The 70068-nt window shown below is 44.1% G+C and overlaps 2 protein-coding genes and 1 long non-coding RNA gene across 11 annotated transcripts; 1 reads left to right on the top strand and 2 right to left on the bottom strand.

Annotated features, from left to right (window-relative positions):
* The first annotated feature begins 28434 nt into the window (after positions 1 to 28434).
* LOC149912895 (uncharacterized) lies at positions 28435 to 35860 on the top strand. Of its 2 annotated transcripts, XR_016461847.1 has the most exons (5): positions 28435 to 28506; positions 33674 to 33736; positions 34024 to 34208; positions 34435 to 34594; positions 34935 to 35860. It is a non-coding gene; the product is annotated as an uncharacterized LOC149912895 (long non-coding RNA). The 2 variants fall into 2 exon arrangements; XR_016461846.1 differs by having other exon boundaries at positions 34435 to 35860.
* A 4896-nt stretch (positions 35861 to 40756) lies between these two features.
* On the bottom strand, positions 40757 to 48489 carry LOC149912894 (uncharacterized). 6 transcript variants are annotated; one of them, XR_016461527.1, is made up of 18 exons: positions 48369 to 48489; positions 48128 to 48204; positions 47819 to 47950; positions 47542 to 47621; positions 47080 to 47191; positions 46653 to 46739; positions 46316 to 46420; positions 45238 to 45387; positions 44913 to 45064; positions 44374 to 44521; positions 43760 to 43897; positions 43246 to 43422; positions 42525 to 42680; positions 42275 to 42376; positions 42054 to 42156; positions 41756 to 41815; positions 41091 to 41469; positions 40757 to 40996 (listed from the first exon to the last, which is right to left on the bottom strand). XR_016461527.1 is itself a non-coding variant. In XM_090131036.1 (16 exons), exons 1-16 carry the CDS (start codon positions 48484 to 48486, stop codon positions 41309 to 41311), a joined length of 2235 nt encoding a protein of 744 aa, XP_089987162.1. In that variant the 5' UTR covers positions 48487 to 48489; the 3' UTR covers positions 40757 to 41308. The 6 variants fall into 6 exon arrangements, 4 of the variants coding, with proteins under 4 accessions (XP_089987162.1, XP_089987163.1, XP_089987161.1 ...); XR_016461526.1 differs by having other exon boundaries at positions 47819 to 48204; XM_090131036.1 differs by having other exon boundaries at positions 40757 to 41469; positions 47819 to 48204.
* A 6843-nt stretch (positions 48490 to 55332) lies between these two features.
* On the bottom strand, positions 55333 to 64667 carry LOC149912893 (uncharacterized). Of its 3 annotated transcripts, XR_016461528.1 has the most exons (18): positions 64404 to 64666; positions 64163 to 64239; positions 63854 to 63985; positions 63561 to 63640; positions 63099 to 63210; positions 62674 to 62760; positions 62337 to 62441; positions 61259 to 61408; positions 60934 to 61085; positions 60395 to 60542; positions 59782 to 59919; positions 59268 to 59444; positions 58547 to 58702; positions 58297 to 58398; positions 58076 to 58178; positions 57778 to 57837; positions 57113 to 57491; positions 55333 to 57018 (listed from the first exon to the last, which is right to left on the bottom strand). XR_016461528.1 is itself a non-coding variant. In XM_090131040.1 (17 exons), the coding sequence occupies exons 1-17, from the start codon at positions 64519 to 64521 to the stop codon at positions 57331 to 57333; spliced, it is 2058 nt and encodes a 685-aa protein (XP_089987166.1). In that variant the 5' UTR covers positions 64522 to 64666; the 3' UTR covers positions 55333 to 57330. The 3 variants fall into 3 exon arrangements, 2 of the variants coding, with proteins under 2 accessions (XP_089987166.1, XP_089987165.1); XM_090131040.1 differs by having other exon boundaries at positions 55333 to 57491; XM_090131039.1 differs by lacking the exon at positions 55333 to 57018 and having other exon boundaries at positions 57379 to 57491; positions 57778 to 58178; positions 64404 to 64667.
* Between the last annotated feature and the right edge of the window lie 5401 nt (positions 64668 to 70068).

Here is a 70068-nt window from a genome sequence, read left to right as displayed (position 1 = left end):
GAATAAGGAAAGGCAAGGAGCTATCTAGTGGAGTTTCCAACAGCACAAGAAAGTGTTACATCCCTTGATCTTGATGAGGGAAGGGTGTTCAGTTACTGAAAATCCTACACTATGTCTATCTGCATCTTTCAGAACTTTAAAAAATGCACTAAAAATGTAATGTTTGTGAGATACCAAAGTATGTTGCTGATAGTTCAGTTTTCTCCAGTGCCATACATAAAAATTTGAAGCAAATCTAGAACATTGCAACTCAGCTGATCCTCAGTGTAGTAAAGTCCTTGACAAGTGGTGCAGCAGGTCTTTTACAGAATCTATGAAAACATTTTTAATACTTATCTGTGTAAAGTAGGGCAACTGTTTAGGAAGGTGATTGATGTTCATAAATATATTTCTTTTGTGGACAATTTAATTTTAAGCTAGGCTTATGAAATTAATGGTGATAAATGATAAGTTTTCTCAAGGTCTTTTTATATTTTATGGACGTATTTTTTTAGTAATCAACTTAGTAATTTTAGTAATTCAGTGATGAAATAATGCAGCAAAGGCACACAGATTGAGTGAGAAAATTCTTTTCCAGACTATAGGCTAGAGAGAAATATCTATCAGAGTAAAAATTGATGCAAGATGAGGTCCAGTTAAAGAGGAAGCTTAATTGTTTTCTTCAAAAGAAGTGAAGCAGGCCACATTAAAACTGAAGCATTTATAGTTAAACCTTCTTCCTAGAATATGTTCACTAAATTTTTGGAAAATATTAGGGGTAAGGAGCAAAGGTAGAAGAAGCAGAGTGAAACTGTCTTATCTATAAGTTGAAGGTAATGGATGATGTCATATGATTATTTTCAAAAACAACTGTAATGAAAATGTCACCCACTAGCAGGAATATCATGCTTTAATAAATGACACCTACATGCAGCCACTGCTAGAACACAGTGCTTGAATAAATCATGTGTAAATCTAGCAGGCACAACATTTTCCTTTTGCAAAAGAGATTTCTTACTGTAGTCAAGTCAGCAAAAACATTCTGTACTCAGTTTTCACTATTAAGAAAAGCTATGGAATGTGTAGTGAACTGTACAAAATTAAGAATAATGACCTTATGTTGTCAATCCTTAACAGTATCTCTATGCATAGATAGATCATCCCAAATCTTGGTCAGGCAAGATGCCTGAATTTTGTTTGGATTACTGGGAACTTCCAGCACAGAATCTCCATAGGAGAACAGATTATCAGATGAAACTAGAATTGCATAGTGATGCCTGATTTAACAATACACCGCCTACCACAAAATTAACCCACCTAAACTTCACTTAACAGAAAGATGGAGTAAGTATACAGTGCATACTGGTTTCTGTCATGTAAATACATCTGGAACTCCAAAGCTAAATTGGCTCTGTTGTGGAAACATTGCTTCAACATCTACTCGGAAATGAGGTGTCCTGCTGGGAAAAAGCAAAAAACAACAACAACAAAAAAAACCCACCCAAACAAACAATAAAAAAAACACACACAAAAAAAAGGTAAAACAAAACCAAAACAGAAGCCAGACCTCTCTCCCCATGGAGAGAGGGGTTGCTGGAATGTGTGCTGCAGTTTAAGAAGGAAAAAAGATATCTACTGTATTAGAGGAGTACACTAAAAAATAGTATAATATATCAATTGGTGATTTTTATCTATGCATGTTTAAAATTAAAAAAGCGATGTCTGTCTAAAGCTCGCGGTACAGTGACAAACAGTATAAAAAATATGAGGAAATCTGTGCATTTAATTATGCACAGAAATCTTGAATTTCCTTAGCAATATTTTCTTCGTTGCTTGTAAAAATGACATCAATAGAAAAATGAAAAATCATTCAGGATATCTTGGGTGTACTGTAGATTTGAAACAATTATGGTGTAAGTATACTCTTCTGTGTGTTTCAAAAATATTTCAAGAATGATAATTTTACTTGAAAAGGCAAGAACAAAAATGAAATGCATTCATAACAAGGTAATAATTATTTTTTAAGGTAATGAGGAGGAGGAGCAGTGGCTGACACTGTGTTGCCATTCGGCCAGACTGGAAAGCCTGGAGATTTGGGCAGAGAGGAACTTTAGGAGGCTCTACAAGGGCAAGTGTTGAGTCCTACACCTGGGAAGGAATAACTGCACATTTCAGCACAGGCGAAAAAAAACTTTAGGCAAGTGAATGAAACAACTCAACATTAAGGATCAGGTAAGTGAAAGCAGGAGTAGAAAAATAGCCAGAGAATTCAGAAATGCTTCTGAACATGAATATTGGTGTTACCATGGCAACAGGATTGTAAAATCTTTCCATAGAAGGCTTTACTTCCTCTTTATTCCTCTCTTTGCTTTTCTCCCTTTGGGGATTAGGAAAGCAGGGGACTGTTCTCAGAACTGATAAGTACGGGTGGCAAGTACAGAAGCTTCATGAAAAGCTCTGTAACATCCATCCTGAAGAATGTAAAACAATTCTCCTGTTGTTTTATTGAATGTTTGGCAATTCGAGATCATTTGAACCATGAAATACAATGTCTAAAGTAATTCTCCTACCAGAATGGAGGAGACATGATATGGGTTTATTAACCGTGTATCTCTTAGCTTAAGTGCAGGTAACATCCAAACAGGATCTTTTCACAATTCACAAGTTGGTATCCTTCTGGTGCTGAGCACTTACCATCTTTTGCTCCGTCTAGATTAGATACGATATAGACAAATAAAATATGGAAATTTTCATTCAGAGTTAATATAAGCAATTATTTCTGCATCTGTTCTTTTGTTTAATGTGGCTTTTCTTAGGAGGAAAAATATTAATTATTCACAACTGAAAGGGACAAAAAGACACACACACAAACACTTTATCTTGTTTCAGCAGTATTTGATAGCTCCTCTAGCTTTACTGATAAACAACATCCCTTGAAGAGGAGATAAAGAAATGATACCAACAGCTGATACAAATACTATATCACAGTCCTTCTACCTGACTTTAGCATGATCTGGAAGAGTAGACCCAAAAGGTGTAATAGAAATATCCTCTCATTTGACCCTGACACAGAAAGGTCTTTTGTTAGCAGAATCAACTTGGTGATTCATGAAGCAAGAAACTAATTTCTCAATTGAATTAATAGAGATAGAAACTGAATGTATAAGAGTTTTGTTACTGATTGCAGTAAATCTGCAGATTCTTTTGAAGTTTGTAGCTTTCTCAGCCTTCCAGAAACAGACTAGAAAATGATAATTCAAATTTAGCAGGAAATGGTGCAGTCTACTGGATCTCATTCCTGTCAAAGATGCCCTAGCGATCTAAAGATTCCTCTTATGCAGTACAATTACAAAACTGTCTCATTTATTTTGGGAACTTACTACTAATTTCTCCATGAGAATCAATCTGGTGATAAAACATGCCAAATTTTAATCCTTTGCATGAAAAAAAATCCACAAAGTCATGTAGCAGTGAATCACAAAGATCCAGAAAGTATTTGAATAATGTTTAACTTTTGGGTAGTAATACTGTTTTATTTCATTACGCCTCTTAAAAAAAAAAAAAAAAAAAAGTCAAAATATATGTTGCCTTCAAGTTTTAATGCATTTTAATGCCCAGGACTGAGGTTTTGCAAGAGTATGCAACTGTTGTTGGAGAGGAAGAAATATTTTTCCACTCTGCTGTAGTAAGAAAAAATGATTCTACCACTGTGAATTTGAAATCATCATACCTGAAGCCTAACTTGCTGGCTATGTTGAGATTAACAGTCCGCTATTTTGCATCCAGCTCTCTTGTTCTTGATTTTTCAAGATTCATACTAATATTTCTGACAGGGCAGAATTTTGGGAATTTTGTCTACAAGTTCAGTCTGGATGTCTCAGAAAATGAATACTGACTGCTTGCAAAATCCAATCTACTCATGCATTTCTTTGTGTTTGACGTATTTGGAAACATTTTACCTGTCCTCTGTACAGCCTAGGTTTTTATGCTGTATGATTTGTTCATACACTTTTCCTGGAAGCCTCAAGCTGATGCAAAGGTACAGTAGTCCTGCAATGTGCTGCTAAAAGGAGTTCAACTAACACTTATTTTCTTGTAAAAGGAAATTCATGCTCAGAATGAAGAAAGATTTTAAGTCTTTCAGGATATGTCTTGTGGGTATATATATATTTTTTTTGGCAAACATGTCAAAATGGTCTTATTTTGGAACAATCTGAAAAAAACTGAATTTGCACCTGAAGTTAGTTAGTCGTGTCTTTTGAAAGACAACTGTACTTATGCTCTGTATAGTTCTGACAACAAATATGCACTGCATGACACTATTTTATCTACTCAAAAATAGTAAAAATATGTAAATGAAAAGGACAGTTCTTTTTACCTAACCTAGGAGATCAGGAAAGCTGTAGTTTAGAAGGAATACTGCCACTTCAATTGCAGCAGTGAAAGGTGGTGGAAACTTCATTTTTACAAAGGTCCTCAGGCTTCTATTGGCTGTAAATGGGTTTGTGGTGATGTGATGTTCCTCAGTGATCCTCATTCTGGAAGCAGTCAGGACCTATGAATATTGTTTTGACTAGCAAAACCTATTATCTTAGGTATCTTGAAGGCAAGTAGGAACAAAACCAGAAGGCCAAGGCATTGTCTTCTATAGGCCAAAGTAAGTGCTACTGTGTGACTGGAAATTTTAAACTTGGAAATTGTATAATTTCACTTCTTTTATTTTAAAGAAATCCATACCAAAACTTGGTTTGAAGACAAGGAGATTTACAAATTAAGATTGAATTCACATTCTTTGAAGGTTGTTAAATTTTTGTTATGACCTTTGGACAGTTGAGGAGTAAGCTTACTGGCTCTTGCTAGTTCTTCCTGGCTTATGATTCCTTTCACCTGTTTTTGTTGTTGTTTTGTTATTGTTGCTTGTTTGTTTTGCTTTTGTTTTGTTTTGTTTTGCTGTTTTTTTTTTTTTTTTAATTTTGTTTGCATTCTTTGAGCAGTAGTCCTGTGGGGAGAAGAATAGAAGGCAGAAAATTAGCACTTGAGAGGATGAAATTCTCTCGTCTAAGGAGATTTTCTGTTCAGAAGAAGTTAGCATTCAGAAAAGTTACTGAAGCATTCTCTGGCAGGAAAAAGACAATTAAGTGTCTGGAGCTGTGCTATGATCTTCCAGCAGGATGCATCTTTTAGTGAAAGAATATGCTATCTCATTTTATTTACAACCTTGTAATATTAGCTGTAAAATCATGATATTTTCATAAAGATAAATTTGGAATTGCATACCTTATAACACTACAAATTTTACATTTACAGACAATACATTTCCTCTTAAAAGTACACTTTTGCTAATATTTCACTAATGCACTGAGTATGCCAGAACATACTCCAAAAACTTGCAGAAAGCTAGGATGTTATGAGGGACTATTTTCCAAAAGAGGGCAGTGTTTATTAGCTAAACATTTTGTAGTATTGCACATAGTTACACTGTGTTTGCTTTCCAGAGGTGAGAAGCAGAAAAGGGCACTGCAAACTACTCTTCCCTTTGATTCTTTCTCTTTTTTTCATACTGCTGCTTGAAACATAAATGCCTTTTTTATGAAGATTTAAAAAAGGACATATGCACTTTCCATTTCACAGAATTGGAGGCACTGTGAGAGAAACATTTCCTCTTAGTAAAAATGCAACTTGCTGCTGAAAATATATGGACATATTAAAACAATCTATTTTTTGACCTCTCGCACAATCACACCCATTTCATCAGCAAGGAATTTAGTAGCTGTGTTGGTGTCCTTTAATCAAAGGTATCAGGAGATGCAGCTCATCATGCCAAGTTTTGCAGTTGGGTTTAGAGTGCCATGGTTTACTAACAGTCTTATCCAGCTGAGAAGGAGACTTATTGAAAATTAGACTTCTTACTTATAAATATGAAGTCTAGGATCTTTACCAATATATGACTATATTGCAAAGAACAAAACTTTGAAGAAAAGAAAGCACAGTATTTTCACAACAAGTACACTGTTTTGAAGAACTGTATTTGATCTGAACAAAGTCTACTGATACCAGGCTTTCTGAAAGCCTTGGATCCAGTGAAGTCACCTAAAAAAATTTAAAGATCTCTATACAGTAGCTTTGTGCATGATACATTCTTATGAGTAATAACCAGCTGATAGAACTTTGTTTTATCACGAGATACCCATTTTCCTCAGCTGATCATTGATTATAGGCTGTTCCCTGAATTTTACTTACAACTCCTCAGATAAAGAAGTTGATTGAAAAATTGAAAAATATTAATTTAACAAAAAAAAAGTTGAAATCACATTTAAAATTTTAATATATATCCATAATTATAATTAAAATAAAATGCTTCTGTTAGGTGACATGGTGCGAAGAATATGTAGGGGTGTGCCGTGAGTTGCTTTCCTTCTGTTTCTATATTCTTTACTGCTTTCATGCTAAGTTTGGAAAACTCCAACCAAGGAAAAGCTAATATTAAACATGAAAAATCACAATTCTAAAAAAGTAAATCTTAATTTTTTGCAATGTGTATTATAAAATATGAAATCTTTCACTTTTTACCTTTTTTGATGGCAGATTCATAAAATTAATCTTTTTGTCCTCAAAATCTTCCATGTTAATGGTGCTTTAAAGTGATAAAGAGTGGGAGGAGGGAGAAGAAAGCAGCTGGCAGACAGATGAAAAAACCAAAACCCAGTTTAAAATAAAACAAAAAATAACTGTGACTCAGATAGAAGCAAGGGTGCTTTTATAGTCATAAATTCCCTTTCAAAAATGAGAAAATACATTAAAAAAAAAAAAAAAAACATAAATAGGTCTGGATCCTGAGATACTTTCCTCATTACTGTACTCCAACAAGGCTTTGTGCTATTGACCACTGATCTCTGGGCTGAGCCTTTCACCCAGTTTCTGGTTTCTCTCTCTGCTTGTCCAGCCCATTTTTCAACAGCTTAAGTGACATTCAGTCAACTGGCTCCTCTGAAGGAAAATAAAAGAAAACCAGTAGATAAACTCTGTCACTGGAGTTTATTCTGACAAAATTGGAGGTGCTTATATTTGCATTTATGGTATTTCATAATTTTTCTTGGTGTAGTATAAGGTAGAATGGGACTGCTAATGAACATTTTTTTAATTCATAATCACAAATGCTTCCTGAAAGTGAAAGTGTTCCAGAAAGTTAGTCATCTAGATAAGCCTTGGCCAACTTGGTTTTTTTTTTCTTCTTTACTTTTTTCCTTCTTAAAGTATGCTCTTTAAGTGAAAAATATCAAAAATACTCTTTGTGTTTTTAGGTGTGTTTTTAGGTGGTATTCCTCCTAACACAGCAGTAAAAATCACAGAGTAAAATCCTCCCTTTTCTTTTTCCTATCTCCCCTCTTTTACAAGTATGTTTGAGAATCAAATATTAGAGAATGCGTCCTCCAAGTCCTACTTGTTTTGAACCTGGGCATCTAACCTTGCCCACTTGCATAACAATAACAAATTTCTCACACTTAACAGCAGAAGTGTTACTTGATAGCTATGATTGATTCTAATGTATATCTGAGGACTAATGCTCTCTTTTTTGTGTCTTGAGATAATAAAAGAGAAAATAGATATTAATTAGTCAGAAGCTGAAAAAGAACCTGGATATAGATGAATTGTTTGATACAAAGCTCAAAGTAAACAAGCTCTAGCAATTTTATTTTTCATTTAACTATGATCTATACATCGCTAAACTCAGAAGGGTCTTGATGAAGAGAAAATCTAAAACCACTGAAAGTTTAAAAAACAAAGGAGGAAACAATACTGTCTCAGTGTCATAAAACACCATACAAATATCATCAGAAGAGATGAAATCTGTCTCCCTGATGCACATTTTAACGTAAATGTAGCTGTGAGCGTTACATGAAGCAAACAAGCATGTTGAAAGAAAGAATATGATGACATGTTGGTTGTGTCAATGAGTCTAGCATACGAAGCAGCGATAATAGAGCAAGTTCAAGCCAGTGTTGGCATTCTAGTGACACCTAATCATTAGTGCTATAAGCCACATAAAAAATAAAGGAAACTATGTCCAGGCTTCCAGCTTTTCCACCAACACAATACCACTTGTAAACTATATTATCAGCATCAATGAAATGGACAATAAAATTATTTTGGAAAGTACTGTCAATAAAAAACTTTTCAGACATTTTGCCACCCCAAACTTCCCATGACACTACTATAAAAAGTGTCTCTATGACCACTATAATCACACTGTTGGGAAATAAAAGGTTACCCCTTCTCTTCACCTCTCAGATGAACATAAATAAATAAAATTAATGTGTCAACTTTCTCTTCTTGAAGGATAGAAATGAATAACTTTTTTTTTTTTTTTTGTCAAAAAATAAGAATAACCACAAAAACACTTATCCATGCTGAGTAGTGGAAAATAGCAAGGTTTGGAAGAAGGACACTGACTGTTACACAGGGAATTGTTTCTAGGAAGTCTTAGTCCACCTTGTAAGGACTTGACCTTTGGAGTTCCCAGAAATTAAACCACCTGTTGAAAAGGAACAAAACAAACAGAAAAGATTGAACAAAATATTTCATTTGCAATGCTAAAAATAGTCACAATAAAATGAATCTCATCTCTCTTTGCTGTGGGTACAGGTCTAATGCATGTCTCCCAGTAACAGAGGCTTTAAGTACCTATTGGGTTACAGTGGTCAGCTTGTCCAAATCTGAGAGCTTATGTGGTGTTTTGAAGTTCTTCATTGCAAAGTCAGAATGTAATAGCAGACAGGTATTACTGCCTTATAATCCCAAAATTTTACTTGAGAGTTTTAGCAGCGGTCCCTGTTTTAGCAGCTAGTGAACAACTGATGTAAGCAGACCTGTGCCAGAACACACTCAAAACAAATCAGAGGAGGAAGGATTTGAATCACAGTAAAAACAGCAGATGTTTTCTCTTTCAGCAATCAATCTGAAAATAATAAACTTGTAATATAGATGTTTTGGATCAGAACATGTGCTTAGGCACAAAACTTCTCTTTAATTTACTTTACTTTTCTTTTATGTGAAACCATATATGCTTCAGCATTGGTTTTGTTTAGTTTAGTTAGTGTTTTTTTTTCAAACAAATCCCACATACTTTTTCTTTGGCTGTTTTTGCTGATTTTGATCTCAGTTTTGAAATTATTTCATGTGTTGGTCTAAAACAGCTTCAAATTCTAAACCTACAAAAATCCAGAAGTTTTGATCCCCCAACACTACTGAGCACTTACTGTTGTTTATAAAGAGAACAAACTTCAACAGTAAATGCTACTCAAGCACTCATTATTGACTGCTGAAAGCAAGGCTATTCCCTATTTCTATACTACATTACTTATTATTACTGTATATTACTTCCACATACAACTCCATTTTCATCTGGAAATTTCTACCTTAATTACAGATTTTTCAAATTCCTTTTCACATGAATTGCTGAATGCGGGGGTTGTTAGAATTGCTGGATGTCTGAATTGCATGTTCCCTGCCGTCTCCAGACAATGAACTTCTGTTTATGAAATTATTTTGGTGTATCACAAGTACTTTGCTGTGCTCAGACTGATTTTCTTCCAGGAACTTGAAAATGATGTGTTTCAGATCTCTGAGTTTGCATTATTCATGTGCAGTGAATGCCATTACTTCTTTTGATTGGAGATTTAAGTAGATGATAAATGGAAGACTAAGAAATAGGTAAATAATGACTAGTAGAAGAAAAGGAATAAAGTAAGTTCTTGGGATCAGAGTATTCTTTGAAGATTGAAAATATGTTGAGGTTACCATTTTAAAATCCTTGTTTGCAGCATTTCCAGATTCAAAAGCTTAAGAACAGAGTTGTGTCAATATTTTCGTGAGCCTCTGGTGCTTTAATATACAAAATAAATAATGTGGTGTGTCTTTCTTCATTTCTGAAAGAAGTTAATGAATTAAAGCATGCTATTTTAGTAAGCCATTTGTCTTATATTTGATTAATAAAAGCTATCTGTCACACCCTCTGCTGTTGAACTTGCATTCTTTAGTAATAACATCCATAAATCCTTTGAACACTTAGACTAAATTATATCAAAAGCAGTAACGCACAAGCTACCGTGATGACAGCTGAAATGATGTCTCATGCAGCGACATCCTTTCATAATCAGAATGACACACAGTAACACTTTGTGTGCACTGGCTTAAACTGTGGGGAATATATCCTTATTTTTTGCTGACATATCATGAGGTGTGACATTTATTTAGGACTGGATTGTGATTGTTTGCTGTTTTCTGGTGTTTATTGTCTGTTTTATGGAGCCAAGTTTGCAGCATCAGAACACAGCCCAGGTCACTGACTTGTCAACTTAATGGGCAAGCCATATACCTTATTCCATATAAATGTGTCATATAAAAAAACTCCTGTTTTTGCAAGGATGTTACAGAAACAAATATCTAGCTTGTATGAAGCATGCTTCTGTGTTCATCCCTGCCTCTAGCCAGGTGACAGCATCATCATTTTCTTTTCGCAATTATGTCAGCTGAACTTCATCTAAGAGATTGAAGTTGCATTTAGATCTTCAGAATCTCTCCTACACCATGCTGTCTACTGGAAAGTGTTCTCAGGCACTCCTTGGCAGTATGGATGCCTGCAGGCGCACCACACATTCTCACTGAGGTCCTAAGAGAGGGCTAGGAAAATCATACTCCATTCCACTGCTGCACTTGCAAGGCAAACTGGCTGCAGACAGGACTATGAGTAATACTACACAACTGATAGTGCAGCGAACATTTTCTTCTACTTACTGCCAGACTTGCTGGAAAAAGTCTATTTCTAAATAAATAACTGAGAATCTCCTAGACATCAAAGTTCCTTTTCCCCAGTCATGCTCCTTACTAGTGCATCTCCCTGTACGTAAGAGTCACCAGATAATTCAGGACCTGGGGAGGCCCCCTGCCTGATCCCTGCCCAACACTTAGGGGTCAGACCTGGCTGCTCAGGACTTTATCCTGTGAGGGTTGGAAACCCTACAAGGAGGATGATAACATCATCTCCATGGGCCCTTCTTTCCACTTGGGGAAAGCTTTCTCTTCTCTGCAGCCTCTATCCCTGCTCAGCTCACTTCCATGGCCCCACTGGTGTTGCTGCGGGGGCTCTGCCTGCTCGAGACTGTGCAGTACTTCTGCCCAACAGCAACTTGCTGCTCTAGCCTTGGCCCATCTGAATGGAACATAAGAATTAGTTGGAGCATTTTATTATCATCTTGCTAGCAGTGATGTTGCTTACTAGAAAATGATGGAGTTTGCTAGAAGAAAAAGCTTGTTGAAGTGATGCTGTACTTCTATTTCTCCATACGTTAAAGCACATAAATGTATGAATGAGAAGTACTCCTTTTTTCTCCCAGTTCCCCTGGTAACTCCTGGATCTCCCTAGTGTGACAGTTCCTGTGCAAAACTCCTTAAACACTCCTCTTTTTTCTTTTCATGTTTGATTTCACCTCTAACTATTGTTTTCTACTAGCACTTCAATTACACAATTTGTTTTCATACTGTGTCTATTAAAAAGTTTCCCCAGAGTTTGCAGTGTGAATTATTGTCTCATCTCTAAACTTCTCTTTCTTGATTCATGATGTTTCAGAGCTCAGATTTTCATTTAGTGTGTCACCTCTGAATGCCTGAAGTACCTTTATAGTCAGAGAACTGGAAAATTTTCTTCCTGTCTGAGACATAGTCTTTCAAATCCAGTATTTGAATGTTAATGAGAAATCAAATGCTGTGAAATGACTCAAGAAAGCTGAAAAGAGAATGGAGCACTTAATTAAGCCCTTAATTCCCTTTCCATTCTAGTGAATTTATCACCTACATCTTTTGAAATCCTAAGGAAAAGATTTGCTGAGTTACAGCATAAAATCTGAATAAGTGTGAAGAAAAACCCAGTAATTTTGTCCTACGAAGAATCCCCAGAAAGTAGCGAAACACTGTAAAAAGATCTATTTACAGTTCTGTTATGCAGAACACTCTATGAAAGATTTTCTATTTATTAACATTTTGGTCTATCTATTCAGAGAAATGTCACTGCTAAGTTTCTGAATGTACCTGACTCTCCGAAGATGCAAGTATAATCCTTTGATAGATTTCAGTCTCTAACAGTAAATGCCTGTCCTCAGAAAGAATAGGGTGAAAGAATTAAGCATGTATTGTGGACAACAATCACTATCCAATAAACAAACAAGTGGGTGAATAGATAAATAGAAAGACTTGTTAATATCTCTTAAATAAATTCATATGTATTTATTTGATTTTTTTTCCAGCAATTTGATTTTGTGACAAGTTTATGCAATTTACTGTTAGATATTTTATCTAAAGGAAAATAGATGTGGTGTTAGGTTACATAGGGCTTCCTGTGCTCTAAGTGAAGCTTAATGTTAGCTTAATAGAGGGAGAGATTCATCACTCCTAGAGGAATCAACAAAGAAAGGATATTTCTTAAAATTCCTTATATAGCAACACAGAAGGCAGATTTATTCTTCAGTTTGTTACACCAGTCTCTGGATGTGCATCATGAATTCTTTAACTGAATAGTCCTTAAAAGTTAGCACGTTACATTTAGACACTTACAGAGAGGAGAGCACAAATTTGTAGTTAAGAAATGGAGAGCCAGGCAGCCATATAATTTTTACATTTAAAGCTAGGTTTTTGACAGAAACTTGATGAATACAAACTTCAGCCCACAGCTGCCACTGTGGCTGTATTCTCCTCTTGACAATCACAGTTCTGCTAAAGAATTTCTTCTTTCCTAGTGCTCTTTACCTCAAAGTAAGGAGTGTGGTGGATTTCACAAATTACTTGTTATGCAGTTCATATGAAACATATGTCAAACAACTGGTTCTCTATGGAGCCACGGGTTTTTCGGACTGCTAACAAGCATGCCGGTTAGCATGAATTCTAGTGGAGATTTTTGAACTTCAAACTAATTTTGTGCAAATAGCTGAACAGTTGTTCAGCGGAAATGGCTTAGAGAGACTTATTATGGGCAAATAGCCTCTTGGGCCACGTGAAGTGTTTGTTACAAAACCCTGGGTACTGAAACAAATGAGTAATCTTCACATCTTAGCAACAATTATTAATAAAATTAAAATTCCAAAGCAATATTTTAACTCTATTGATTGCCTTTGTTAGTCATGTCATGTATATGCTTGTGGCAATAGATTCTGGTGACAATCATTGAATAGAACTGGGCTGAAAGATCTTCAAGCTCATCCAGTTCCAACCCTATCATAGGCAGGGATGCTTGCCCCTAGAGCAGGCTGCCCAGGATCCCATCCAACCCAGCCTTGAGCACCTTCAGGGATGGAGAACCCACAGCTTCCCTGGGCAGCAATGCCATGACCCTATGAGTAAAAAAAAACCTTTTCCTAACATCTACCTAAATTTATCCTCTTTTAGTTTAAAATCATTCCCCTCTGTACTATTACTGTCAAACCATGTAAAAAATTGCTCCCCTTCCTACTCATAAATTCCTTTAAGTACTGGAAAGTGACAATGAGGTGTCCCCAGAGCCTTCTCTTCTCCAAACTGAGCAACCCCAGCTCCCTCAGTCTTACTTCACAGTAGATGACTTTTCAGAAAAGCCTCCAGTGGTAACAAATAAAAAATAAACACTCCCACTGACTGAGAGTAAGAACAAGAAATAGAGCTGAGAACTGAAATACTCATAAAGCAAAAAATGTAGATGTCAAGATTCATTTGAATTGAGAATCGCTAACCTCCAGACACTCTTCTGTAATGGAATTATGAGCAAGAGCATAGAGTTATGATTTGTTTTTACTTATCTTGATAACTGATAAATTGTAAATTTGCAGTGGCTAGCATTTTCAGATGTCTATGAGTGAGGAGTCTAGCATGACAACCGCTGGGGTCATGTTGCATGCATCATTGTTGCAGAAAATACATATTGGAGAAGAGACAATGAATCTAATACAAAGATACCAATGGAGCTGTACATTATTTATTTATAATATATATAATTAAAATATAATTAAGAGGTAATAAATTATTTCTTAATGTATGTAATAAATAGAACTATTATTTTGATACAGACCCTAAATTTCCAAAAATTAATACAAGGATCAAAAAACTGAAATGTGTTACTTGCAGGAAAATGCACATAAATAAGTTAACCTCATGTATCATAATAAATAAATAAATAAATAAATAAATAAATAAATAAATAAATAAATAAATAAATTTGTATTAAATGAATAAATAAATAAATAAATAAATAAATAAATTTTTATATATATTCTAGTGATTCTAGTGATTATACACATTTACATGGTTTATTAGTTGTTCTAATATGGAAGATATATACTTTTCCTGTTTAAGTGAGTACCACCACTACTGATGAAAACTAACTATGAAAACACCTGCATGTTCTAGTAGTCAGCAGATACTGATCCAGTAATATGTTGTTTAGATCTTGGAGCTTAAAGAAATCACTTCCCTCCCTCTTTGTAACATGGCCACATTTTATTTAAAAAGAGATTTGCTGATTTGAGGACTGATTTGTTGTAATTATGGTGAACCATATCTTGCATGCCTGCAGATGCATTCAGACATTAATGTCTAGATAATCAGTTTATTAATAAGTGTTTACTAAATAAGTGTGAGGTTTTATTTAGGCAGAGAGCATGTGGTGGTGGGGAACAAAAAAATACCTGAACCAAAATAAATTTTATGACAAAGATATAATCTCTTTTTCTCTCTCTTTTTTTTTTTTTTCTTTTTTTTTTTTTCTGTCAACACTCTTCTTCATTCTTGGGAATGCACCTACAATGATTATTTACACATCCTTCAAAGCTGTCTTGTTACCTTCCAGTTTAATGCATAACAGTGTGAAGAAACCTTGGTAAGCCATTTATAGACCCTTAGTTTTAAGTCACTCAATCTGTCTTCTGACAGCCCTGAATATTTCTTTCAAGCACTGCTCATGAATTTTGGTACTAAATTCCAAAGCTGGTGTTTCTTATATTGATTCATTTGTATTTAATCTGTTCTGGATCAAATTCTGCTACAACTGCAAATTCAAAGCACCTCAGTCAAGTTCAGGACAAGCTTCATCTTTATCTCCAGCTTGATTTCCCCAAGTATACCTTACTCTTCCTGACTGGAGCTTTTTCTAGTTTTGAGAGTAAAAGTATACACTGTAAGACTGGGTATCAGCCTGGTTTTCTAACATTCTTAATTGGCTTATATGTCTGTCTTGAAATGAAACCTATTTACAAGCTTGTTACAGATGTTCTAGAATAAACATAATGGTTATAGGGAAACAAGCTTATCTAGCAGAAAAAGGATCAATGAGAGTTACATCCAACTTGTTTGAAACCTATTTCTATAGTTGACCAGAACTAGTCTTCTTTTCTAGGTGTCTTAAAATTTGAGGAGACAAACTTCATTGTCATTTATCTCCATTATCAAATTTAGCACCCATATCCACTGTTCTGAGAGTAAAATTTCAAGATCTTTATCTACTCCCTCTCCTTTACCTGAATTTTTGTAGGAGTAGTGGTTATGTGCTAAATAAGAGACAGACCATTGCTTTCAACATCAATCCTGAATATCTTTCTTGCCTTAAAAGACAGGCCAATTAATGAGATTTAGATGACTGTTCACCTTTCCAGGTGAGAGGACAACCTCCTTTCACTGGCACAAGCCCTTCACCTGACATCAAGGTCCTCCTGGGATGGTAGGTCTTGACACATAATCACAGATCCTGTTCAAGCTCATGAGAGAGACATTTTAGTGGATTTCCAGGGTTCTGCTTTGTTTTATCTGGAAAAGGAATAGTCCAATTTTCTATGTCCAAAGTGCTTGCTGCCTATCTTACACTCCAATGAAGGAAGGGCAAGGTCAAGGCAGAAGCCACTGGCAGGACTGGGCTGTCAAGCGGCCAGATTCTCAGCCTTGTTTTATCTCAAACCATAAGCAAGCATGCAGCTGAGATATAAATACACCTGCAAAGGATGTGGATATGTTTACTATAGAGAACCACATATACACAGAAAGCCAGGAGGTATGAAGTCTGAGGCTTCAATGTTAGCATCACTAAGCTGCTGTTTGCAATTAACTTTTTTAGCCCATTTTACAAAATCGCCATGTGTGTCAGTTCAAAGTCAGATGCTGGTAGATCTTAAAACAAGCTATACAAAGATATGTGGTCCACAAAAGAAGCTAATTTGGATATCCCCTTTATACATATTATTAAAAGCAGTAAAGAAAAGAAGTTGCATACTGGTCCTAATATGGCATTATATTGCAGGTGAACACCTAGGAATCAGACTAGATAATCAAATTTCATTGCATTTGTGGAGAAATCAATACTATAGAAGAAATAATTTTTTTTTTTTTCCTTATATGCTGTATTTCTAAATGATATTTCCAATCTCTTCAAGCTTTTTAAAATGCCGGTGGGGAAGATATTTGGTATCGAAGGTTAATAATAGCTCCAGTTATTGACCTAGGGTATCAAGTGAGGTGAACATTGGAACTTACTCATTAAGGAGATACATTCTTGGACAGTGTGATGTGTGAGAAGATACATGTGATATTTTAGGGCTGGAACTCTTGTTTCCAGCAACAAGAAAATAATGTTTCATGAAATTAGTATGGTGAATCAGACCATGCAGAAAGTTGCAAAAGTGGACTCCAGTGATTTCCAACAACACGAGCTCACCGACAGTAGTTTAGGCCAGTTGAGTACTAACTTTGAAAGCTTAATGTATCCATTTTTTTTCCCCTATACACTCAGCTCAAGGCACATTACAGTAAGCATCAAACAAAATCATGCAGCAGTAAGTGTTGTACTGACATGTACTGAGAGCAATACTGCAATAAAATATAAACCTTAGTCAGAAAGGTGACTAAGAGACACTGGGAAACTTAATCCCTTCTAATACTGTTGCTGGAATTCATGGAACCCAAAAGTGCACATGGACTAGTACTTCAAATAGTATTATCAAAAGAACTTTATGAAATAAAGCAACATCATTGTCATTTTAGAACACTTGTGCTAAAATACAAATTGGGGATAATTCAGGGTAATCCTGGAAATTAAAAGCAGAGAGCTGTTCAGTTGGTAGGCAGTTAGATTAGGCCAGTCATCAGCTCTTAACCATGTAAGCTGTCCATCCATAACACATGACAAGAGGTAATGGCCTTAAGTTGTGTTCAGGTTGTATATTAGAAAAAATGCCTTCTCCAAGAGTGGTGAGGTTTTGGGATGGGCTGCTCAGAGAGGTGGTGGAATCACCATCCCTAGAGGGGTTCAAGGAAAGACTAGATGTTGCGATGAGTGACATATTTTGAACCAGATGATCTTAGTGGACTTTCCTGTCTCAAGAGTCTATGATACTAGGTCAGTGTGCAGAGGGAGTTTGAGACAGGTCATGCTACAGAGTTACTAGGGCTTAGGAGGACCGGATATTTTGAGTCTCATTCAAATTGTATTCCGCAACACCATTGTAAGCTGCTTCCCAAGGATTTGCACCTGAGCAAGGTTTCCAGGTACTGTGAATTTGGCAGCACAGTGTCATTGTAGGAGGCCTCACCCACCAAACCATGCCTCAGTTTTCCTCTTACTACACTTAGTTTTGATATCTCCAAAAGTTATACTTTGCAGATATTAAAATAGTATTTTCAGGAAGGAAAGCTGACAGTGTAGGATATAGAATGAGCTAAAATCAAGTTTTTAAAAATGTTTCTTAACATATTTCTATTTATTTTTTAAATCTGCAATTCAGAGTCATAGCATGTTTTTTGTTGTTGTTGTTGTTGTTTTTTGTTCTGCCTGCTGGTGATCCAACAGTGCTTTGTACCTGAGTGGAACCAGCAGGATGGTGGTGTTGTGGATAGTTATGCTTAGATTACTGCCTATTTCTTTGGACCTCTTAGGTCTTATAATCTGCCTTGAATAGTTTCAAAATACAGACAAAAGGGATACTGAATGGGAGAATCTTTCTTCCTCTTTCTGTGTGTCTGTATTTAAACACATATCAAACATAGAACCTTACCCACAAAGAAGCAGTAAAAATAAAGAGAAAAGGAACTGCACTCACTTCAGCTGAGAGTAGGATTGAGCCAGGAATCCTTTGAGATTATCTTTTTGAGTTCTTTCCAACATGACTGTCAAGAAAAAGAGAACTTTTAAGGAAAAAATTAGCTTGCTCTTACCCTTTGACAATAGTCCGCATTACAGTGATAGAACTTCATTAAGAGAATTGTTTGCCAGTGTTATTTGTCTTTCTTTTGGCAGTTCTGTCATAAATATTTATGCTCGAAATTAAAAAATGTCTCTATAAAGGCTGAGCTGTACCTGCCCACCATGAAAAAAATAGCTTATATATTGCTATGCCATTTGCAGTGAAACACCTTTATATGAAAGCTAACTACTCCCTTATAGCCTGTGGTTTTAAGCCTTTCTTAGTTAAAGAAAACCTGAAAAGTGGAAGAGATGCTTATCACAAGATGCCTCCTATTCAATTCCATGGAGGCTGCAACATGTTCAAAGAGCACAATAATGCTATCTGTTAGAGCAAGTTCTCAGCTACAAAGCACTGTTTTTCAATAGTCACCACTGTTAGAGGTGCATTTTTGCCAACAATGAACAAAAAGCTGCATGCCAGGATAATAAGAATCTACACCAGTGGAATTATCTACTGCCACTGTCACCACTTCTGAAACACATGACATACCACCTCACTATGCTCACATCCAGCATTTGCTCCTCATAAATGCAGAGCAAGCATCAATGAATCACAGAATCACAGAATGACCAGGGTTGGAAGGGACCTCAAGGATCATGAATCTCCAATCCACCTGCCACATGCAGGGCCACCAACCCCCCATTTAATACCAGACCAGGCTGCCCAGGGCCCCATACAACCTGGCTTTGAACACCTCCAGGGACGGGGCATCCACAACCTCTCTGGGCAGCCTGTTCCAGCACCTCACCACTCTCTCTGTAAAGAATTTCCCCCTGACATCCAACCTAAAAATATCCTAAACTCGGGGTATCAGATACCAATAAGAAAGAACTCTTACATCGTTCTTATACGTCTAAAGATCTAACATTTTTAGAGGGCTATGTTTGTTGATTGGAGATTTCTGTAACCTCCTTTCTAAAAAGTGTCATATTTTCCTTCTTTGTAAGATTTAAGTACAGTACTAGTCACTGTGTCCAGTGTCACTGGGATTTGGGTAAGGAATATTAGAAACTGACAAGAAATGCAGGCTTGAATTTCTTCCCAAGTAAAAACTTGGGAGTTACTAAAGTTTTCATCTTTCTATAGACCCTGAAAATGCTTGCTTTTGATGTGTCTTGATCTCATTTGAATGATTTAGAATTGGATTAATTTTTAAGAAAAGTTATATAATTTTGGACGTTTTCTCCTTTATTTTCCAGTTAAACAAGAATCATATCAGGTGCACTGGAAAAACAGTGCCATCACTGGCACATGGGTACAACAGTGGCATCAGAAGAATGCTTTGGCATATGTGGGTATGTTAATTAGTTAGGAGATGAGTTCTCAGGAATTTTTTCCTAACATCATAGTCTCAACTGGGAGAAAGAGTTGGAAAAACATAACAAAATGCAACAAGTCTGTGCCATGTAAAACCTCCAAAATACAGAAGAGCATGATTTAATACTTTTTTTATAGTATAGACAGTATGTTTGAGAATTGTTTACATGGCAGGAAGTTCCGCACTAATAAGAGAAAGAACTTCTTTATGGTGAGGACGATGGAGCACTGGAACAGGCTGCCCAGGGAGGCTGTGGATTCTCCTTGTCTGGAGATATTCCAGACCCGCCTGGACGCCCACCTGTGCAGCCTGCTGTAGGGAGCCCGTTTTGCAGGGGGGTTGGACTCAGTGGTCTCTGGAGGTCCCTTCCAAGCCCAGTTCTGTGATTCTGTGATTTTAATTGTTGCTTCTTGCAGCAGCGCAGTGTTTCAGAAGAGAGAAAAGCACAGTGGGCATAAATTGGATTCTTGGTTGGTAAAGCAGTGCTGAGAACTGGGCTGACTATTGCACCTGGAAATGTGTTCAAAGTCTGCAGATACAGAGGAATAACTTTTCCCTGCAGGTTGAATTTGTCTAAGGTAGTTTATTGCTTGGTGAGCTCCTGCTTTAAAGTATCAAGCTGTATAAGTAAGGTAATTTAAAAAGCAAGCTTGCCAGTTCTTTTTTACCTAAGTGATTTTTTTAGCAAGGAAAGATTTGAGATGCAGTTTGCTAATGGAAGATGGAGAAAGGAAAAACAAATCAAAGGCATGCTGTGCATAGCCACCGCACAGCATCTGTACCATTCTCCTGTGTTTATGATTGAACTTATAGAAATCATAGAATCCTCATAAATGGCTTGGGATGGAAGAGACCTCAAGGATCATCAAGCTCCAACCCTCCTGTCTCAGGATGGGCTGTGAGCCTCCACATTTAATGTGAGACTAGAACAGGCTGCCCAGGGCCCCTGGCACTGGGCTCCTCCAGAGATGGGGAGAAACTTTGTTTGAATGTACTTGGTGGTAATGTTCTTCCCATTTTGATGTGCTCTGTAGAATGTGTAGTGCTCGGCCTTGTCCAACTGAGCCAAACCTGAAATGAACTGGTTTCTTCATTTTGTTGTGCAGGGCCAAAGAAACGCAGCAAGCTCATCACCTTCCTTCGTTCCTTCGTAAAGGCCCACCCAAAGAAACCTAAAGAGCAGGAGATGGAGAAGGAAACAGTGTTTGGCTGTGACCTGGGAGAGCATCTTCTCCACTCTGGTCACGATGGTAAGGAACAGCCCATTCCTGAGATCTTCCTCGGCTGGGCATCTAAAGATAAAAGGGAGATAATATCTAGCAAGGGGCAGGTTGGAAAAATGTGTAATGGGAGAAATGTGTAATGGGAGTTGATCGTTGAAGGATAAAGTGAGGCAAATGCTCCTAAGAGACAAGCACATTTGTATTTGCTTCAACCAAGCCTGGCTGGGTTTAATGGATGGGATGTGATGGGAGCACAGGTCTGAACCAGGACTTGAATAAGGAGCTCAACTAACCGTTGGCACATGTTCTTTAGTCCCCCAGGTCCTCCAGAGCTGCGCTGAGTTCACTGAGCAGCATGGCATGGTGCAGGGGATATACCGCCTGTCCGGCATCGCATCCAACATCCAGAGTCTCCGGTAAGAGTGCTGCGACTGACACAGCTTGATTGCATTTGGTGTGGCTTTTTACTTGCTTTCCTCTTTCTCAACCATTTTTGTGTCCTTCTCTCCAGGCATGAATTGGAGTCTGAGCAGATTCCTGAGCTAACCGTCTGTGACATTTACAGTGTGAGCTCCCTCTGCAGAATGTACTTCAGGGAGCTCCCAAACCCTCTGCTCACCCACCAGCTGTATGGCAAGTTTTCAGTAAGCACAAGGCAACATCTTTCATTTACCTCTTCCCTGGGCCTCTTGGGAGATGGCTGCAGCAGTGCCCCAGTTCTGAGGCTTTTTTCTGTTAGCCCCATGAGGTTTACTCACGTATCTTTGCCACATCCTGCATCGTACTGATGCCACTTTTGGTGGTGCCAGGAGGTGGTTAATTCCATATTCACAATGCTTATGAGAATTCCCTGTTTTTTGGTTTTTTTTTGCTATTCCCCAACAGGAATAGCAAATTTATATGCTATTTATAGAATGGGAATGGGATTAATAGCAAAGTGTACTTGGAGATGAATGCCCACCGCAAGGAGCTGAGCTGTCCAACCAGGCTGTAAACTGGCCCAGTGCTTGGACTCCTTGGCCTCGATGGCACCAGCTGTGTTCCCCAGATGCCTCTTGGAAGGCATAAAATCTGCCTCGATGCTGAGCAGCAGCGCACTGTCCTCATAGCTCCCAACCCTGTGGAAGGTATCTAGTCTGATTTGTGTCTCAGTCCCTTTCTGCACTATTCCAGGATGCTGTTGGTGCCGCTACAGAGGAGGAGCAGCTGGTCAGAATGCAGGATGTCATCCAGCAGCTGCCCGCTCCTCACTACAGGTCAGTGCTGCTCTCAGCCTGTTGAGCTCAGGCCTGCTGCATTTCAGAGGGCAATGATGATGCGATTCCAGGCTTTGTCTCATGCTAGCAACATGATGCCTGTGTATGCTGAAGCAGTTGAAGGCTACATGGGCTTAATTTATTGGGTCAGTTCGTGGGCACGGGGACACGTTCGGTGCAGCTGATGGCTGCGGCTGTGCTGTGCTGGGGCTTGGTGCTGCAGCCTGGCACTTAGTCAGGTTGGATCTACTTCATCTTCAGTTACAGTAGCAATAAAAAGAACTAGCATGAAAAGGTTTGCTTTGTGAATTGCAGCACAGCACACTCTTTGGTGCTGAACATTTGCCTCTCTTGTTTTCCAGAACACTGGAGTACCTGATGAGACCTTGGTGTGTCTAGCTGGGAGCTCCTCCATCACAAACATGCATACTAGGAACTTAGCCATTGTGTGGGCTCCAAACCTCTTAAGGTAAACTTCTGGTTCCGTTTCTACACAACGCTTACATCTGTTCTTCAGTTAAGAAAAGCAGTCCTCCCTTTTTCTCCATCAAATGTGCTCTTCTGTAAAATCTGTAGTAAGTGGCTGACAGGAGAGCAGGAACCTGGACTGTTCTCCAACCCCACGGGCACAATTTCTAGATGACAATTTCTGCTTTCTTGTTTAGATGGGACTGACGCGTCCTTGATCATCCAGGAGAATTTCTTCAATGGCATTGCCCACTATAGAAGTCTCCAGAGCCTAATTGGACAGCTTTTGACTGCAACAATTTAGACTTTGGGAAACGATCTTGGAGAAATGACTTCTAAAATCTGCCTTTTCTACAGATCATAGCAGAATGAGTCTGCCTGCGCCAGCGGAAGAGCTGCCTGCATGGAACTGCAGACGCAGTCAGATGTTGTGGAATTCATCATCAACCACACAGACATCCTCTTCTGCTCCAAATCCAGATCAGACATCGCAGATGGAGCAGGTGAGTGTCTTCCTCCATTAGCTTTACCTTGATCTGACACCTTGATCAAATGCAGGCCTTCTCCAAGACCTTTGAAATACGCTTTTACTATTGAGGGGACAGCAGACTTCTGGGCTTCGATTCAAATATGGCATCCTGTTGCTGGATGCTGAGAATGTCCAAGCCCAGATTTTACAAGGAGAAAACCGTCAGTGTTATTATGATGTTTTGCATGCAGGAGAAGCTTAATGAAAGTGTGGCAGCGAAGCTTTTTCAGTTCCCTGCCCCTATTTTCTCGGGTTTTTCTTTGCCTGTTTCAATACAGTGAGCTGCTCTTAATGATGACCGTGTCCTTTGCCATAAACATACCTCTGCCCACATGGTTTTTTTGACCTCCTCTTCTTCCAGTGGCTCAGATAAGCAAGTCTGAGAAAAACACAGCACCTCCCCCCAGAACTGTGATGGCTGTGTTGCTGCTTTCTGATCCTTGCTCTTACCTGTGGTTTTCCCTTACAGGGCACAATTCTCTCTCAGGGCCTATGTCTGTGTGGGTCTGTTCTGCTGCCACAAAACTGCTCAGCCTGGAGGAGGCACAGGCACAAAGGCGAGGCCACAGCAGCTCTCCCATTGTGACAGAGAGCAGGGGCATTGAAGTGGAAGAAGGCCCTGCAGCTGTACAGGGCAAATTCCACACAATCATCGACTTTCCACCTGAAAGGTAAAGAGAACTTTCTTTTCCAGCACCTATCATCATTGTTTGGGTGGGTTTTTGTGTTTTTTTTACCATTATTTCTAGAGCTAAAACTTGCTGAAACTAAGTTACACTAATGGTGGGATTTTCCAGATTTCAGGTCCCCGTGCCTGAAACCAATTCTGGTTCTCTTCTAAGCAGAGCTGTTGGTCAGACTTGCTGGCACTAGAAATTAAACATGTCAGTGAGATGAGGCCGATGAGGTGCTAATGTAAGAGTCAGAGATGCTTTTGAACTTCCTTTATGGCTGCATGGTTCCTCAGAAAGCAATTACAACTGCCAGCTCAATAAAAGGCATCCCTTAGATGCTGTGCTGTACAGCTGTGGAGCCTTTGCTCACATGCTCTGCATCTTGCTTGACAGAGGGGAATTTAGACAGCAAGACTTCTGGGCTGAGTTATAGGAATGGAGCCATCCTCAACTGTTTGAACAGAGCGAGTTTCTAAGTTATGTTTCTGCAGAAACCAGGCAGTGCTAGGAACAAACAACTGCTGCCAAGAGCTCAGTGCAGCTCTTCCCTCACCCTGCACCACGCACAACTCACAGCATTCACTGTTTTCTCTCTCCAGACAAAATCTACCCAGCAAGACGAAGGAAACACCAACTGGCAGCTGGTGTTGCTGCTTCAGCTTAAGAAAGCCATCCTCTGGGACCAAACGCCAACTGCAGCACAATGCCAGGGAGTCCTCAGAAACAGAAGTGGTAGTCGTGGCAGGTAAGGGTGCAAATCCAGCTTTCAAAACCCTGATTTTCAGGAGCATAGAATTCAAGCTTGCAGTGCACTTGTATCTCCTTCTAATGTTCCTGCCCGTGCCTAACATCTTCAGTTCACCCCTGAACAAGAATGACTGTCATAATTCAGCTTGTAAAAGTTTGACACTAATCCCTGTGTATCCTTCCTAGGTGAATCAAGCCCTTGCCAACCCAGAAGATCCAGAGCAAGTAGAGATGATGCACTTTGTGCTTCCATTAGTGGAGAGCTCTTAAGAAGCACAAATCACTGCAGTTCCAATGGCAGCCTTCCACGTGACAACAGTGATGGAGAGAAGGAGCTCATCCAAGTTCATGCCCTCATTTCTCCTGACTCTGCTGAAGATGCTGACCTGAGCCTGCCAGAAACCACAGTCACCAGCATGGACTGTAACCAAGAGTCTCTGCAGTGCAGCCCATCCGAAGCACAATCTGAGTGCCCTGAAAGCAGCACCTCCATGCAGGAGAATGTCAGCATCAGTGAGGAGAAGCCGAGCCTCTTGCAGGGGGACTTACAATCAGGCCTCCAGTCCCAGGCACAGGACAGTAGCACAAGCTCTGAGCCACTCTCTCCATGACAAGAGAGGATTAGTCCCATCTTTACGTTGGACTTCTCATGCCCTCCTGTCTTTTATATAATAATAAAAGCACACTTGTTCTCAATCAATGCCTTGACTGCCTTCCGAGTCTTCATTCACACAGACTGGGATGAATGCAACAAACAGCAAGGCAATTCAGCTTGCAACGCTGTGGCTGTGGGGTGCGTACACCACACCTCTGGGGTTGTTCCCGTTTTGTCTGGCTTTGGGATGTCTGCAGGGAGACCTCTGCTACCATTTGGTATGGTAGCAAATAATCTCTAGCATCCTGGATGCTGCTCGTGATAATCCCAAGTTTCCTGGCTGTGGCTTTGGGATGCTTTTCAGGAGAAGCTCACCCTGACCAACATCAGGCAGTACTGCTTGGTCTTCAGCTCAGTGGCCATTTACCTTTTAGGCCGCTCTTGCAGAAGAATCAAGCAGCAGAACATTTTGCTCACTCTGCAGCACACGAATGCTACAAAAGAAGAAACAACCTGGGAATCACTGGGTCTGCAAGACTGCAGAGACACTCACTGAATGTGTTTGATGGCTCCCTCCCATCCTTGATTTTCTTCCCCCCTTCTCCTTGTCTGATCCCTCTGCTCAGTCATGAACAAGCTTTTTTTCTTCCTTTTTTTTTTCTTTTTTTTCCCCATTTTCTAGGTAGGAAAATTAATTTCTGAGCCAGGAGAAGAAGTGAAACAATCTTCCTTGTTCGCATGAGTTGCCATGTGCTCCTCAGATAATTGTACTGAAGAGCTGATCTTGGTGGCAGGGACTGTGGCTTCATTTTATACTTGTCACGTGGGAATACAAGAAAGACTACTCAGAGCAGACACTGCAGAGTGAGATAAACATCATAGAAAAAAAAAATAAAAAATCACAGAATGTCCAGGGTTGGAAGGGACCTCAAGGATCACATATCTCCAATCCCCCTGCCACATGCAGGGCTACCAACCTCCCCATTTAATACTAGACTAGGCTGACCAGGGCCCCTGTCACGCTCCAATTTATAGGAGGGAGCTGAGGTTCTTTTAATATCTGTATACCTGGTGTGAGATTAAGAAACAACGGTTCATATGTTAGTCCAACCAGTTTATTATAAGTCTAATTAGGGAGACGGGGAAGGGAAGGAGTGCAATAGAAAAGCTAGGAAAAAGCAAGAATGCCGTGAAGCAGGGCTCGTCACCACCAGGATCCAGCGGTGGTCCCGCTGCACGCCGCTTCAAAGGTCCGAGGCAGAAGCAGCAGGGGGGGGAGAGCAGCAGCGTGGAAGGCCTGGGGCAGCAACAGGTAGCAGGAAGAAGTCGCAGAACCAGTCCAGGAGGAGAAACAACAGGATTCAGGTAGCAGGCCCAGGAGAGTCCGTCAGCATGCAGGAATTCCGTGGCGAGGAATCTGATGGCAGAAAACCTCCTCTCCCTCATGGTTTTCGATTCCTCTTTTATCCTACTTCTTCACCTGCCTACGTGACATCCCTGGGCACTTGAGCAGGAGTCCTGCGAGTACTTCCTGAGATGGCCATCTTCCTCGAGATAAGCCCACACAAAAGACCACTTCACAGCTATTAAGCTGCAGCTTATCTCTCTCTCGTTGCCCCGGCCCAGTCCATCTGTCACCCTCGGACAAAAGATTTTGCAATCCTTGCCCAAGACTTGTCCATCAAACTTCTCCAGACAAAAGGTCTCTCAACCCCTGACCAGGACTTGCTTGAACTTGTTCATCTGTGTCCTTCAGACAAAGGATTTCACAACCCTTGCCCAGGACTCGCCTGAACTTGTTCGTCTGTGTCCTCAGCAAGCTTTGAGACAATGATGATGCAAAATAATAATCTCTTACAGCCCCATCCAAGCTGGCCTTGAACACCTCCAGGGATGGACAGGGAATCCACAACCTCTCTGGGCAGTTGTTCCAGCACCTGATCACTCTCTCTGTAAAGAATTTCCCCCTGATATCCAACCAAAATCTTTCCTCCCTCAACATAAAACCATTTCCCCTTGTCCTGCTGTTATCTACCCTTTCAAAGAGTTGATTCCCCTCCTGTTTGTAGGCTCCCTTTAGGTACTGAAAGGCTGCAATGAGGTCACCTTGGAACCTGTCCTTGTAGGGGAGGTGCTCCAGTCCCCTGATCATCTTTGTGGCTCTCCTCTGGACCCTCTCCAACAGCTCTCTGTCTTTCTTGTACTGGGGGCTCCAGACCTGAACACACTACTCCAGATGGGGCCTCACAAAAGCAGAGTAGAGGGGGACAATCACCTCCCTGTCCCTGCTGGCCATTCCTCTTCTGATGGAGCCCAGGATACCATTTGCTTTCCAAGCTGCAAGAGCACACTGCTGGCTTTTCACCCCTCAGGACCCCCAGGTCCTTCTCTGCAGGGCTGCTCTCAAGGACCGCTCCTTCCAGTCTGTATGGATGCCTGGGATTCCTCCGGCCCAAGTGCAAAACCTTGCACTCTGCTGTGTTGAACCTCATTAGGTTCACCCGGGCCCACCTTTCAAGTCTGTTGAGGTCAAACTGATATCATTTTTCTTGTGTCCTTCAATTACGAGTCCATATGTTTCCCAAAGCAAAAAATTTAGAGGTAACCACCTACAGTGATGTGAGTGATTTCAGTGTCTATTTCTGATCATGGCATTAACTTCAGAGGTCACACGTAATTTACGGTGCCTGTTTTAATTCTGACCAAGGTTGTAGTTGCAGCTGACTTCTCAAGGCTGCAATACGTGGTGGTGACACAGCCTTGGGCTTCTGCGTTTGTGATAATCCCACATTTCCTTTCTCTGTCTCATAGGTCAGCTCATGCTGGAAGCAGATGGTATCCCAGCATGAATGAAGGTCAGTGCAGGAGCAGCTGCTGATGGGAGGAAGGAAGTCCATGCTAATGAGCTCTGAAGCATCTGCAGGTATGGTTCCAGAGGAGGCAGTAGTGATGTCGAAGGGCTCCCCAGCAGGAAGCTGTTCCATCCAAATGTTTGCTGAGTGTTTGGAAGCCCAAAACTCTTCTAGCCTCCAAGCTGAAGGCAGCCTAGAGGCAACATCTCCTTGGTCTGACTGTGTAGTGCCTGAGCAAGAGGGTGATCTGAGCTGGATGCATCTTAATTTCTCTGTTATTTTACTTCAGATCACCCCATTGGGTGACCATTCTGTTGGTTTCTCAAAGTTTGGATCTTTACTTATCCCTTTACTTATGATGAAAGCACAGAAGTGCTGCAGGCACTCACCAAGGTGAAGGTCAGTTGGTACTATTTTTTCCACATGGAGGAATTCAGTGACAGTGGAGGAATTCAGTGACACACTTTTGCATCATCCACCCTTCTGTCAGACTGTCCCATTGCTGCCATCTGTCTCATAGCAACAACGTGTAATAGAATGTTTGGGGAAGGTTGAGACTATTACCATACCACCACCATCAGCCTCTGACATCGTGGGCCAACATCATTAAATAGAAGGTATTACTTTCAGAGTAGCCCTCAGTATTTTACTTCATGTAGCACTCCTTTTGGCACACAGGAAAGAACGTGAATTTTCCCTCGCCCCAGAGAGTGAGGATCGGCAGTAATGATTTTACTGCAAAAGACTTGCCATTTGTAAGTTACGCTTCAGGATAAATTCACCAAGTTAGGTACCTGCAAGCTTTGAGAGTGAACACGCGCATGTGACAGACCAAGTGGTGTACTCAACAGCACCACTTTATATCCTGGTGACTATAAACAAGGTGTCTTCTTCTCTCTGGAACATCCACTAGAAAACGTTAGCTGCTCCAAGCTGGATTACCAAGGTTTTCCCAGGCCTTACTGTACTGCTACACAGAGAAGACTGATAAGCAAATTGAATGAGCTGCAGAAATTCTGCAGTATTTCAACTGTTTTGAAATAGTCATGTTTTCACAACTAGTTATTTTTATAGTTAAACAATTTTTAAAATGTTATTTTCTCAAACAACGTATATTAGTAGTTGTTAGTATTACCTTCCTGCCTTAATAGGCTTTCCAGTATTTCTGACTTGAGGCTAAACAAAAACATTCTGCTATTTGTATGGAGAAAAGCTTCACTGGAATTTTTTGTAAGTTAATTACCTCTTCTGGGTACAGTCTCCCATCAATATACAATAATCTTCACATGATATTATCAGCGTATATAATGCACATGGGGTAATTCAAAACAGCTTTTCAGATATTTCAGACAATAAATTCCCTCATCTAGATCAGTACAAGTGCTTATTTTCAATTTAAATTGAGTTTAGCTGAAGGGCTTTGTATCTGAAGAATCCCAACATTTTTTGAATTACCTTGTGCATATCTTAACTTTAATTACATTGTCATCTGGTGGCTTGGGGTTCTGCTTGTTTTGTACAGAAAACTTATGACAAAGTTTGAACTGTAATACTTCTTCACAGTGAAGAGGTATTTTTTTTTTCCCCATTTGCTGCAAAATTGTTGTTGCAGAGCTGGGATAGCCCTCAAATTATGGCCTAAATTAAGTTTTAAGAAAAATCATGGTTCTTCCTCCACATTATTATGACATAGTGTATTCCAACTGCTGTAAGTGCATGTTTTATTCCTGTAAGAGAGACAGAAATTGAAAGAATGAAATAAGCATAGGAAAAGCCTCATCCAAATTATCATAGTTTCCATATGTAAATACTATGGCATTAAAATGCTTAGAAGAAAAGGGTCTTCCTGATATTTTTCTGGGTTAATATTGCTGAAGACAGGAAACACTTATATTGCTTCCTGTGTAGCAGTGGACTTGAGACACATACATGTGTAGCAAACATGGCGTATTTTTAACAGTAGCAGTACGTGGTTGGAGATAATGTGCAGCATCTTCTGTGTTAAACCTGACAATGTTGAATTATCTTTCTTACAACCTGTTTTTTTTTAGAATATTCATAAGCTAGTAAGTTCATGTGGAAGTCACAGAACTTATCAAGTGTCTGGTAATATAGATGTTTATATTATATTTCTACACACATTACTTTAGGCAATCATAGTACATCAGCTCGTTCTTATAAGGTCTTAATCACATAGGCAAAGCTATAAATTTCCAAAGAGAGATGACTGGCTGGATTTGCTCTGTAGAGCAAGTTTGCTTCACAGCGAAACCAACAAAAAAACCTAATTGGAGGAATGTATGACAGTTGAGACAGTCTGAGAAGTCATGAGTGTAATTGCTAAGCAGATGAAGATTCAATTTAAGGCCTTTCTATGTCTGTGGAGAAGTAAAGTTTTCTGAGAAGTGCTCCCAACATATGCAGAGCAGATAATCTGTCTCAGGTGAGAAAATATTTGTGGCTAGGGTATAGATCAGTTATTTCAGCCTTCAGTGTAGATGCTTATTTCTGGCACTTCATTGTTGTTAGAATTCCTTTTTTTCTTATTCTTCTAATTCTGTGCAAAGGGTTCTGTAAGAACTCAGCAAACTTCCATTTGTAACCTGTTTGTTTCCTGAATGCTATGGAGGCATCCTATTCAATAGGTTCCCAAGTGCTGGTGAGTGGATTTTGCACCCTACCACATCTTTACTTGGGTCAGTGGTCTCTAAGGCAATTACTGCACCGCTGTGAGCTCAGACATCTTCATTTCCTGCTTAAAGTAATTGAATTATATGAAAATCATTTCTGCACTGACTCCAAGTATGGCATTCTCCACACTCTGCATGCCAGATAGCATGGTCCATCTGTACTCAGTCATACTAGACTACACAGAAACAAAAGACATGCCTTATAACTGCAGGAGATAGAAAGTTGGGAACATGGCCCATACTGTAGTCCAAATTCTACATCTAGATACTTACTAGTCATTAACTTAATTCTTAAATGCTCTTTGATAGTAGAATAAATATAAAACACTTTATTAAAAGGCTTTTTCCACAATACTACTATAGGCTTCTATATCAGATTTTCAATTTGTACAGTTAATGCTCCATTTGTAACGTAAGAATGAAAAACTCTTTCATTATTTTCTACTGCATAATCAAGTATTATGTTAAGTCAACAACATTTCTTTGGAGATCATTTCCTGGGTCTTCCTTTCTCCCTTTCTTGAAACTGGAAGCTGAAAACTTTGTGATTCCATCATGGGCATCAGGTGAGGAAAGAGCTGCAGTGGAAACTCAAGCCTCATAATGAAGAACGTTTCTCTGTACACGTTCCTACTCACTCAGTGGGCATCAGCCCTGCCCATGGCAGGGATTTGGAGCTAAATGACCTTTAACATTCCCTCCAACCTAAGCCTTTCTATAACTCTATGATTACTTGGCCTTAAGAAGTTAAGGCATAACAATGGGATCCTCCATTGGATCCACTAATCAGACATAAACTTATCATAAATACCTTCAGCTTCCTATTCCAAAAAAGGTAGACACAGGTAATTATAAACCAGGATTGGATAAAATAATTTCTGCAGAATGATTATTATAGTCACCTTGCTTAAAAAGATGGATACAGATCAATAGTGATCCAGATAGGTATCACATACGGGTAAAATTAACATTTAGACAAATGTATAAAATGAGGTAAGGACTCTGCTAAACTACATTGTAGTCCTATAACGGGATGGAGAGTGCCGCCATAATAGCAGGGTGGCAAAGTCTTTGGCTACAGCAAATGAGGACAAACCCAAATACAGCAGTCATGAACACAAAAAATGAAGGGAAAGAGCTGCTTTCCTCTGGAAGACCTCAGGCAGGCAGAGATCTCCAGCAAGAGATACTGTCACTGTTAACCGTTAAATGAGGTCTGGGAATTGGTGGATCCTTACTCAGGTGAATTGCTTGCATTTGAGATCTCCTGGGTTGGCCCTGCCTTCCCAACAGGTGCTCAATCAGTGTTTCAGGCCGTGATTTAGCATTTCTGCTACACTATGAAGATCCTTGATTTGAGATGCTAAAGAGGCTTAAATGCTTCAGAGGCTTTCTCCTGTCCCCTGTATAGAGATGAGCTTCATTTTCCTTAAGAAATGGACTAAATTGTCTTTCATTTATTAAGCTTAGCTAAATGTACATACATATTACATTTAAATCTATGATTTACACAAATTTACATTTTCTCAGGGTTTTATTTGGAACTTCTTCACCAACATGGTGAAAAGCTCTTATGACAGTATTATTTAGATGGTATAACAATTCATTTCATAGAAATGCAATTTGTTACACACTCTTAAAACTAATATATTTTTCTGCCCCTACTGCTATTGTCCCTGTCTAGACTGCTGTTCTAGAGCTTTATCACACAGAGTAATAAACACTGGACTGTGATCACTATGACAGTTTCGTGGATGACAGTTAATGCATTTTTTTTAAGTTTGTCATGGTGAAACACACCTAGTAGCAAATAATTGGGCTGCACAGCATACACATCTGCCATTACAGATAAACAACAGGACTGCCTGGTTATCTCACAATAGCCTCTAATGTAAAATTTCACTGCCAATGAGACTGATTGTAATGGCAGGAATAATGAAAAGTGAAGTAAGTGTAAGTGAAAAGCTACCACAATCAATAAGGGATCAGTTACAGTACATTTGCTGTCATTCATCCCCAGTACCATAACATCTGAGAAAGTAGAAAATTCTCTTACACATTTATTCCCTCATTGGACCTGGGAGACATTGTATGCTGGAATCCCAGATTCATCGGTGTGCAGCCCAATTTTTTTTCCATTTCTGTTACCGATTACATTTTTCTAAAAGGAAATTGAGATGAAGGCTTATATTTGGTATCTTGGAGTTTAACCACGTCTAAAATCTAAAAATTGAAATATACAAAAAACATGGGAATGAAGTAGAGGGGAAGAATTGAAAATATTTGACTTTGTTGAAAAGAAATGATGAAATTTCATTGAATATGCATAGCTAAATAGAGGACTCAGTGGATCAGTTAGGTTTGTGTATTTTGAAGGGAAAGAACAGATTTTATAGATCCAGGAGCAACTGAAGATGCAAATAGGAGGATCTCTGGAAATTTTCCAGAATATTTAGATACATAATCCTCTTTATTTCAGTGGTAGCTCCCTGAAAAATTCTTTGCATCTTGAGGAACCTTGTTGATTTTAACTTGGGGTACTGTAAAAAAAACAAAACAGTCAACCAACCAACTAACCAAACAACTCAACCTCCCTCCCCAGATGTCCTCACCTCCTGTACTCTAAATGATAACAGATCTTTCAGGTCCTGTTTACAAGAGCAATGGCTCCTGCACTGCATGTTACAGAGAGGTTTTATGCTATGATTCAATTGCTGGCAGTGCATCTCTGTGTTGTAAAGTCATTCTTATGCAACTGAACTTGTGTGTTGCTTCTAGTATTTATGATTTTGGTGTAGAAAACTTTTCAGGCTTTGGAAAATATCAACAAGAAAACAATATTTATCAATATTTCCTACAAAGTGAAGAAGTGAAGATGCCCCTTTTAGAGATTTAGATATTTAGAGACAGAAAGCTGTAAGCCTACTTACCTTCTCTCCCTTCTCTCTCCCCTTACGTCCCCAGATGGCTTTCCTACATAATCCATTGTGTGAATTCTTTGCAGTGGCATGGAATTGAATTATCTATTTTCAACTTATCACACAATTTTTCAGAACCTCCTTTAAGACTGTCATCTTTCTGCATTTCTGTCTAGAGTCAGATACTTCTCTGTGAAAGACATAATCTGAACTGGAAATTAGCAAGAAAAGAATGATAGGTAAGGATGTTTTGACGCTGTTTCTGTGATTTTGCCAGGTGACACCATCTCCTGTACTTCAGGTTTAAATATGTTTGGGGTTTGTGAGAATACAGTTTAACAGATCAATACTAACAGTATTATTATAATACTAACTAATATTCAACTTTATAGGTCAAAACTGACTGCCTTCTTTCTTTGTTCACGTTTTAAGAAGTTGACTGATTAGCATAACTTCTTTACCTGATTTTTTTTTCCCCTACCTTGCCATATAAATCTTTCCTGTTTTCATTTGCATTATTCTCCAGTCAGATGGAAGCTGTAACTAGGATATATGCAACCTATTGTTTGATAGTGCTGGATGGATTATTCTTTTACTCCGTTGACTTCTGTTTAACACTTTCTGGAGAAAGTAATCATGGAAGAGCATTCCACTAATTTTAATGGAATTTATTTTAATGTTAATAAGAAGAACGTATCTCCTACATTAAGAGTAAGTAAACATCTATTAAGTTACACGTTTTTTTCTTTGCTTTTGCCTTTCTTGAGCTGTATCTCTGTTCTGATGAACTACTGCTTTGTTAACCAAATAAATAAATACATAAATAAATTACCTTTCTTGGGAATCTGTGTCTCAGAATACATTTTTTTGTTTGGGAAATTGCGAGCCAAAGTGATTTTGTCTGTTTGGATTTTTTTTTTTGATTCTTTTCTTTCAGACAGACTAAGCCACCTGGTGACTTTGTTTAAGCAAGGTTGAATAATGAGTCTGAATGTTTAGTATTTCAGTCTGGAGATAAGGAGGCTCAAGGAGACCTTACTGTTGTCTACAATGACCTTAAAGGAGGTTGTTGTGAGAGAGTGGTCGTCTTCTCCCAGGTAACTGTGATAGGTCAAAAGGTAATGACCATAAATTGTGCCAGGGATTCAGGTTGGGTAATAGGAATAAACTGCTCTCCAAATGAGTGGTGAGGTATTGGAACAGGCTGCCCAGTGAACTGGAGGTATCACTATCCCTGGTAGTTTTCAAAAAACAGGTAAATGTGGTAGAGAGTGACGCAACTTAGCATGCACAAGCAAAGGAAAAAAAGTAATTCATTAATTGCTTCTTGTAGGCAGGCAGATATTCAGACACAGAAGCACAGGGCTCATCAGGCATGGCAGTTTCTTGGGAAGACAAACGTAATTTCTCTCCACTCTTCCTCCTTCTTTCTCCAAGCTTCTATTGCTGAGCACAACCTTGGAAGGCATGAGATATCTCTTTGGCCATTTTGGTTCAGCTGTCCTGTCTGCATCTCTTCCCAGCTCCTTGTTCACTCTGAACTCCTCACTGGCAGGGCAGTGTGAAGACAACATTTCAGCCTCTCCTAGACCTCCACAGGAGAAAAGTCAGAAATAGACAATATTATCCCAGAAGTTCTTGATATTAAGAAGTACACAAAGATGTGGATCCACGATATTGGCATATCTGCTATATTTCACTTTTGTTTTCCTTCACTAAATACCTCTAAGGATAATAAAGACCCAGGAGGAATGTAAGTTACTTAAGTTCAGCTTCAAAATATTAAGATTTTATTTTAAATCTTTCAAATTTCACTTAACTCTGACTTTCATTAGGAACATCATGATATTTCGTTTTTATCAATGATTATACTGTGACAATTTTTGTCACCTTCAGAATGATATTTGGAGTATTTAACTTCAGAAATAGTAGCTGGTAATAATTTCTCATCCCAGTTCTTGGTGAAATCAGCTGATTCCAGGAAACCGAAAGGTCTACCCTCTTACACTTCTGCCTAATTTGGACATGCTCTATTTCAAGTCCAAATTATGTAAAGAAGAGCTCAAAAATACTGTTCTGCTGGAAATCCCAAGAGACATTAATGATCACCTTCAACTCAAGGAAGTCTCATTCTGTACAAGCCTGGTTTACAACAAATGTAATCTAGAGGGAATTTGGTTGTTTCAAGTATTCTGCCTGTGGCACATTTTCTAGGTTTTGATCATATTCAAGTGCATAGGGGTACCTGAAAAGGCACAGAAATGAGGTTTGGTACTCATCTAAATAGGCAGCTATGCTGCTCTACACAATTCAGCATAGACAGAACCTAGGAATACAGCACATGAATAAATGAGTTTTTAATTTCTGATTATTATTATTATTATTTTTTAATGACTGATAATGCTATTTTGAAATGTTGTTTCCATTCAAAGTAGTCTGGAGAAAAACTAAGATGAGCAGCAGTAATAATTAAATTTAGGGGCTGATACCAACTATAAATCTTAAGCATGGGGTAAAAATGAATTTTCATAATCTATATATGTTTTTTGATATAAATAATTTTTCAGTCTAAAGGGAAACTCCTGAATTTAAGGAGTTTGGAACACTGTCTTCCACTCATTTCAAGCTATTTCTAAATTAAAACGGAGATGATAAGGATAAGGAAATAAGCAGAGAATAACACTTAGCAAGCATGCACAAGGAAATTTGATCTATGCCTTTCTGTTTAAGACAAAATCATTCTTTTTGCGTGCTTGAATTTCCAGTTGTTTTCCAATTGTTTTTTCAAGAAGCATTCAATACAAAATGTAGAAGAAACTGTTTATTCTGATTTCCACAAGTCACTTATACATCATAAATTATTATTCTTTCACTGCCCCAGAAACAGAGCTGTTGTTCAGAGATTTCGTTATTTGTTCGTTTTTAATTAAATACGTTCTGTAGAATCTGTTGTTCTATATGTTGGTGCATAACTTAACTGTTTTGTATGTGTTTCATCCTCAGCAAGTTTTCTGAGGATGCTGAAGGGATCCACTGAAGGGATGAGTGGCTGACATACCAAAGCTTGAGCTGCCATTCAGCAGCTGGAGAGCAGGGCTGAGGTTCCACAAGGGCAAGTGCAGAGTTCTTCACCTGGGGAGGAGTAATCAGATCAGTACAGCACAGGAGGATTTGTGGTATAGAACTCCCTGATCTAAAATTCTCTACCTTTTTCTCAGTGGCAATACGGTTGAAAATAGTTCATTTTCAAAATTCAAGCAGTTTAAATTGGTTGGGGCGGTGTACCTAAGTGAATGCCTTAGAAAAAGGCTCTCTGTCTACAAAGACGTGAAGTTTTCAGTCTAGCAGGCAAACTATTACAGAGAGGGAAAAATTCAGCTGGCTGAATTAGCTGGCAGTGGACTTAGATCATAACTCATCCAAAGAGGACAAAACAATTCAAGGATGGCTTCTGAGTGGTGTTAGCATGTTTGGAGAAATATGTAATCAGCTGATATGTACTTTTATTTTACCTTTCTGAAGAGAGAGTTTCTTCTTGTGTCTTTTACAAAATAAATGGTCAGAAAGGAGATTTCCTGTTCATTATGACCATTTTTATTTTCTTTTTATTTGAATTATTAATTAACTGTATTAACTTGAGAAACAGATTGATTTTAGATCATAGAAATGCAACTAATTTTGCTGTTCTTATAGAATCTTTCTTCCTAAGATTGATTCTGTGGTACTTGAACTGTAAGAAGAGTAGAGCTGAGGGGATTGAAGGAGTGGGGCATAAGTGCTTTAAAGTTTCACAGCTCATTGCTTTTTACTGTTTTGGCCTTATTTTCATTACTTCAATGTGACTCAAGGCAAGGTTTATGCCTGTTCTGTATATAGATAGGATTATCTGTCTATTTGTTCTCAAATTCTCAATATTGCAGCTTGCAGCTGATGAAACATGAAAGCCTGGAAGAATTTATATGGGTTTTTAACAGAGCTAAGTTACTGTTATGGGGCACTGAGCCACAGGAGAAAAACAGAAAATGAAGGATGTAAAACTTTATTTCAAAGTGATGCTCTGATTCTCTGTATAATTCAATTTTCATTTTGGCCTTCCTTTGGGATGGTTTTCTTTTTCTTTTCTTTCTTTCTTTCTTTCTTTCTTTCTTTCTTTCTTTCTTTCTTTCTTTCTTTCTTTCTTTCTTTCTTTCTTTCTTTCTTTCTTTCCTTTTTTTTTGTTTTTTGTTTTTTGTTTTTTTTTTGTTTGGGTTTTTTTTGTGGGTTTTTTTTGTTTGTTTGTTTGTTTTCTATGCTATGTTTTTGCTTGTTGATAGTCTTTTGTCTAATAGTTATACTCAGTGCAGATATATTCCACAGAAAGTACATCTGGAGGATCACCTCAACCTCTAAGAAGGGATCAGCTATGACTCCTAACAGATTTTCATCCTATTAAGTCTTGCAAAATTTGAATGACGGAGTTTACGTGAAATCCCTGGACAAATTAAGTATTCCACTTCTGGTGGATAATACATTTCTCAAAGCCAAAATGTATAATATCACATCATCGGATAATGTGTCATGTATTCTGAAAAATCATGCTGATTTTGTAACCAATTGTCATGGTTTTGGTTTTTGCTTATTTGATTTTCAATATTCCACATCAAAACATCATGTACTAGAATTAAAGTGTTAATGCTCTAATTCTACGTACCTATCCCTATATACTACGGAAGTCATGGGATATGACCCTTCCGGGGGAGGCGGTCTCTTACTGCCTGGCAGTGGGTGCTGGAGGGTGCTTTCCTAGCCGTTCCAAGCTTTTTCAGGTTTGACTCGGTCTCGGGAACTCTCTCTCATATCTTATTTGATTTATTAGTCTCAATTTCAATTAGATTGTATTATATTGTGTTATCTTGCATTTCGATATCATAGTTAGTAAAATAAGTTTACCTCCATAGATTGTTGCCGCTGTTTTCTTCCTTTTCCCCCTTCCTTCCCATTTTGTGGGCCCAGGCGGGGGGTGGGGAGGGCAGGGGCCTACTGTCCCCAGTCACGGGCATAAACTGATCTAGTTAATTCCGTGACACCAATCTTTAAGGGTAATACTTTTACAAAAGGATAATATTGCAAAAGACTATTATTTAAAGATGCTGCTTTTCTGTGAGTACTGAAGTATTTTCTTTAATTTCCCTGCCTGTAGCAAAGGGTTGGAACTAAGTGATCTTAAAGGTTCCTTACCACGCAAACCATACTGCGACTGAGGATAACTTCCTGGTCCAGGCACTAGACACACCAACCTAAAGTGAAGCCTTACTGGACCCGGTGCTCACCAAGGTAGAGGAGAGCATTAGAGAGGTTAAGATTGGAGGCAGCCAGGGCTGTAATGGTCGAGCCCTGGTGGAGTTTGTGATTTTGAAGAATGCAGGCAAAAAGTAGAGCCAGGACCCTGAACTTCAGGAGAGCAAAAGTCCAGCTCAAGGTCAAGGAATTGCTGGACTGGATCTCCTGGGTAACTGTCCATAAGGGCTTAGGGACAGAATAGAGCTGGCAGCTCTTTAAGGAGTGAACTGGGCTTGTTTAGCACTGGAGAGACTTCACTGTGGCCTTCCAATATTTGAAGGGTGTGCATAAACAGGAAGGGGAAGGACTGTTTACATGGGTGGATGGTGATAGGACAAAGAGGAGTGGTTTTAAACTGAGACTTTTTAAAGGGGAGATTTAGGCTAAATACTAGGAGGAAGCTTTTCACCCAGAGGGTGGTGCTGCACTGGAAGAGATTGCCCAGAGGAGCTTGGATGCCCCAGTCCTGGAGGCATTCAGGGCGGGATGTGGTTCTGGGCAGCCTGATCTGGTGGTTGGCGACCCTGCATATAGCAGCGGGGTTGAAACCAGATGATCATTGTGGTCCTTTTCAACCCAGATCATTCTATGATGTTGTGTTTCTGACATTCTGCAGTGCTATGATTCCACTGATGTAAATACATTACTTGCAAATTTGGAACTGGAATGTCTAGAGTTGTAATTAAAAGACTGACCGTGCTTCTTTACCAGACTCTTACAAGTCCTCTCTTACCAGAGAAACATCCCTCACTTCGCAGACACTCCTTGCTCGTGTCACCTCTTTTTGGCAGTACATTTGTGAACTACTGTTTTCAAGGGTGAAGCACCGGAAGAGAAAAATTCCATCACAAATCTGTGACAAACACCTTGAGAGCTCACTGAGAATGGCAACCACTGCCATCAGACCAGACTGATCTGCTAGTTTCCCAAAAACAAGGTCACGCATCCCACTGGTTTTGTGGTTTTGTTTCTCTCTTTTTTATATGTTTTAATACACCACATTAAAAATTGAAGTGAGATTTGTTACTTCAAATGCCTTATGGTATTGTGTATTTAATGAGGGCTGCTCTGAAAGTAATGCCTCCTATTTTATGCTGTTGGCCCACAACACCAGAGGCAGATGTTGGTGGTGTGGCAGTAGAGGTTGAACCTTGCCACCAATACCCCATTATGTTTTGTTGCTGTGTGACGCGTGGCAGCAGAGGGGCAATCGGACGGCACGGTATCTGACATGGAAGTGCGGATGAAGCAAAAGTATGGAACTGAACTCCTCCGTGCAGAAAAATGGCACCCACTGACGGTCATCGATGCTTGCGGAACGCTTATGGAGACCAGCCCATATGTGAGAGCACAGTGAGGTGGTGGGTGGTGCGTTTTAGCAGTGGCAAGAGAGACAGCGAGGCAACTCCACTGGTGAAGAGATTTACAGGAGCGGCATGCAGGCTCTTGTTCATCGCAGGCAAAAATACTGAGCTAATGGTGGTGGCTGTGTTGAAAAGTAGCATTTTGTAGAACAGTGTTACTGTGCTCCTGGTATTGGCTGTCGTTTCCATGGAAATACATAGGCAGCATCACTTTTGGAGCAGTGGAGTGTGATTACCTGGCACCTGTAAGACGTGGCAGTGAAACCAGCTGACCCATCAGCATGAACAGCGCAGCCTCAAGGTACGCTCATACTTGCTACCAGGAGCCAACAAATCCTCCTCTCACCTCGGTAGCTGCTTTCTGTGTGAAAGACGAGGACAGTTTGGGACTGCTGGGCAAATGAAATCCAAAGACTTCGCTGTGGGGAGGAAATTTTTTAAAATTTATTGATAGATTGATTGATTCTTATTTGGTAGCTGCCATGATTACAAGGATCCCTTCTCAGCCCCCTGGCCATCTGGATTGCTTTCTGCTACACTCTCCTCTCTTCATCCTCTGGTTGTTAAGTACTTCTTACGCTTGAGCAGGAAAGTGAAGACTTGGTCTGTAGGACAGCTTGCAAGCCTCCAAGTTTTGCAAGGATCCAAGTTTTAATGCGAGTCATCTTGCTGACGATGGATGGCTTTGCAGGGGCAGAGAGAAAGGGCTGCAAGCTAGTCCAATGGTGATGTTGACTGCTGCCTTTGAATTCTCGGCACCAGAACTGTCCCAGCTGCCAGAGAGTGGACTGCCAGGTGGGCATCATCTTCCAAAGGCTAGAGGGTTGCGGCAGAAGGAAACAGAGCTGAGATGGAATCGACCGACCTGCAGAGACCCGCCAGCATCCCCTCCAGACCATGCCAGCCCTACCTGTTGCTCTTCCATGTCTGCCATGAAGTATAGTCTTGTTTTGCACACAGATGGGGTAGTGGCCTGGAAAGACCTTGAAGAAAAGCCATGGTCCTTAGGAGCGATGCTTAAAGATCCGGTATGGCCTTCAGTGGAACTGCATGCTGTTGCTGACTGTCCAGTCAACCAATGGATCTGTATCCCCATGCAAGGGAATGGCTCTGTAATCCAAATCTTAATCAGTCAGGTTGACAAGGACAGCTTACACAGCAGGGCCAGCAGCACAGTGCTGCAAGCCAGCTCCGTCGTGGTTTTGCCTGCCGCCTTTGACATCTGTGGATTGTTCCAGTTGCCACAGAATGGACTGCTGGGTGGGAGTCATATCTCAAAGGCTGGAGGGCTGCAAAAGAAGGAAAGAAGCAGATATGAAACCTCCCAAGCTGCATAGAGCCACCAGCATCCCCTCTGGACCATGCCAGCCCCACCCATGGCTTTTCCTGGCCAGAAGGAACACGTGAGACTGAGGGATCAGCTGGAAGCCACTGCTCAGGAGTGCCCCATCTGCCCCAGGAATGTTCTTCTGCCCCTGCAGCATTTCTTTACGGGAGGCCAAGGCACAGCTGCACGCTGCCCAGGCTCTGCCCCTGCACCCAGCCCCAGCACACGCAGCATTTGCCCTCACTCACCTCTGCAGATTACATTCAGCTTTTCCAGACTTTGTTCCCTGGAGTGTTGCATAGCCAGCCCTAGGGAAAGAGCTCTCATCAGACCCCCACTTCCAAACACGCTGCCAGGAGCACAGACTGCAGCTCCGCCAGCCCTGCTTCTTCCCCTCCCTTCCCGCAGGCAGGGACAATGCCCAAGAGCGGACCTGAGCAAGGCCCCCATCGGGGCTACTAGCATGGGCAAGGTGTATCTGGGGGCTGCAGGGCTGCACCTGGCTGTCAGGGCAGGGCCCAAAGAGGGACCCAGGGTTGGGCTCACCAATGAATTCCACAGCCTCATATCGCAAAGAGGCCTGAGAATTTTCCAGGTATGGCAGATTCTGCCAAAGGTATTCATCCACTGTCTGCCTGTTCTGCTGCAGCTGGAGAAGAACACAAACAAACATAGGGCTTGCAGACTCTCTGCAGCTGCTGGTGCAGTTCCTTCTGCCAGCATCCCCTTTACCAGCAAAGGGGTGGGGGCTGTGTGGTTGTCCTTACCAAACACTCCTTGATCTCCATTTTTTTCTTCCTCTTTGCCAGGTGCTTGAGCTCCTTCCACTTCAGGAACTTTGCACAAGCTATGAGGGTTTCTGCAGAGGCCTACCGAGAAACAGATGTTGGGAGATGGCACCACAGACACAAATCCCAAGAGCTAGTAATGCTTGCTGCCCTCGCACTCAATTCCCAGATCACCCCTGGATGGTCAGCACACCCTTGCCTGCACAGTGGTCATTTCTGAAATTCATACCTCTGCAACGCTCGGGGTCTCATCACTCATCCGAAATAGCAGAGGGAGCAAGCTGCAGCGCACGGTCTTATACAAGTCTCTCTTTTGACACCACGCCACAGCATTGATCACATCTTTGAAGAGGCAGATAGAATGCTCTCGAACTTCACTTGACACCTGAGGGAGGAGAACAGAAGCACCTCAGCAACACTCTCACTGCCCATGGTGAGCACAAGCCTAGGCATGGCTGATGTGAAGGGAGGAGCTTTGGAGTCACATACTGCACAAAAGCACAGTGTGGTTTTGCAAAGCAATGCAGCAGGTTTCCAGTAGAGGGTGCCTGTGCCTCAGAGTGCTCCCCCAGCCACCCCACCAGCTCAAAGCAGAGCTCCCTGGGCACCAGGACGAGGGGGACACAGGGCTGGCCCTTGGCAATGCCCCCGGGGCACACGCTGCCTGTTTGGTTTCCGTCTCCCTGCTACAGGACTTGGGGAGAATGCGTGACACTGGTAGCAAAGGAAGCACTCAGCAGTCCCCAAGTCACCCTTGGCAGAAGATGCTTTGCACAGGAGCTAGGCTGGGCCCCAGCACAGGGGCCTCAAACCACTTCCAACAATCAAGCTGACAGGGAGAAGGCTGGCTGGGCTACAGACCCCGGCAGATATCCCACAAGGGTCCAGAGGAGCAAAGACAGAAGGCTGAGCATGCATGCGCAGAGCTCAGCCTCTCGCAGCTGACTTACATGATTGAAAAGAGGCAGGAGCTTCTCAGCCAGATTTACAGCAATGGGAGTGGCCTCACTCTTGCCCAGATGAGTCATCACATTTCTGAAGATAGTCAGCACCTTCAGAGCAATGGGCGTGTTGCCATACCGCAGGGTCTTCATGACGTCTGGCAGCACATCCCTTATTCTTCTTGCCTGTACAGAACACATAGTTTATTCTGAATCAAGAGGGCAATGGCCACCCTGGCCTGAGAGCTCTGATAACAGAGCACTGCACGCATGCCTTGCTTGCTGGCAGCTGCCACTGGAACGGAGGGCAGGAGAGCAAGGAATCCGTTTCCTCTGCTCAGCCACCCCCTTTTCCAACAGGCCCCCAGGTAACCCATCTGGAAAGCTCCTGGAAAGCTCCCCAGGCCCCACCACGGCCATCACCCCAACTCCTGAGTCTCAGGCAAGGCCAAGGCACAATGTTGCCCACCATCCAGCACCAGGCTGCCAACAGGAGGGCTTCATTTGACTAGGTCCTGCTCACCGTCTCAGGTCTCTCGGACAGCAGGACAAGGCCACTGAGCACCAGACAGAGAAGCGGCAGGCTTTCAATCTTGAGAAGCCCCTGGAGCAGCACTGGGTTACACAGCTTTTGCAGGTTCTCTTCAGTGGGATGCATGACCTGAAACAAAGCAGCAGTGAGAGCCAGGCAAAGGCAGCAGGACTCCCTGCACCCTGCAGCCCCTGGCTCCTCTGGCAACTCAGGGCAAGGCACTGGGGACGCACAGCTTGGTCTGGGGCAGCAGTGGTTTTGGAGGGCCCCCACGGTCCCTCTTTGCCCCAGACACAGGATGGCTCTTGGGCCTTCTCCTCCTGCCCTCTGACCCCCTTCTTGCTCTCACACCTTTGAGGAGCGATTGACCAGCAGGAGCTGGCACAAAAATGGCACCAGACGTGGGTGGCCACGAGCTATTCCTCTCCCCAGCCCTGCAGCCTGCTCAGCCAGTGTGGAGGCCATGGCTTCATCTCTGCCACTGCCATAGCCCTGACTGCCTCTGCACAATCCCAGCACTCCAGTCTGGGGAGCAAGGCAGGGGCAGCGGGAAGTGGGCACAGAGAGCCCTGAAGGAGAGCACAGTGCCATGTCTGGTAACTCACAGTCAGGCAAAGTAGGCCCAACTCCGCTGTGGTGATGTTAAAGATCCCACACAGCTCTCTGTCCTGGAGAATGCTGCACAGTTCGTCCAGGATCCACTCTGAATTTTCTGGCAGGGTAAGTATTCTCTTCCAGATGTCCAGGGTAGCGCTGCAAAGATAGAGCAATGCTGTGTCAACAGGGCTGCCTCCACCACAGCATCATGGCTCAGGGAGGCCCAGCAGACCCCAGGCTGTGCTGCAGCCCTGGCCATGCCACCCTGCAAGCTTGGGGAGGCCTGGGGACCCGGCCTGGACAAGCAGGAGGGGCTGAGGTGGCCTTCCCCGAGGGGCAGGGCAGGAGCTTGATGGGGGCTCTGGGCTGCCATGGTCAGCGTTGGCTGCTGCAGCCCTGAGTGGTCCACCAGCACTGGAAAGCACAGTGGGATGGAGCGCCTCCTCCTCAGGGGTGTCCTGCAGCCCTCCTTGGCTCTGGCAGCAGGAGCGTCTCTGAGCCCTGCTCTTCTCGTGGAACAAACATGCGGGGCTGTCAAGGCTGGTACCTTTCACACTGGGGAAGGTCGATCAGTATGCTCCTCAGCACATCCCTGGGAAATTCGATGGTCAGCACATCTACCACTGAGAAGAAGGTCTGCTGATGGGATGCACTCTTCCTTCCCAGGTTTCTCTGGACAGACCTCAAAATCTCTGGCACCTGGTGGGAGGACAGAAGGAGAATGCTGCTGCTGCTGTACTGCAGCCATTTGCCATTCTGCTACTGTTATTAATGCCCATCCCATAGGTCTTTGCTGCCTTAAAATGTCCCAGAGCTGTGGAGGGCAGGGCAGGGCAGGGCAGGGCAAGGCAATCCAGCCTCAGAGTGCTCACATCCATCATCCAGGTGGCAGGGTCTCTCAGAACCACACCCAGAATAAAGTTGGCCCACTCCTTGTTTTCAACGCTGCACTCTCCAATGGTCTCAAGGGTCATGCGGACGATGTCTGTCCTCTGTGAAGGCTCTAGGAAGTTTGCAAATAGCTACAGCAAGAGGAAAGGAATGGGGAGATTTTGGTTAGATATTAGAAGGAAATTTTTCACTCATGATGTTGATACACTGGAACAGGTTTCCCAGAGAGGTTGTGGATGCACTATCCCTGCAGGCATTCAAGGCCAGGCTGGATGTGGCTCTGGGCAGCCTAGTCTAGTGGTCTAGTGGTTGGTGACCCTTCACATAGCAACGGGGGGCTGAAACTCTATGATCTTTGAGATCCTTGTCAACCCAGGCCATTCTGTGGTTCCACGATTCTATCAGGGAAGACATGTCAAACTGAGTGAGGGAACAGAATTTTGGAGAATATGCCTTATGAGGGGAGACTGAAGGAACTAGGGCAGTTCAGTCTGGGAAAAAAAGAGGCTGAAGGGAGGCCTTATTTTTCTCTTCCAGTATCTGAAAGGTGCTTACAGCAAGAGCAGGGTTGGTCTCACTGGTGACGGGTGACAGGACCAGGGGAAATGGCCTCAAGTTGTGCTAGCATAAGTTTAGGTTGGATATAAGAAAACCCTTATATCCAACTTACAGAAGGGGTTGTTAAGCACCAAGGGGAATAGGCTCCCCATGGAGGTGGTTGAGTCACCATCTTCGGATGTGTTTAAAAACAGTTTGGATGTGGTGCTAAGGGACATGATTTAGCAGAGGGATGTTTGTTAGGGTAGTAAAGTTAGGTCATGGTTGGACTTGGTGATCTTTAAAGTCTTTTCCAGAGTGATTCTGTGTTTCTAACACGGCATGAGGTGGGAGGACCAGAGGAAAAGGAAGGATGAAGACCCTTGCTTCAGGGTAAATGCATGCCGACATCTTGTCTCTCAGCTGTGCCCAAGCTTGTGTTACAGGTACTCCTGAGCCGTAGGCTGCTCTGGGATGCAGGGAAGGGGAGACAGCCTGGCTGGAAAGTTCCTGGCTCCTTACCTCCTGCCAGGAATTGCTGGTGATGAAACTGCTGAGCTTCCAGAGCCGTTCCATGGCCCTTGCCTGCACAGTTTTGTTCTGGGCACTGGCGAAGCGTGACAGCACCTGTGAGGAGAGAAGCTGCTGATGCCCACTCCAGCAGAAGCAGTATTGCTGAACTCCTGCCTGGAATCATAGCATCCATCCAGGCTTCCCATGGGCTGAAGCCAAGCCATTCCTGGGACTACTGCTGCTGAGGTCCCTTGCAGGCTTCTGCTACTGCCCATGTTGTTCCTATGCAGAGGGCGGTTACTCTATCAAAGAGGACTCTGGGGGCAGAGATGTGCAAGAGACAGACCTCCAAGATATTCCACAGCTCCTTACTGCTGGAGGTACGACTGTTGACCAGCAAGATCTGCAGCATGTTGTCCATAGCATGTATGGTCTGTAAGGAGAACAACAGATTGTGAAAGTCTTTCAGACGTCCCTGTCTGTCACCCCAAGGAAAGTGCTGTGAACCCCTCTGACTACACAGGAAGGACACCCACAGATGCACGCACAGCCTGGGAGAGAGAGGCCCCGTGGCCGTAAAGCTGCTGTGAGCAGACCGGGCTTTGAGCACTGGGTGTTGCCAGGCCCATGGCAAGAGTGAGAGGGAAGGGGGAGAAGTTGGGAGGTTCTGGGGGAGTAGAGCCAAGAGGCTGGCTGCAAGGTTCATTAGTAATCTCTGTATATGAATAATCCCAGAGGCGTGGGATCTCCAGTAGTTCACCGGGTATACATACATGATTGTAGAGGTGAATGTCCAAGACCTCTTTCGGTGGAAGGTAGAAGATGGCTTTGAAGCACGCATTTAGAAGAGATCTTATTTCATCCTGCGCAATTGCCTTCACTCTGCTGCAAACAGAGAGACTGTGTGTTGGGAGCAGTGCCTGGATGCCAAGACAGGGGTGGAACAGGTCCTCCCCTGGGCAGGGCTTCCTGGGAGGAATGTGGAGCCCTGCTGGGAGGCACCTCCTCCACGGGGCTGGCCCTGGCCGGAGGACAGTCCTGACGCCTCCTGCTTTGGGGCAAAAGCCGAGATTGTGCAGGGAGCTTCAGGGCTTCCTCCAACGTCTGGGGAAGCGCAGGGCAGGGGAGAGCTGAGGGCCTCCCTGCCCACATGGGGGATGCCTCCTGGCTCGGGTCAGGGCTGCCAGGATCGTGCCCTGGGGATGTGGTGGCAAAACCAGGGGTGGGGCTGGTACCTCATGGCGGCAATCGCAACCATGGCTTGGTACCGCACCTCTGTGCACAGCTGATCCATTGGCTCATTCTCCAGCAGCTCCTGCAGAGGAGAAATGGGATAGGACCTCACGCTGGTCAACAGGGCCACAGGAGCCCCAGTGCCCCCCACCAAGCACCAGAACGCAGAGGCACCCTGCGTCCCACTGTTGAGATCTCAGTGATACCCACAGTCCCCCTGCCCGCCCCTGCCTCTCAGGGTGCCAGTCCCCACCCACAACCCCCACTAATGTCTTTCACCTTTATTTCTTCTGCCAAGTTTTGTTCGCGGCAGAAAGTAGCGAAACTCTTATAAAAATCTTTGTTATTGCTGCTTCTGCAAAGGGTGCACATGGTGCAGATGCTCTCCAGGAATGCGATCTTTAGCGTCTCCTGGTGACGACAGAGAGACAAGGACGGAGTGTGAGCTGGGAGAGCTGTGTCCAGGAGGCCCAGAGCATTGCTGGGTTTGGAGCAGTGTGGGACACCTGGAGGGCAGCACTGTCCAGCCAGCATCCCTCCTGCAGCCAGAGGGACCATCAGGGGATGCAGGCACAGCCGAAAGTTTACCTTTTCTGTATTCTGGACGTAGCAGTCTATAACATCCATGGCATCCTCCTCTTCAGGGAGAGACAGGCTTTCAGCATCTAACCAAGGAAGAGAGTGAGCAGTGCTGTAGAGGGGCAGAAGAAGGAGCTCTGCCCTCTCCAGCCCTGGGCCCGCTCCCCTGGCGCAGCCTGCCCGTGCCTGTCAGGACAAGGGGGCACTCATTGCCCCAGCCGTGCCCACCCCGCTGGGGACCCTCACTCACCACTATGGAATGACTGCACCTCAGTCCATTCGTAGGGCTCCGGTGGAGGTCTGCTGTCCTCAGGAGCTCCACTCTCGGCCCAGGCCACCCTGGGGCGGCTGGGGGGTCTCTCCTCCATCCCGTGGGATGAGGGCTGAGGGTGGGGAGGGGGCAGCCGTGGGACTGCCAAGGGTAGAGTGAAACGACGTGGGCTGCGCTCGGGGGCTCCTCGCCAGACCCGCACACTCCTGCCCTGTCGCCTCGCTGTCCTGCCGGACACTGCGGGGCCGCCGTGTCGGTGCCGGCTATGCCTGGGTGTCACAGGAACGGGTCACAAAGGGCCCCACTGTGACCCGCTGCCCCGCCCGGGCGGGGCTGGTTCCGGGCCCCCGGTTGCAATGGCGTAGACCAGACTCCCCAGGGGGAGGGGATGTGTGCGCCTGCTTATCCAGAAAGCTTTGGAAGTGGGCCTGAGAGCAGCTGGACTGCCCAGGCTTTCCTGTTTCTACTGAGGCCAGAGATGGCTGCAGCAGGACAGAGGAGGAAGACGAAGACTTGCTGTCTTCACTAAGCAGCTGTTCTGCTCACAGGCTTGTGAGCTCCAAGGCAGGAATGGGGGAGCTTGGGATGAGAGCGTTCACAAAGTGAGGTGGGATTGAACTGGGGAATGCACGTGGTAGACTTGTCTGTGCTCAGGCAACCGAGGCTTTGTTTGGTACATTTGCTTCAAGCTTTGTCTTCATGAGCTCATCAAGTGAGGCTGATGGTACAAAGCCCCAGAGCCCCTCGCTCAGTTTGCAGGCTGCCCCTCCATGGCTGCTGCTCACCTCTGTAGAGCCAATGGTGGCCTGAATGCGGGTAGTGGAAAGAGAGGTGTGTGGGGGAGGAGGATGGAGGCGGCGGCAACCTCCAAGGGTGACCGAGAAGGCAAGGTCCAGCCACAGCTTCTTGAGGGCCACTCAGAAATCCCACATCCTCCCGGGGATGAGGAGTGCTTACACGGAGTCTGTGGACGGAGGGCGGCAGAGAAGGAAGGGAGCAGGGAGACAGGGATAGAGAGAGGGTGGTAGGAAGGGTGGGGGTCGGGAAGGAAAGGAAGAAGGGAAAGCTTTGACCAAAATCTTTTTAGGAAAGCTTAGAACTGCACGTCGAACTATTTTAAACAGATGGCTATGCTGAATATTCAGAGAGTGATAAAGCAGTTTGAGTTGGAAGGGACCTTTGGAGGTCGGATAGCCCAACTCCCCTGCAGTGAACGGGGACATCTACGGGGACATCAAATTGTTCAGAGCTGGATCCAGCCTGGCCTTGAGAGTCTCCAAGAACAGGGCATCCACCGTTTGGGAACTTGCCAGGAACAAATGGGTGTGTAACTCACATCAAAGGAAAAAATCCCACTCATGCATGCATGCAGCAAATATTCCAGTAAGTTTGTCTTTAGTTCCAGGATCCATCTCTTTTACAGGATTAGTTCTACGATGTCATTGCACTTTCAGTTTTTATATTACCATTTCCGTGTAGTATGTCACCCACCATAATGCCTAGATAAGTTATTGCTTGTTTTAGTCAGCAGCCAAGAGTACTCACTGAAGCCAACAACAGAAAAAAAAAAAAAAAAACAACCCAGCAACTTCCTAATAGCAAACAAGAAATGTCATTATGTTGAAAGTTGTATTCAGTGTTCAGTTGCATCAAGTGTTTGTACTAATAACATGAACCACAAATAAATTAATTTCAGAGAGAATCTGCTTCAAGGCTTGTTTTTCCCTACATCTTGTCCAAAATAGTACTCTTACAAATGTTCTTTAGTTTGCACATGACCTTTAACACCGCTGTGCTGGCCTCCCAGGATCAGGTTTTTTTAAAAATACAGGTGCCTGAAGCTTGATTTTTACATCTGTGTCTATGCCGCTGGATTGATGGCTTGATTTTACAAAAGCCTGGAACATCAGGCAATTCCCACTGATTTCATCATGGAGTTGGATGGTGCAAATCAATACTGTCAGGTTCCCAAATACCTTGCTGAGTTGGGGCCCTAGTGGCTCTGGGAGTGTTTTATCATGGTGACCAATTATTTTCACTTGTGACTGCACAATATACGTGAGGTTTTGTTGCTATTGTACTGCGTGGTCTAATCTTGTGCTTTCAGTATGTTGTGGTTTTATGATTTTTGATACCAGTATTCCACATCATGACATCATGTAGTGCACCGGGAGTTAAGGAGTTAACGCTGCAGCTCTGTGAATAGTTCACAGTTCCAGGTATGCCTGTCTCAGTAGAATAATGTTGTACGTTAAACTTTATTTTTTTTTATAAACTTTGATCAAGGAACTGGAGCACCACCCCTACAAAGACAGGCTGAGGGAGCTGGGCTTGTTCAGCCTGGAGAAAGGAAGGCTGCGGGGTGACCTCATTGCAGCCTTTCAGTACCTAAAGGGAGCCTACAGAGGGGAGGGGAATCAACTCTTTGAAAGGGTTGGTCAGTGCAATGGTTTTAAGTTGAGAGAGGGAAGATTTAGGTTGGATGTCAGGGGGAAATTCTTTATAGAGGGAGTGTTGAGGTGCTGGAACAGGCTGCCCAGAGAGGTTGTGGATGCCCCGACCCTGGAGGTGTTGAAGGCCAGGTTGGATGGGACCCATGGCAGCCTGGTCTAGTATTAAATGTGGAGGTTGGTGGCCTTGCATGGGGCAGGGGGGATGGAAATTCATGATCCTTGAGGTCCCTTCCAATCCCGGCCATTCTGTGATTCTGTGATTGTGCTCCTCCTGAGGGTACTTGGCATGGAACAGGAACAAGGAACAGAAATCACTCTGGAACAGGTTCATGTCCTTAATGTTCCTAAAATGCAGTTTTCACTAACTTGTACGTAGCAAAATTCTAATTTCTCAACAACTGGAATGAGCTGTATATGAAGTGATGAATTATAAGTGAAACGGTAAGGACAATAAAAACAAATGCAGTCTTATAAATGTATTTCAGCCTTTGGAGTTAGCATTATTTGCTATTGTGAAAAACATTTACAATCACGGCAGTCAAAATTGTACCCTCAGAGCAAGATCACCAATGGCCATACCTCTGCAAATGATTCCTCATTTTCTGTAGATCTCACCATACACTGCCTTTTTGGATTTTCAGTTCTATTGCCAGTTCAATACCTGCTCTCTGTTACTCAACTGCCAAGTGTTAGTGGAGAACTTAGTTAACTGTTGTCTGGTCAATCATTTATGCATCATAAATTGCACTATTCCGATTAAGCAAATGGAAATAATCACACACAGTTTTCCTGCTTTTCATGAAAAAATTCAGACAGAAATTTCCTGTTCCCAACGAGTTCTCCCGCGTTCTGTCACAAACAAATAGGCACAAATAAAAGACAGCTTTCTCCTTGCAGAATCTTCAAATATACAGACAAGCTTGAACAATATAATCTTCAGTGTCCCTCAAAATTAGAAGACCAGCTAATTAACCACAACATTTAAGTTTTTGATAGTAAAGATACAAGCAAATAGAAGTTTGATTCCATATCCCCATTCTTTACTGTGGATAGTTTTTTAGTATTTCCAAGCCTGAATAATTTTAATTGAATCTATTCTTGGGACCCAAATTAATAATAATAATTACAGCAAATCTAGGTATTTAATATTCATTTAGAAGGCAGAAAATCTTTGACGCGAAGAGATAGGATAAAATTGCTTTTCTCCTTCCGCTAGACATTAAGTAATGCCTTCCTTCTCTCTTGAAGTACAGAAACGGAGGAATATCAAGTCAAATGTGTCTTAGAACAAAATGAAACTGAAGAAACTTTCTTCCTTCATTTATGTCTATTTGCCATCGGTGGAGTTGCTTTCTCATACACACCCACAATTCGAGAGCTTCTGTCCTCACGTGAAATGTGTTTTGTTGTAGCCTACGTAAAAAGGAGAATGTATAGTTCTCTTCAGACTTAGTCTGTAGCAATTTTTCAGCCAAGAGGTTTCTTTTTTCTCTTCTGCTTCAGAGCTAGTGTGCACTGCTCTGGAGCCTTCAGTTCTCTGTGACGAAAGATTGAGGGAGCTGGGCTTGTTCTGTCTGGAGAAAAGAAGACTCCAGAGAGACCTCACTGTGGTCTTCCAATACGTGAGGGAAGCTTATAAATAGTAGGAAAATCAACTTCTTACATGATTTGATAGTGACGGGACAAGGGTGATTGTTTCAGACTATGAGAGGATAGATTTTCATCAAGGATTAGGAAGAAATTCTCTACTCAGAGAGTGGTGAGGCCCTGGCAAGAGCTGCCCGGAGAAGCCATGGACCCCCGATCCCTGGAGGTGTTGAAGGCCAGGCTGGATGGGGCACCGTGCAGTCTGATCTGGTGGGGGTCAGCCAGCCCGCAGTGGGAGTTCAGAGCTGGTTGGGCTTTAGGATCTCTCCCAGTCCAAGCCATTCTATGATTAAATGATTGCAGCAGACTCTGGAGTGGGGTGTGACAGGCTAGAACACTTCTTTTAAAATCTCTCAGGTATCTGGTTAATAATTCTTAATTGCACAAAATTAAATCAGTCAGTAGGTCAGGAAGGAATTTTAGGCTGCTGAGTGCTTTTGTTCCTTTCTCCTTTGTAGCATGATCTGCTCTTTCAGGTTGCATGCAGATACTACAAAATGATTTCTCTAATTCTGCAATCTAGTCTGCTGGTGAAGTAGCAGTACTCTCCACAGAGTTTTCGCTGGTATTTCAGCTGTAGCTGTACATTTTTTACAACACTTTTTGGGAGGCTGGGATATTATACTGGGAGGTGGCGGATTGGTTCATTGTGTGCCCACGTGACCGTGACTTCATCACGTGTATTTGCAGGAGCCCATAATTAATGACCTATCACACCTAAATCTAAGATCCTAAACCACTCAGGCAGAGGAAGTATAAAAATTGCTTACACTGGTCGAGAAAATTTGGGTAAAGTATATAGTGGACAAGGCTATAGCATGCCTAATAAATACCCTAGGGTTCCAATGTCTTCTTCTACATAAAATCATCTTTGTGACAAATATGTCTTAATATAGAATATTAAGTTGAAAATATGTGAATGAGAATTCAGTTTCTATGCAGACATGTGTTAATACTCTGACTATTGACATGCGATTTTGAAAATAAAGTTAGTTTTATGTTGAAAATGTTTTTAAAGTAGCAGCAAATGAATTTTATTTTCATGCTTAAGGCAGCCTCAAGGTACGCTCATATTTGCCACTGGGAACCCACAAGTCTTACTGATGGACTGACTGATTCTTATTTGGTAGCTGCCATGACTACAAGGATCCCTTCTCAGCCCCCCGGGCATCTGGATGGCTTTCTGCTACACCATTTTCATCCTCTGGTTGTAAGTACTTCTCCTTACGCTTGAGCAGGAAAGCGAAGACTTGGTCTGTAGGACAGCTTGCAAGGCTTTCATTGAAAGAAGCTCGTAGTTCCTGGAGGCAAACGATCAGCACTCCCAGAGCTATCCGAGTTTTGCTGAGATTTCAGAATAATTATACACCATTACAGTGTTTTGGGAATTTCTGCAGGACCAGCTTGTGGCTTCAGGCACATCAGAAAAAGGCACGAGCAAAAGCTGAACGAGCCCACAAGTAACCCAGGGACACTTTAAGATAAGTTTCCTGAAGGTAACAATTCTCCTGCTGCAGTTTCTTTTTTCAGTGGTAGTGACACAACTCGCTTGTAGAAAGCACTGCGTGCCGCGGCCTCCGTCGCGCTTCGCCGCTCAGCCGTCAGCGCACAGCCCGCCCCCTGCCGCCAAGCCATCGTGGCGGCGGCTCCTGTCCGCTGAGCGGCGCGGGGCAGCCCGGCCTGGCCCCTCAGTACCGACCCGACGTCGGTCCGCTGTTAACGCAGTGTGGGCTGAAAGCAAGGCGTGCGGGTGCGGCGTAGGGCCAGCTCGATTTATGGCAAATCTGCTTATGGATCTGGAAAGGTCGGCTGAACACAGTCCTGCAAAGTGCAGAAAATACACAGCTGTGCTTTCTGTTTTGACAAAGGAATCTGAGAATAGGTTTCAGGATTGTGGAAAAAATCCCACATTTGGGTTTCTTTGTGCCTCCGTTTTCCTCCCAGTGCCAGAAGGAGGCCTACAGGAAAGCCGGGGAGGGACTGTTTAGAAGAGCAGGTAGTGATGGGATGAGGAAAAATGGCCTTAAAGTTAAAGAGAGGCGATTTAGAATAGATATTAGGAATCAATTCTTTACTGTGAGGGAGGTGAGACACCGGAACAGGTTGCCCAGCAATGCTGTGGATGCCCCCTCACTGGAAGCATTCAAGGCCGGGCTGGATGGGGCTGTGAGCAACCTGGTCTGGAGGGAGGTGTCCCTGCCTGTAGCAAAGGGTTGGAACTAAGTGATCTTAAAGGTTCCTTACCACGCAAACCATACTGCGACTGAGGATAACTTCCTGGTCCAGGCACTAGACACACCAACCTAAAGTGAAGCCTTACTGGACCTGGTGCTCACCAACGTAGAGGAGAGCATTAGAGAGGTTAAGATTGGAGGCAGCCAGGGCTGTAATGGTCGAGCCCTGGTGGAGTTTGTGATTTTGAAGAATGCAGGCAAAAAGTAGAGCCAGGACCCTGAACTTCAGGAGAGCAAAAGTCCAGCTCAAGGTCAAGGAATTGCTGGACTGGATCTCCTGGGTAACTGTCCATAAGGGCTTAGGGACAGAATAGAGCTGGCAGCTCTTTAAGGAGTGAACTGGGCTTGTTTAGCACTGGAGAGACTTCACTGTGGCCTTCCAATATTTGAAGGGTGTGCATAAACAGGAAGGGGAAGGACTGTTTACATGGGTGGATGGTGATAGGACAAAGAGGAGTGGTTTTAAACTGAGACTTTTTAAAGGGGAGATTTAGGCTAAATACTAGGAGGAAGCTTTTCACCCAGAGGGTGGTGCTGCACTGGAAGAGATTGCCCAGAGGAGCTTGGATGCCCCGGTCCTGGAGGCATTCAGGGCGGGATGTGGTTCTGGGCAGCCTGATCTGGTGGTTGGCGACCCTGCATATAGCAGCGGGGTTGAAACCAGATGATCATTGTGGTCCTTTTCAACCCAGATCATTCTATGATGTTGTGTTTCTGACATTCTGCAGTGCTATGATTCCACTGATGTAAATACATTACTTGCAAATTTGGAACTGGAATGTCTAGAGTTGTAATTAAAAGACTGACCGTGCTTCTTTACCAGACTCTTACAAGTCCTCTCTTACCAGAGAAACATCCCTCACTTCGCAGACACTCCTTGCTCGTGTCACCTCTTTTTGGCAGTACATTTGTGAACTACTGTTTTCAAGGGTGAAGCACCGGAAGAGAAAAATTCCATCACAAATCTGTGACAAACACCTTGAGAGCTCACTGAGAATGGCAACCACTGCCATCAGACCAGACTGATCTGCTAGTTTCCCAAAAACAAGGTCACGTATCCCACTGGTTTTGTGGTTTTGTTTCTCTCTTTTTTATATGTTTTAATACACCACATTAAAAATTGAAGTGAGATTTGTTACTTCAAATGCCTTATGGTATTGTGTATTTAATGAGGGCTGCTCTGAAAGTAATGCCTCCTATTTTATGCTGTTGGCCCACAACACCAGAGGCAGATGTTGGTGGTGTGGCAGTAGAGGTTGAACCTTGCCACCAATACCCCATTATGTTTTGTTGCTGTGTGACGCGTGGCAGCAGAGGGGCAATCGGACGGCACGGTATCTGACATGGAAGTGCGGATGAAGCAAAAGTATGGAACTGAACTCCTCCGTGCAGAAAAATGGCACCCACTGACGGTCATCGATGCTTGCGGAACGCTTATGGAGACCAGCCCATATGTGAGAGCACAGTGAGGTGGTGGGTGGTGCGTTTTAGCAGTGGCAAGAGAGACAGCGAGGCAACTCCACTGGTGAAGAGATTTACAGGAGCGGCATGCAGGCTCTTGTTCATCGCAGGCAAAAATACTGAGCTAATGGTGGTGGCTGTGTTGAAAAGTAGCATTTTGTAGAACAGTGTTACTGTGCTCCTGGTATTGGCTGTCGTTTCCATGGAAATACATAGGCAGCATCACTTTTGGAGCAGTGGAGTGTGATTACCTGGCACCTGTAAGACGTGGCAGTGAAACCAGCTGACCCATCAGCATGAACAGCGCAGCCTCAAGGTACGCTCATACTTGCTACCAGGAGCCAACAAATCCTCCTCTCACCTCGGTAGCTGCTTTCTGTGTGAAAGACGAGGACAGTTTGGGACTGCTGGGCAAATGAAATCCAAAGACTTCGCTGTGGGGAGGAAATTTTTTAAAATTTATTGATAGATTGATTGATTCTTATTTGGTAGCTGCCATGATTACAAGGATCCCTTCTCAGCCCCCTGGCCATCTGGATTGCTTTCTGCTACACTCTCCTCTCTTCATCCTCTGGTTGTTAAGTACTTCTCCTTACGCTTGAGCAGGAAAGTGAAGACTTGGTCTGTAGGACAGCTTGCAAGCCTCCAAGTTTTGCAAGGATCCAAGTTTTAATGCGAGTCATCTTGCTGACGATGGATGGCTTTGCAGGGGCAGAGAGAAAAGGCTGCAAGCTAGTCCAATGGTGATGTTGACTGCTGCCTTTGAATTCTCGGCACCAGAACTGTCCCAGCTGCCAGAGAGTGGACTGCCAGGTGGGCATCATCTTCCAAAGGCTAGAGGGTTGCGGCAGAAGGAAACAGAGCTGAGATGGAATCGACCGACCTGCAGAGACCCGCCAGCATCCCCTCCAGACCATGCCAGCCCTACCTGTTGCTCTTCCATGTCTGCCATGAAGTATAGTCTTGTTTTGCACACAGATGGGGTAGTGGCCTGGAAAGACCTTGAAGAAAAGCCATGGTCCTTAGGAGCGATGCTTAAAGATCCGGTATGGCCTTCAGTGGAACTGCATGCTGTTGCTGACTGTCCAGTCAACCAATGGATCTGTATCCCCATGCAAGGGAATGGCTCTGTAATCCAAATCTTAATCAGTCAGGTTGACAAGGACAGCTTACACAGCAGGGCCAGCAGCACAGTGCTGCAAGCCAGCTCCGTCGTGGTTTTGCCTGCCGCCTTTGACATCTGTGGATTGTTCCAGTTGCCACAGAATGGACTGCTGGGTGGGAGTCATATCTCAAAGGCTGGAGGGCTGCAAAAGAAGGAAAGAAGCAGATATGAAACCTCCCAAGCTGCATAGAGCCACCAGCATCCCCTCTGGACCATGCCAGCCCCACCCATGGCTTTTCCTGGCCAGAAGGAACACGTGAGACTGAGGGATCAGCTGGAAGCCACTGCTCAGGAGTGCCCCATCTGCCCCAGGAATGTTCTTCTGCCCCTGCAGCATTTCTTTACGGGAGGCCAAGGCACAGCTGCACGCTGCCCAGGCTCTGCCCCTGCACCCAGCCCCAGCACACGCAGCATTTGCCCTCACTCACCTCTGCAGATTACATTCAGCTTTTCCAGACTTTGTTCCCTGGAGTGTTGCATAGCCAGCCCTAGGGAAAGAGCTCTCATCAGACCCCCACTTCCAAACACGCTGCCAGGAGCACAGACTGCAGCTCCGCCAGCCCTGCTTCTTCCCCTCCCTTCCCGCAGGCAGGGACAATGCCCAAGAGCGGACCTGAGCAAGGCCCCCATCGGGGCTACTAGCATGGGCAAGGTGTATCTGGGGGCTGCAGGGCTGCACCTGGCTGTCAGGGCAGGGCCCAAAGAGGGACCCAGGGTTGGGCTCACCAATGAATTCCACAGCCTCATATCGCAAAGAGGCCTGAGAATTTTCCAGGTATGGCAGATTCTGCCAAAGGTATTCATCCACTGTCTGCCTGTTCTGCTGCAGCTGGAGAAGAACACAAACAAACATAGGGCTTGCAGACTCTCTGCAGCTGCTGGTGCAGTTCCTTCTGCCAGCATCCCCTTTACCAGCAAAGGGGTGGGGGCTGTGTGGTTGTCCTTACCAAACACTCCTTGATCTCCATTTTTTTCTTCCTCTTTGCCAGGTGCTTGAGCTCCTTCCACTTCAGGAACTTTGCACAAGCTATGAGGGTTTCTGCAGAGGCCTACCGAGAAACAGATGTTGGGAGATGGCACCACAGACACAAATCCCAAGAGCTAGTAATGCTTGCTGCCCTCGCACTCAATTCCCAGATCACCCCTGGATGGTCAGCACACCCTTGCCTGCACAGTGGTCATTTCTGAAATTCATACCTCTGCAACGCTCGGGTTCTCATCACTCATCCGAAATAGCAGAGGGAGCAAGCTGCAGCGCACGGTCTTATACAAGTCTCTCTTTTGACACCACGCCACAGCATTGATCACATCTTTGAAGAGGCAGATAGAATGCTCTCGAACTTCACTTGACACCTGAGGGAGGAGAACAGAAGCACCTCAGCAACACTCTCACTGCCCATGGTGAGCACAAGCCTAGGCATGGCTGATGTGAAGGGAGGAGCTTTGGAGTCACATACTGCACAAAAGCACAGTGTGGTTTTGCAAAGCAATGCAGCAGGTTTCCAGTAGAGGGTGCCTGTGCCTCAGAGTGCTCCCCCAGCCACCCCACCAGCTCAAAGCAGAGCTCCCTGGGCACCAGGACGAGGGGGACACAGGGCTGGCCCTTGGCAATGCCCCCGGGGCACACGCTGCCTGTTTGGTTTCCATCTCCCTGCTACAGGACTTGGGGAGAATGCGTGACACTGGTAGCAAAGGAAGCACTCAGCAGTCCCCAAGTCACCCTTGGCAGAAGATGCTTTGCACAGGAGCTAGGCTGGGCCCCAGCACAGGGGCCTCAAACCACTTCCAACAATCAAGCTGACAGGGAGAAGGCTGGCTGGGCTACAGACCCCGGCAGATATCCCACAAGGGTCCAGAGGAGCAAAGACAGAAGGCTGAGCATGCATGCGCAGAGCTCAGCCTCTCGCAGCTGACTTACATGATTGAAAAGAGGCAGGAGCTTCTCAGCCAGATTTACAGCAATGGGAGTGGCCTCACTCTTGCCCAGATGAGTCATCACATTTCTGAAGATAGTCAGCACCTTCAGAGCAATGGGCGTGTTGCCATACCGCAGGGTCTTCATGACGTCTGGCAGCACATCCCTTATTCTTCTTGCCTGTACAGAACACATAGTTTATTCTGAATCAAGAGGGCAATGGCCACCCTGGCCTGAGAGCTCTGATAACAGAGCACTGCACGCATGCCTTGCTTGCTGGCAGCTGCCACTGGAACGGAGGGCAGGAGAGCAAGGAATCCGTTTCCTCTGCTCAGCCACCCCCTTTTCCAACAGGCCCCCAGGTAACCCATCTGGAAAGCTCCTGGAAAGCTCCCCAGGCCCCACCACGGCCATCACCCCAACTCCTGAGTCTCAGGCAAGGCCAAGGCACAATGTTGCCCACCATCCAGCACCAGGCTGCCAACAGGAGGGCTTCATTTGACTAGGTCCTGCTCACCGTCTCAGGTCTCTCGGACAGCAGGACAAGGCCACTGAGCACCAGACAGAGAAGCGGCAGGCTTTCAATCTTGAGAAGCCCCTGGAGCAGCACTGGGTTACACAGCTTTTGCAGGTTCTCTTCAGTGGGATGCATGACCTGAAACAAAGCAGCAGTGAGAGCCAGGCAAAGGCAGCAGGACTCCCTGCACCCTGCAGCCCCTGGCTCCTCTGGCAACTCAGGGCAAGGCACTGGGGACGCACAGCTTGGTCTGGGGCAGCAGTGGTTTTGGAGGGCCCCACGGTCCCTCTTTGCCCCAGACACAGGATGGCTCTTGGGCCTTCTCCTCCTGCCCTCTGACCCCCTTCTTGCTCTCACACCTTTGAGGAGCGATTGACCAGCAGGAGCTGGCACAAAAATGGCACCAGACGTGGGTGGCCACGAGCTATTCCTCTCCCCAGCCCTGCAGCCTGCTTAGCCAGTGTGGAGGCCATGGCTTCATCTCTGCCACTGCCATAGCCCTGACTGCCTCTGCACAATCCCAGCACTCCAGTCTGGGGAGCAAGGCAGGGGCAGCGGGAAGTGGGCACAGAGAGCCCTGAAGGAGAGCACAGTGCCATGTCTGGTAACTCACAGTCAGGCAAAGTAGGCCCAACTCCGCTGTGGTGATGTTAAAGATCCCACACAGCTCTCTGTCCTGGAGAATGCTGCACAGTTCGTCCAGGATCCACTCTGAATTTTCTGGCAGGGTAAGTATTCTCTTCCAGATGTCCAGGGTAGCGCTGCAAAGATAGAGCAATGCTGTGTCAACAGGGCTGCCTCCACCACAGCATCATGGCTCAGGGAGGCCCAGCAGACCCCAGGCTGTGCTGCAGCCCTGGCCATGCCACCCTGCAAGCTTGGGGAGGCCTGGGGACCCGGCCTGGACAAGCAGGAGGGGCTGAGGTGGCCTTCCCCGAGGGGCAGGGCAGGAGCTTGATGGGGGCTCTGGGCTGCCATGGTCAGCGTTGGCTGCTGCAGCCCTGAGTGGTCCACCAGCACTGGAAAGCACAGTGGGATGGAGCGCCTGCTCCTCAGGGGTGTCCTGCAGCCCTCCTTGGCTCTGGCAGCAGGAGCGTCTCTGAGCCCTGCTCTTCTCGTGGAACAAACATGCGGGGCTGTCAAGGCTGGTACCTTTCACACTGGGGAAGGTCGATCAGTATGCTCCTCAGCACATCCCTGGGAAATTCGATGGTCAGCACATCTACCACTGAGAAGAAGGTCTGCTGATGGGATGCACTCTTCCTTCCCAGGTTTCTCTGGACAGACCTCAAAATCTCTGGCACCTGGTGGGAGGACAGAAGGAGAATGCTGCTGCTGCTGTACTGCAGCCATTTGCCATTCTGCTACTGTTATTAATGCCCATCCCATAGGTCTTTGCTGCCTTAAAATGTCCCAGAGCTGTGGAGGGCAGGGCAGGGCAGGGCAGGGCAAGGCAATCCAGCCTCAGAGTGCTCACATCCATCATCCAGGTGGCAGGGTCTCTCAGAACCACACCCAGAATAAAGTTGGCCCACTCCTTGTTTTCAACGCTGCACTCTCCAATGGTCTCAAGGGTCATGCGGACGATGTCTGTCCTCTGTGAAGGCTCTAGGAAGTTTGCAAATAGCTACAGCAAGAGGAAAGGAATGGGGAGATTTTGGTTAGATATTAGAAGGAAATTTTTCACTCATGATGTTGATACACTGGAACAGGTTTCCCAGAGAGGTTGTGGATGCACTATCCCTGCAGGCATTCAAGGCCAGGCTGGATGTGGCTCTGGGCAGCCTAGTCTAGTGGTCTAGTGGTTGGTGACCCTTCACATAGCAACGGGGGGCTGAAACTCTATGATCTTTGAGATCCTTGTCAACCCAGGCCATTCTGTGGTTCCACGATTCTATCAGGGAAGACATGTCAAACTGAGTGAGGGAACAGAATTTTGGAGAATATGCCTTATGAGGGGAGACTGAAGGAACTAGGGCAGTTCAGTCTGGGAAAAAAAGAGGCTGAAGGGAGGCCTTATTTTTCTCTTCCAGTATCTGAAAGGTGCTTACAGCAAGAGCAGGGTTGGTCTCACTGGTGACGGGTGACAGGACCAGGGGAAATGGCCTCAAGTTGTGCTAGCATAAGTTTAGGTTGGATATAAGAAAACCCTTATATCCAACTTACAGAAGGGGTTGTTAAGCACCAAGGGGAATAGGCTCCCCATGGAGGTGGTTGAGTCACCATCTTCGGATGTGTTTAAAAACAGTTTGGATGTGGTGCTAAGGGACATGATTTAGCAGAGGGATGTTTGTTAGGGTAGTAAAGTTAGGTCATGGTTGGACTTGGTGATCTTTAAAGTCTTTTCCAGAGTGATTCTGTGTTTCTAACACGGCATGAGGTGGGAGGACCAGAGGAAAAGGAAGGATGAAGACCCTTGCTTCAGGGTAAATGCATGCCGACATCTTGTCTCTCAGCTGTGCCCAAGCTTGTGTTACAGGTACTCCTGAGCCGTAGGCTGCTCTGGGATGCAGGGAAGGGGAGACAGCCTGGCTGGAAAGTTCCTGGCTCCTTACCTCCTGCCAGGAATTGCTGGTGATGAAACTGCTGAGCTTCCAGAGCCGTTCCATGGCCCTTGCCTGCACAGTTTTGTTCTGGGCACTGGCGAAGCGTGACAGCACCTGTGAGGAGAGAAGCTGCTGATGCCCACTCCAGCAGAAGCAGTATTGCTGAACTCCTGCCTGGAATCATAGCATCCATCCAGGCTTCCCATGGGCTGAAGCCAAGCCATTCCTGGGACTACTGCTGCTGAGGTCCCTTGCAGGCTTCTGCTACTGCCCATGTTGTTCCTATGCAGAGGGCGGTTACTCTATCAAAGAGGACTCTGGGGGCAGAGATGTGCAAGAGACAGACCTCCAAGATATTCCACAGCTCCTTACTGCTGGAGGTACGACTGTTGACCAGCAAGATCTGCAGCATGTTGTCCATAGCATGTATGGTCTGTAAGGAGAACAACAGATTGTGAAAGTCTTTCAGACGTCCCTGTCTGTCACCCCAAGGAAAGTGCTGTGAACCCCTCTGACTACACAGGAAGGACACCCACAGATGCACGCACAGCCTGGGAGAGAGAGGCCCCGTGGCCGTAAAGCTGCTGTGAGCAGACCGGGCTGTGAGCATTGGGTGTTGCCAGGCCCATGGCAAGAGTGAGAGGGAAGGGGGAGAAGTTGGGAGGTTCTGGGGGAGTAGAGCCAAGAGGCTGGCTGCAAGGTTCATTAGTAATCTCTGTATATGAATAATCCCAGAGGCGTGGGATCTCCAGTAGTTCACCGGGTACATACATGATTGTAGAGGTGAATGTCCAAGACCTCTTTCGGTGGAAGGTAGAAGATGGCTTTGAAGCACGCATTTAGAAGAGATCTTATTTCATCCTGCGCAATTGCCTTCACTCTGCTGCAAACAGAGAGACTGTGTGTTGGGAGCAGTGCCTGGATGCCGAGACAGGGGTGGAACAGGTCCTCCCCTGGGCAGGGCTTCCTGGGAGGAATGTGGAGCCCTGCTGGGAGGCACCTCCTCCACGGGGCTGGCCCTGGCCGGAGGACAGTCCTGACGCCTCCTGCTTTGGGGCAAAAGCCGAGATTGTGCAGGGAGCTTCAGGGCTTCCTCCAACGTCTGGGGAAGCGCAGGGCAGGGGAGAGCTGAGGGCCTCCCTGCCCACATGGGGGATGCCTCCTGGCTCGGGTCAGGGCTGCCAGGATCGTGCCCTGGGGATGTGGTGGCAAAACCAGGGGTGGGGCTGGTACCTCATGTCGGCAATCGCAACCATGGCTTGGTACCGCACCTCTGTGCACAGCTGATCCATTGGCTCATTCTCCAGCAGCTCCTGCAGAGGAGAAATGGGATAGGACCTCACGCTGGTCAACAGGGCCACAGGAGCCCCAGTGCCCCCCACCAAGCACCAGAACGCAGAGGCACCCTGCGTCCCACTGTTGAGATCTCAGTGATACCCACAGTCCCCCTGCCCGCCCCTGCCTCTCAGGGTGCCAGTCCCTGGGTGGACTTCTCCCCACCCACAACCCCCACTAATGTCTTTCACCTTTATTTCTTCTGCCAAGTTTTGTTTGCGGCAGAAAGTAGCGAAGCTCTTATAGAAATCTTTGTTATTGCTGCTTCTGCAAAGGGTGCACATGGTGCAGATGCTCTCCAGGAATGCGATCTTTAGCATCTCCTGGTGACGACAGAGAGACAAGGACGGAGTGTGAGCTGGGAGAGCTGTGTCCAGGAGGCCCAGAGCATTGCTGGGTTTGGAGCAGTGTGGGACACCTGGAGGGCAGCACTGTCCAGCCAGCATCCCTCCTGCAGCCAGAGGGACCATCAGGGGATGCAGGCACAGCCGAAAGTTTACCTTTTCTGTATTCTGGACGTAGCAGACTATAACATCCATGGCATCCTCCTCTTCAGGGAGAGACAGGCTTTCAGCATCTAACCAAGGAAGAGAGTGAGCAGTGCTGTAGAGGGGCAGAGGAAGGAGCTCTGCCCTCTCCAGCCCTGGGCCCGCTCCCCTGGCGCAGCCTGCCCGTGCCTGTCAGGACAAGGGGGCACTCATTGCCCCAGCCGTGCCCACCCCGCTGGGGACCCTCACTCACCACTATGGAATGACTGCACCTCAGTCCATTCGTAGGGCTCCGGTGGAGGTCTGCTCTCCTCAGGAGCTCCACTCTCGGCCCAGGCCACCCTGGGGCGGCTGGGGGGTCTCTCCTCCATCCCGTGGGATGAGGGCTGAGGGTGGGGAGGGGGCAGCCGTGGGACTGCCAAGGGTAGAGTGAAACGACGTGGGCTGCGCTCGGGGGCTCCTCGCCAGACCCGCACACTCCTGCCCTGTCGCCTCGCTGTCCTGCCGGACACTGCGGGGCCGCCGTGTCGGTGCCGGCTATGCCTGGGTGTCACAGGAACGGGTCACAAAGGGCCCCACTGTGACCCGCTGCCCCGCCCGGGTGGGGCTGGTTCCGGGCCCCCGGTTGCAATGGCGTAGACCAGACTCCCCAGGGGGAGGGGATGTGTGCGCCTGCTTATCGAGAAAGCTTTGGAAGTGGGCCTGAGAGCAGCTGGACTGCCCAGGCTTTCCTGTTTCTACTGAGGCCAGAGATGGCTGCAGCAGGACAGAGGAGGAAGACGAAGACTTGCTGTCTTCACTAAGCAGCTGTTCTGCTCACAGGCTTGTGAGCTCCAAGGCAGGAATGGGGGAGCTTGGGATGAGAGCGTTCACAAAGTGAGGTGGGATTGAACTGGGGAATGCACGTGGTAGACTTGTCTGTGCTCAGGCAACCGAGGCTTTGTTTGGTACATTTGCTTCAAGCTTTGTCTTCATGAGCTCATCAAGTGAGGCTGATGGTACAAAGCCCCAGAGCCCCTCGCTCAGTTTGCAGGCTGCCCCTCCATGGCTGCTGCTCACCTCTGTAGAGCCAATGGTGGCCTGAATGCGGGTAGTGGAAAGAGAGGTGTGTGGGGGAGGAGGATGGAGGCGGCGGCAACCTCCAAGGGTGACCGAGAAGGCAAGGTCCAGCCACAGCTTCTTGAGGGCCACTCAGAAATCCCACATCCTCCCGGGGATGAGGAGTGCTTACACGGAGTCTGTGGACGGAGGGCGGCAGAGAAGGAAGGGAGCAGGGAGACAGGGATAGAGAGAGGGTGGTAGGAAGGGTGGGGGTCGGGAAGGAAAGGAAGAAGGGAAAGCTTTGACCAAAATCTTTTTAGGAAAGCTTAGAACTGCACGTCGAACTATTTTAAACAGATGGCTATGCTGAATATTCAGAGAGTGATAAAGCAGTTTGAGTTGGAAGGGACCTTTGGAGGTCGGATAGCCCAACTCCCCTGCAGTGAACGGGGACATCTACGGGGACATCAAATTGTTCAGAGCTGGATCCAGCCTGGCCTTGAGAGTCTCCAAGAACAGGGCATCCACCGTTTGGGAACTTGCCAGGAACAAATGGGTGTGTAACTCACATCAAAGGAAAAAATCCCACTCATGCATGCATGCAGCAAATATTCCAGTAAGTTTGTCTTTAGTTCCAGGATCCATCTCTTTTACAGGATTAGTTCTACGATGTCATTGCACTTTCAGTTTTTATATTACCATTTCCGTGTAGTATGTCACCCACCATAATGCCTAGATAAGTTATTGCTTGTTTTAGTCAGCAGCCAAGAGTACTCACTGAAGCCAACAACAGAAAAAAAAAAAAAACAACCCAGCAACTTCCTAATAGCAAACAAGAAATGTCATTATGTTGAAAGTTGTATTCAGTGTTCAGTTGCATCAAGTGTTTGTACTAATAACATGAACCACAAATAAATTAATTTCAGAGAGAATCTGCTTCAAGGCTTGTTTTTCCCTACATCTTGTCCAAAATAGTACTCTTACAAATGTTCTTTAGTTTGCACATGACCTTTAACACCGCTGTGCTGGCCTCCCAGGATCAGGTTTTTTTAAAAAAACAGGTGCCTGAAGCTTGATTTTTACATCTGTGTCTATGCCGCTGGATTGATGGCTTGATTTTACAAAAGCCTGGAACATCAGGCAATTCCCACTGATTTCATCATGGAGTTGGATGGTGCAAATCAATACTGTCAGGTTCCCAAATACCTTGCTGAGTCGGGGCCCTAGTGGCTCTGGGAGTGTTTTATCATGGTGACCAATTATTTTCACTTGTGACTGCACAATATACGTGAGGTTTTGTTGCTATTGTACTGCGTGGTCTAATCTTGTGCTTTCAGTATGTTGTGGTTTTATGATTTTTGATACCAGTATTCCACATCATGACATCATGTAGTGCACCGGGAGTTAAGGAGTTAACGCTGCAGCTCTGTGAATAGTTCACAGTTCCAGGTATGCCTGTCTCAGTAGAATAATGTTGTACGTTAAACTTTATTTTTTTTTATAAACTTTGATCAAGGAACTGGAGCACCACCCCTACAAAGACAGGCTGAGGGAGCTGGGCTTGTTCAGCCTGGAGAAAGGAAGGCTGCGGGGTGACCTCATTGCAGCCTTTCAGTACCTAAAGGGAGCCTACAGAGGGGAGGGGAATCAACTCTTTGAAAGGGTTGGTCAGTGCAATGGTTTTAAGTTGAGAGAGGGAAGATTTAGGTTGGATGTCAGGGGGAAATTCTTTATAGAGGGAGTGCTGAGGTGCTGGAACAGGCTGCCCAGAGAGGTTGTGGATGCCCCGACCCTGGAGGTGTTGAAGGCCAGGTTGGATGGGACCCATGGCAGCCTGGTCTAGTATTAAATGTGGAGGTTGGTGGCCTTGCATGGGGCAGGGGGGATGGAAATTCATGATCCTTGAGGTCCCTTCCAATCCCGGCCATTCTGTGATTCTGTGATTGTGCTCCTCCTGAGGGTACTTGGCATGGAACAGGAACAAGGAACAGAAATCACTCTGGAACAGGTTCATGTCCTTAATGTTCCTAAAATGCAGTTTTCACTAACTTGTACGTAGCAAAATTCTAATTTCTCAACAACTGGAATGAGCTGTATATGAAGTGATGAATTATAAGTGAAACGGTAAGGACAATAAAAACAAATGCAGTCTTATAAATGTATTTCAGCCTTTGGAGTTAGCATTATTTGCTATTGTGAAAAACATTTACAATCACGGCAGTCAAAATTGTACCCTCAGAGCAAGATCACCAATGGCCGTACCTCTGCAAATGATTCCTCATTTTCTGTAGATCTCACCATACACTGCCTTTTTGGATTTTCAGTTCTATTGCCAGTTCAATACCTGCTCTCTGTTACTCAACTGCCAAGTGTTAGTGGAGAACTTAGTTAACTGTTGTCTGGTCAATCATTTATGCATCATAAATTGCACTATTCCGATTAAGCAAATGGAAATAATCACACACAGTTTTCCTGCTTTTCATGAAAAAATTCAGACAGAAATTTCCTGTTCCCAACGAGTTCTCCCGCGTTCTGTCACAAACAAATAGGCACAAATAAAAGACAGCTTTCTCCTTGCAGAATCTTCAAATATACAGACAAGCTTGAACAATATAATCTTCAGTGTCCCTCAAAATTAGAAGACCAGCTAATTAACCACAACATTTAAGTTTTTGATAGTAAAGATACAAGCAAATAGAAGTTTGATTCCATATCCCCATTCTTTACTGTGGATAGTTTTTTAGTATTTCCAAGCCTGAATAATTTTAATTGAATCTATTCTTGGGACCCAAATTAATAATAATAATTACAGCAAATCTAGGTATTTAATATTCATTTAGAAGGCAGAAAATCTTTGACGCGAAGAGATAGGATAAAATTGCTTTTCTCCTTCCGCTAGACATTAAGTAATGCCTTCCTTCTCTCTTGAAGTACAGAAACGGAGGAATATCAAGTCAAATGTGTCTTAGAACAAAATGAAACTGAAGAAACTTTCTTCCTTCATTTATGTCTATTTGCCATCGGTGGAGTTGCTTTCTCATACACACCCACAATTCGAGAGCTTCTGTCCTCACGTGAAATGTGTTTTGTTGTAGCCTACGTAAAAAGGAGAATGTATAGTTCTCTTCAGACTTAGTCTGTAGCAATTTTTCAGCCAAGAGGTTTCTTTTTTCTCTTCTGCTTCAGAGCTAGTGTGCACTGCTCTGGAGCCTTCAGTTCTCTGTGACGAAAGATTGAGGGAGCTGGGCTTGTTCTGTCTGGAGAAAAGAAGACTCCAGAGAGACCTCACTGTGGTCTTCCAATACGTGAGGGAAGCTTATAAATAGTAGGAAAATCAACTTCTTACATGATTTGATAGTGACGGGACAAGGGTGATTGTTTCAGACTATGAGAGGATAGATTTTCATCAAGCATTAGGAAGAAATTCTTTACTCAGAGAGTGGTGAGGCCCTGGCAAGAGCTGCCCGGAGAAGCCATGGACCCCCGATCCCTGGAGGTGTTGAAGGCCAGGCTGGATGGGGCACCGTGCAGTCTGATCTGGTGGGGGTCAGCCAGCCCGCAGTGGGAGTTCAGAGCTGGTTGGGCTTTAGGATCTCTCCCAGTCCAAGCCATTCTATGATTAAATGATTGCAGCAGACTCTGGAGTGGGGTGTGACAGGCTAGAACACTTCTTTTAAAATCTCTCAGGTATCTGGTTAATAATTCTTAATTGCACAAAATTAAATCAGTCAGTAGGTCAGGAAGGAATTTTAGGCTGCTGAGTGCTTTTGTTCCTTTCTCCTTTGTAGCATGATCTGCTCTTTCAGGTTGCATGCAGATACTACAAAATGATTTCTCTAATTCTGCAATCTAGTCTGCTGGTGAAGTAGCAGTACTCTCCACAGAGTTTTCGCTGGTATTTCAGCTGTAGCTGTACATTTTTTACAACACTTTTTGGGAGGCTGGGATATTATACTGGGAGGTGGCGGATTGGTTCATTGTGTGCCCACGTGACCGTGACTTCATCACGTGTATTTGCAGGAGCCCATAATTAATGACCTATCACACCTAAATCTAAGATCCTAAACCACTCAGGCAGAGGAAGTATAAAAATTGCTTACACTGGTCGAGAAAATTTGGGTAAAGTATATAGTGGACAAGGCTATAGCATGCCTAATAAATACCCTAGGGTTCCAATGTCTTCTTCTACATAAAATCATCTTTGTGACAAATATGTCTTAATATAGAATATTAAGTTGAAAATATGTGAATGAGAATTCAGTTTCTATGCAGACATGTGTTAATACTCTGACTATTGACATGCGATTTTGAAAATAAAGTTAGTTTTATGTTGAAAATGTTTTTAAAGTAGCAGCAAATGAATTTTATTTTCATGCTTAAGGCAGCCTCAAGGTACGCTCATATTTGCCACTGGGAACCCACAAATCTTACTGATGGACTGACTGATTCTTATTTGGTAGCTGCCATGACTACAAGGATCCCTTCTCAGCCCCCCGGGCATCTGGATGGCTTTCTGCTACACCATTTTCATCCTCTGGTTGTAAGTACTTCTCCTTACGCTTGAGCAGGAAAGCGAAGACTTGGTCTGTAGGACAGCTTGCAAGGCTTTCATTGAAAGAAGCTCGTAGTTCCTGGAGGCAAACGATCAGCACTCCCAGAGCTATCCGAGTTTTGCTGAGATTTCAGAATAATTATACACCATTACAGTGTTTTGGGAATTTCTGCAGGACCAGCTTGTGGCTTCAGGCACATCAGAAAAAGGCACGAGCAAAAGCTGAACGAGCCCACAAGTAACCCAGGGACACTTTAAGATAAGTTTCCTGAAGGTAACAATTCTCCTGCTGCAGTTTCTTTTTTCAGTGGTAGTGACACAACTC

Source organism: Phasianus colchicus, chromosome Z, assembly GCF_987193195.1.
Source record: "Phasianus colchicus chromosome Z, bPhaCol1.hap1.1, whole genome shotgun sequence".
Taxonomy (NCBI): domain Eukaryota; kingdom Metazoa; phylum Chordata; class Aves; order Galliformes; family Phasianidae; genus Phasianus; species Phasianus colchicus.
Note: the sequence above shows the minus strand (reverse complement) of the source record. Positions and strands in the feature narration are given on the sequence as shown.

What these genes read in the sequence shown, in the direction of transcription:
- LOC149912894 (XM_090131035.1), bottom strand. Translation starts at nt 48,486, where the DNA reads ATGGAGGAGAGACCCCCCAGCCGCCCCAGGGTGGCCTGGGCCGAGAGT. An exon ending in TCCTGCCTCTTTTCAATCAT is followed by an intron (nt 42,681 to 43,245) that starts GTAAGTCAGCTG and finishes CTCCTCCCTCAG; the next exon opens with GTGTCAAGTGAAGTTCGAGA. An exon ending in AGACCCCGAGCGTTGCAGAG is followed by an intron (nt 42,377 to 42,524) that starts GTATGAATTTCA and finishes GTTTCTCGGTAG; the next exon opens with GCCTCTGCAGAAACCCTCAT.
- LOC149912893 (XM_090131039.1), bottom strand. Translation starts at nt 64,521, where the DNA reads ATGGAGGAGAGACCCCCCAGCCGCCCCAGGGTGGCCTGGGCCGAGAGT. An exon ending in ACGTCCAGAATACAGAAAAG is followed by an intron (nt 63,986 to 64,162) that starts GTAAACTTTCGG and finishes TGTCGTCACCAG; the next exon opens with GAGATGCTAAAGATCGCATT. An exon ending in GTTGCGATTGCCGACATGAG is followed by an intron (nt 63,211 to 63,560) that starts GTACCAGCCCCA and finishes CTCTGTTTGCAG; the next exon opens with CAGAGTGAAGGCAATTGCGC.